The 63,413-nt window shown below is 40.0% G+C and overlaps 1 protein-coding gene across 4 annotated transcripts; it reads left to right on the forward strand.

Moving 5' to 3' along the window:
• Nucleotides 1-35,721: 35,721 nt before the first annotated feature.
• LOC122548332 (uncharacterized) lies at nt 35,722-60,020 on the forward strand. Of its 4 annotated transcripts, none has more exons than XM_043686861.2 (2): nt 35,722-36,031; nt 52,939-60,020. In XM_043686861.2, the coding sequence occupies exon 2, from the start codon at nt 53,246-53,248 to the stop codon at nt 58,676-58,678; it is 5,433 nt and encodes a 1,810-aa protein (XP_043542796.2). In that variant the 5' UTR covers nt 35,722-36,031; nt 52,939-53,245; the 3' UTR covers nt 58,679-60,020. The 4 variants fall into 4 exon arrangements, with proteins under 4 accessions (XP_043542796.2, XP_087842621.1, XP_043542797.2 ...); XM_087986495.1 differs by lacking the exon at nt 35,722-36,031 and adding an exon at nt 36,077-36,508; XM_043686862.2 differs by lacking the exon at nt 35,722-36,031 and adding an exon at nt 48,520-48,870.
• The last annotated feature ends 3,393 nt before the right edge of the window (nt 60,021-63,413 follow it).

The following is a 63,413-nucleotide window of genomic DNA, read 5'->3' on the forward strand; positions in this document are numbered from 1 at the left end:
GTCCTCTTCCCCTGTGCACATTCTGAGGCCAAAGACCTGCGAGTGCTATGGCTCTCTCCCTCCATGATACTGTTGCTTACTAGAGGTAGCAAACTTTAATTGATCGAGACCCAAAGTAAATAGTCACACTCAGTTTCCAAGATGTCTCATACTATTGTTCTATTCAAATAATTGGTTCTTTGAGGTGGCACTCAAATGGTATAGTACCATGGAGTTTTACAGCATGGAAAGAGGGCACTTTGGCCTGTCATGTCAGCACCAGTCATCAAATATCTATCGACTCAAATTCCATTTCCAAGCATTTCTCCCACTGCCTTAGGCTGTGGCATTTCAAGGGTTCATCCGAATGCTTCTCAAATTTTGTAATGGTACCTGCTTTTACCATCCCATCAGGCAGTGAGTTCCAGATAGCCACCAAATTTAAGTGAAAAGAATTCTCTTCAAATCGCTCTAAACCACCTTCCATTTATCTTTAATCCACGCCCCCTGGTAATTAATCCCCCTACTAAGGGGAAAATGTTATTCTAATTGAACCTCACCATTCCTCTCATGATTATGTAGACTTCAATCAATCTGGATTCCCTTACTCTACTGGCAGGTTTATTCATGCTCCCAAGCGCCAATGCCTGTGCCCACATTTTCCTCCTTCTCTGCCTAGCCATGCCAGCATTTTCAATGGCAGTGGATGCACTTCAAACTCTCATTGATTCACAATTTCTTTCTACCTGGCATGTCCCCAAACCCTGTTGTCAAAGTGTTTGTTCATGGAATTTGAAAGCCCTGGAAAAACAGCAATTTATGATCCATTAAATAGGTTTAATTATCATCCTGCTGCAAGTCAGCAAGAGTTACTCCCTCAATTCTTGCCACCTTTCAAAATGTACAGTTGCAACATAACGATATCAGGCTTCCCTCCCTGATGCCTTTCATTGCAACATTCCAACTCCTCCCACCTTCTGGTTACTTCAATTAGCTGCTCACTAAGGAGCTGGTAATGCCTAGATCATAGAATTTAATTCAGCACAGATAAAAACGACAAGCTATCTTAAAATAAACATTGAACTTGGACCTATTTGGTCACTATAATTCGGAGTATGATCAGAAATCTGAAGCACAAAGGAGTTTTAGTTCAGACTCTCTTAAAGTTCACATGCAGGTTCAGTTGGCAGTTAGGAAAGCTAATGCCATTTTAGCGTTCATTTTGAGAGGGCTAGAATGCAAGAGCAGAGATGTACTGCTGAGGCTATATAAGGCTATGGTTGGACTGCATTTGGAATATTGTGAGTCGTTTTGGGCCCCATATCTAAGGAAAGATGTGTTGGCATTGGAGAGGGTCAGAGGAGGTTTACAAGAATGATTCTGAGAGTGAAGAGCTTGTCATATAAGCAGCTGTCGAGGACTCTGGTTCTGTCGAGGACTCTTGGCGTTTAGAAGGATAAGAGGGGATCTCATTGAAACTTGCAGAATATTGAGGGGCCGAGATGGCATGGACATGAAGGCGATGTTTCAGCTAGTAGGAGAGTCTAGGACTCGAGGGCACAGCCTCAAAGTGAAGGAATGACCCGGCAGGACTGAGATGAGGAGGGATTTCTTTCGCCTAAGGAAGGTGAATCTATGGAACTCATTGCTGCAGAAGGTCAAGTCATTGAGTGTATTAAGACATAGTTAGGTTCTTGAATAATGAGGAGATCAGGGATTATGGGGTAAAAGGCAGGAGAATGAGATTGAGAAACACATCAGCTATGATCAAATGGTAGAGCAAACTCAATAGGCTGAATAGCCTAGTTCTGCTCCCAATTCTGATGGTTTTACATTGAGTTTTACATAGGAGAACACAAACACTGTTGTATTGTCACTTATTCTTGAGTTTTCAAACAGTGATTGAAGTTATAGTAGTTAAAACAGACTACAAACTCACAGAGTCTAAAAAGATTCATCAGAGATGTAACTGAGTTGAAGTAGCTGAGATCCATTTATATATCACTGTTGTGGCCTTGTGATCTTGATACCAACAATCTTGATACTGATTGTTGATATCAAGAATTATTGGACACATTTAAGGATTTGTGAATCCAGACCCCTGATGCGCAATTCGACCTGAAGAAGGAAAGGAATGGGTGAACGTTGAGCAGTCCAAAAGAAACAGGAAGGAGTACCCTGGGGTCTCATCTTGGAGACTGATGAGGGTGTTGATTCCTCCAAGGATTACAGACAGAACCAAGCTTCTAGCACTACATGTGGCTGATGCAGCTGCCACCCCCACGCTGATTGATGATGTCACTTCCGCCCCCATCATGGCTACTCCCACAACCACTCCCACCCCTCACAATTCCTCATGCATCACACGTGACATCACTTCCGCCCTTCACATCATCACTGATGCCATATGCTCAGTGACTTCCTCCACCCCTACTGCCGTGTTTGGCACCACTTCCGCCCCCACCAGTGCCACTCACCTGCATTCTGCTGACATGCCCCCCACAGACCCTACTGTCACTATCCCCACCCCCCAGAACACTACCCCTGCTCATGGCTCCACCCCATTCCCCCCACCATCACACCCACTCCAGTTACAGGTTCCGCCCCCACTTCCAGCTCTACACTCACACCAGATTCCAGCTCCCAGCCCTGCTGAGTTTTCACCATCCCCCTAGACCTCCCCCTCACTGAGGACGAACGATCAGTCCTCAGCAAAGGACTCACCTTCATCCCCCTCTGTCCACCCATCAATGAATTTAATACACGCGGTGACATCGAACAATTCTTCCGTCGCCTCCGCCTCCGAGCTTACTTTCACAGTCAGGATTCCTACCCATCTTCCGAGGACCCCTTCGCCCACCTCCAACACACTGCATCCACCTGGACACCCCGCACTGGCCTATTACCTGCCCTCGACCTCTACATTTCCAACTGCTGCCGGGACATTAACTGCCTCAACCTGTCTACCCCCCTCCCCCACTCCAACCTCTCACCCTCACAACGCGCAGCCCTCCAATCCCTCTGCTCCAATCTCAACCTCACCATCAAGCCAGCGGATAAAGGGGGCGCAGTGGTAGTCTGGCGCACTGACCTCTACACTGCTGAAGCCAAACGCCAACTCGAGGACACCTCTTCCTACTGCCTCCTTGACCATGACCCCACCCCCCATCACCAAACCATCATCTCCCAGACCATACAGAACCTCATCACCTCAGGAGATCTCCCACCCACAGCTTCCAACCTCATAGTCCGGGAACCCCGCAGTGCCTGGTTCTAACTCCTTCCCAAGATCCACAAGCCTGACCACCCTGGCCGAGCAATTGTCTCAGCATGCTCCTGCCCCACTGAACTCATCTCTACCTTCCTCGACACTGTCCTATCCCCCCAGTCCAGGAACTCCCCACATACGTTCGAGACACCACCCATGCCCTCCACCTCCTCCAAGACTTCTGTTTCCCCCGCTCCCAACTCCTCATCTTCACCATGGATATCCAATCCCTCTACACCTCCATCCGCCATGACCAGGGCCTCCAAGCCCTCCGTTTTTTCCTCTCCAGACATCCCCAACAGTACCCTTCCACCAACACTCTCATTCGTTTGGCCGAACTGGTCCTCACCCTTAACAATTTCTCCTTTGAATGCTCCCACTTCCTCCAGACCAAAGAGGTAGCCACGGGCACATGTATGGGCCCCAGCTATGCCTGTCTCTTTGTTGGCTACGTAGAACAGTTGATCTTCCATAATTACACTAGCACCACTCCCCACCTCTTCCTCCGCTACATTGATGACTGCATTGGCGCCACCTCGTGCTCCCGCGAGGAGGTTGAGCAATTCATCAACTTCAGCAACACATTCCACCCTGACCTTAAATTTACTTGGACCATCTCTGACACCTCCCTCCCCTTCCTGAACCTCTCCATCTCCATTAATGACAACCGACTTGACACTGACATTTTTTACAAACCCACCGACTCCCACAGCTACCTGGATTACACCTCTTCCCACCCTACCTCTTGCAAAAATGCCATCCCGTATTCCCAATTCCTCCGCCTCCGCCGTATTTGCTCCAAGGAGGACCAGTTCCACCACAGAACACACCAGATGGCCTCCTTCTTTAGAGACCGCAATTTCCCTTCCCATGTGGTTAAAGATGCCCTCCAATGCATCTCGTCTATATCCTGCACCTCCGCCCTCAGACCCCACTCCTCCAACCGTAACAAGGACAGAACGCCCCTGGTGCTCACCTTCCACCCTACCAACCTTCGCATAAACCAAATCATCCACTGACATTTCCGCCACCTCCAAACAGACCCCACCACCAGGAATATATTTCCCTCCCCACCCCTTTCTGCCTTCCGCAAAGACTGTTCCCTCCGTGACTACCTGGTCAGGTCCACGCCCCCCTACAACTCACCCTCCCATCCTGGCACTTTCCCCTGCCACCGCAGGAATGGTAAAACCTGCGCCCACACCTCCTCCCTCACCTCTATCCAAGGCCCTAAAGGAGCCTTCCACATCCATCAAAGTTTTACTTGCACATCCACTAATATCATTTATTGTATTCGTTGCTCCTGATGCGGTCTCCTCTACATTGGGGAGACTGGGCGCCTCCTAGCAGAGTGCTTTAAGGAACATCTCCAGGACACCCGCACCAATCAACCACACCGCTCCGTGGCCCAACATTTCAACTCCCCCTCCCATTCTGCCGAGGACATGGAGGTCCTGGGCCTCCTTCACCGCCGCTCCCTCACCACCAGACGCCTGGACGAAGAACGCCTCATCTTCCGCCTCGGAACACTTCAACCCCAGGGCATCAATGTGGACTTCAAAAGTTTCCTCATTTCCCCTTCCCCCACCTCACCCTAGTTCCAAACTTCCAGCTCAGCACTGTCCCCATGACTTGTCCGGACTTGTCCTACCTGCCTATCTCCTTTTCCACCTATCCACTCCATCCTCTCCTCCCTGACCTATCACCTTCATCCCCTCCCCCACTCACCCATTGTACTCTATGCTACTTTCTCCCCACCCCCATCCTCCTCTAACTTATCTCTCCATGCTTCAGGCTCACTGCCTTTATTCCTGATGAAGGACTTTTGCCCGAAACGTCGATTTCGAATCTCCTTGGATGCAGCCTGAACTGCTGTGCTCTTCCAGCACCACTAATCCAGAATCTGGTTTCCAGCATCTGCAGTGATTGTTTTTACTTTCTAGCACTACAAGCAGCCTGTCTGAATAGGAGGGGAGGAAGAGAGGAAAGGCAACAATAATAGGGGATTCTATTATCAGGGGAACAGATAAACATTACTGCAGCTGTCAACATGACTCCAGGATGGTGTGTTGCCTCCCTTGTGCTTGGGTCTGCATGTCCTTAGGGCATCTGATTGGGGAAGCTGATAAAGCAGTGGTCATGGTATGTGTTGCTTCCAATGACATATGTGGAAAGAGAGATGAGGTCTTGCAACAAGAATTTGGGGAGCTAAGCAGAAGACTAAAAACCCTCAGGGGTTGTAATATCTGGATTACTTCCAGTGCCATGTGCTAATGAATACAGAAACAGGAAAATAGGACAGATTAATGGCTCGCTCAAAAGATGATGCAGGATGGAGGGTTTTAGATTCCTGGATCACGGAGACCATTTCTGGGGAAGGTCAGACCAGTACAAACAGGACAGTCTACATCTTAACCAGAGTGGGACTAACAGTCTTGCTGTGCTGTTGGGAGAAGTTTAAATTAATTTGGCAGAGGGTGTGCAGCTGTATTCATTTTCAAGGGAGTAAGGCAAGGCTGGATGGTCTTTACTTTGATGCCAGGAATATCATCATGTGTTAAGGGTGCTGCTTGAAACATGGAAGTGTGAAATAGTAGCCATCACAGATACGTGGTTGAGGGAGGGGCAAGATTGGCAACTCAACATTCCGGGATGCAGAATCTTCAGGGAAGGCAGAGGAGGGGAGTAAAAGAGCAGGAGCCTTTGCATTATTACTTAAGGAGACAACTACTGCAGTAAGGAGAGATCATATCTTGGAAAGGGCATTGAATGAAGCTTTATGGGTAGATCTTAGGAATAAAAATGCAGAAACCACATTGCAAGTGTTTATTATAGAACCCCAGAGAGTCAGCAGGAAATTAAGGAGCAAATTTGTGCACCAGTCACAGAGATATGTAAAAATAATAATAAAAGTTTAATTATAGTCAGTGATTTCAAATTTCTCAACATTAACTGGGATAGACATAGTGTTAAGGTTTGGATGGAGTATATTTCTTGAAATATGTACAGGAAAACTGTTTAAACCAAAATGTAAAGGGTTTAACAAGGGACAGAGGTATTCTGAATCTAAGTTTTAAAAATGTATTCATTTGTGGGATGTGGGCTTCGCTGACTGGCCAGCATTTATTGTCTGTCCCAGTTTCCCTTGAGAAGGTGACAGTGAACTGCTTTCATGAAGCGTGCAGTCTATCTGCTATGTATTAATCACAATGCCATTAGGAAGGGATTTCCAGGATTTGACCCAGCGACAGTGAAGGAACACACATATACTTCCAAGTCAGGATGGGGAGTGACTTAGGAGGGGAACTTGAAGGTAGTGGTGTTCCCATGTATCTGCTGCCCTTGTCCTGCTAGATAGAGGTGGATAAGATACTGTCTGATGATCTTTCGTGGATTTCTGCAGTGCATCTTGTAGTAGTACTTACTGCTGACAGTGGTGGAGGGAGTGGATGCCTGTGAATGTAGAGCCAATTAAGGGGGCTGCTTTGTCCTGGATGGTATCAAGCTTCTTGAGTGTTGTTGGGGCTACACTCATCCAGGCAAGTGGGGAATATTCCATCACACTCCTGACTTGTGCCTTGTAGATGGTCGATAGACTTTGGGGTGTCAGGAGGTGAGTTACACGCCGCAGTATTCTTAGCTTCTGACCTGCACTTGTCATCACTGTGTTAATGCTGTGAGTCCAGTTGAGATCCTGGTCAATGATACCCCCAGGATGTTGACAGTGGGATATTAGTGATGGTAGCACTATTGAATGTTAAGTGGTGGTGGTTAGGTTGTCTCTTATTGGTGATGGTCATAGTCTGGCATTTGTGCGGAGTGAATGTCACTTGCCCAAACCTGGATATTTTCCAGATCTTGCTGCATTTGGATATGGACTGCTTCTGAGGAAGTGAAACTGGACAGATAATTGAGGTGTGGTGAGGGAGCATTTTAATGATAGCAATCACAACATGATTGCTATCATTAAAAGAAATAGACAGGTTAAAAAAATGTTTTGAATTTGGGGAAAGCGGAGTCTAGTAAAATAAAACAGGATCTGGCTAGGGTAGATCAGGAGTAGCTACTAGTGGGGAAATCTGCAGAAGAGCAGTGGAGATGTTTAAAAAGGAAATGGTGAGGGTACATATTCCCTCTGGGGTGACAGGAAGGAGTAATAACCCAAGAGAACCATGGATGACAAAATATTCAGGATACAATGAAAAGGAAAAGAGAAACTTTAGCAGGTACAATGGGAACAAATCAGCAGAAATATTAGTACAGTATGGAAAGAGCAGGATGGAGCTTAAGAAAGCAAAAATGGGTATGAGAAAACTCATGCTGGTAAAAGTAGTTAAAATCCCCAGATATTCTTTAAGTTTATCAATGGGAAGTCGATTACCAGAAAAAAACGTAGGGCCCGTAAGGGACCAACTAGGCAATCTGTGGGTGGAGCCAGAGGCTTTTGGCAGGATGCTGAACTAATATTTCACTTAAGAGAATAAGGATGAAGGTATGAAAGCCAAGGGGACTGACTGTGAGTGCTTGAACAAATTGACATTTTGCAGGGACAAGGTATTGGAGGTGTTGACAGGCTTAAAGGTGGATAAATCTCCAGGTCCAGATGAATTGTCTCCAAGGCTGCTGGGAGGAGATTGCTGAGGCACTGACCCAAATTTTGAATTCCTCTCTCACGACAAGGGAGATGTTAGAGTACTGGTGAACAGTTCATGTGGTTCCAATGTTTGAGGAGAGTTGTGGAGAGAAGTCAGAGAACTACTGACTGATGAAACTCATGTCAGTGGTAGGGAAACTGTTGGAGAAAGTTTTGAAGAAGTGCATCTATCTCCACTTGGAAAGGCAAGGCTTGATCAGGGATAGTCAACTTCATCAGAGGGGGATCATGCCTAACAAAATCTGATTGATTACAAAAGTCATAATGGAACTGTATTGGACTTCGGCTCTGTGCACGTATTGTTGCCACATTCCAGGAAGGATGTGATTGTGCTGGAGGGGGTACAAAGGAAATTCACCAGAATGTTGTCCTGAATGGAAAATTTAAGTTATGAGGAAAGGTTGGTTAGGATTGGGTTATTTTCATTGAGAAAAACTGCAGGACAATCTGATTGAGGTGTGTGAGATTATGAGGGGCATGGACAGAGTAATAAGGAGCAGCTGTTCCCCTTAGTTGAAGGGTCAATCACAAGGCCTCATGGGTTCAAGGTGAGGGGCAGGAAGGTTGGGGGGGAATGTCAGGAAAAACATTTTTACCCAGAGGGTGGTGATGGTCTGAAATATGCTCCTAGGAGGATTGTACAGGTGAGCTGTACCTGAACGAGCACATCATGCCATTAAAGGCTATTGCCTAAGAGCTAGTAAATGGAATTAGGTTGAAGGTCGGGTATTTCTCATGTGTTAGTGCAGACACGATGGGCTGAAGGGTCTCTTCTGCACTGTATAATTCTATGAATTCTCCAGCAAAATATCTTTACTAGTTGCAGCAATGCTTATTTTATTCCCTATAATGTAAGATTAAATGTAGGTAACATGATATGGAAAGATCTGACAAAATATTTATTACAGTTCACAATTTCTAAAGATGTTTAATTCAGTGGCTCTTCACTACCTGGGCTAACACATTCAAATACAAAGAATAGCATATGTTTCTGCCAGTGTGTCATGCTTCAAATGACCATGGTTAAGTTGGAGTCTGAGACATTTGCCTGAGGGTACATGTTATGATATAGTGATGGCTTCATGATTATACCTCTTAAAGGTTTACCAAAGTGTTAGCAGTGAGATATAATACAACGTGCTCCTGCAGTTTAATTTGGGAAGAAAATCTTTCAAAAGGTAAAATATGAGTAATATTTTGCTGAAGGCAGTGCAGCTTACAGACAGCACAACCTGCCAGGAGTACAATTGGTGGAACTCTTGGGATAGATAAGCACATTCCAAACTGTGAAGGTGCAAGTGAATGTGTGTGTGGAGGGTGACAGAAAGTGCCAGTCATCTCATACCTTTTGTATGCAACTAACCAAACAAGATTGAAAACTTCCCTGAATTCCCATATCTCCAAAAACCCTGTATAAATTCTACTCCAGTGTAAATTGACAAATTTCCTTGTATGAATTCTACTCTAAGATCAATTTACAAATTTTATAGTTCAATGGAAAGCCAGGCTTAAATTGAGAAAATGTGGGACATGTTTTAACGATAGAGCATTGTTGCTTTATCAGTGGCCCTTCAAACCACAACTGCTTATTGGGCATGGAAAATTATTCAAGCACAAAATGAACTGCAAATTCTTACAAATAGTATTTAATCCACAAAGGATCAATTAATGCATTAGGAATCTAATAAGCGACGTTGATTGAGTTTGCAAATACAAGTAATTTATATGTTTCCTAAGTACATTAATGCAGGCAAAAAGACTAATGGAGGCATTGGGATACCAAAAGGGGTTCAGTCATTTCAACTAAGTAATCAAATGGTCATTGGGGCAGTGACAATAACCTTTCAACTTTTAGGGAGACTGAAAGTATATTCAAAAAATTTTCCAGTCTCTCTAGGTAATGGGCAAAGAAATAAAGTATGCATTACATGCAATTGGGATGGGGAACTGCTGTAGAGACACAAAATGTAACCTGTGGGCAAGTTATAGAAGAATCCAAATTCAATTATTCATTTCAGGGCTGGGGATGTGTACACAGTACTCAGTGTGACTATGTGAATGTTTCCTTGTTTAGCATTACTCACCACAAGACACCTGGGCAGGAGGCGGTGACAGGTATTGTGTAAAATTCTTGTGTTCCATAAGAACATTCGAAATTTTTTTGATAATTAAAACACAATTTCTGATTAGTTCTGCTTCAGTGGTGGGTTCAGAAAACAGGTAAATCAACATTTTTTGTTCTATCTACAATAGTTGATGAGTGACCTGCTCTGCCGGTTTGACATCCAAGCTGTGAAGATGCAAATTATTTTCAAAGGCTATGAATTTCTTTGCTTTCTTCAGCATTTATAACATCGCAGTTTCATTTTTGAATCACAATGCATTATGATACTTTCATGCAGTTTTATGTCATTATTGTGCTGAAAGAAAATTTCCTTGATCATTTTAGCCATTGGACTTACTGGTTGCAGCTGTGAATGAAAGCATTTAACCTCTTCTTTCACATTTTTAATCATTTGTTACCATAAAGCTAATACAAAATCTTTTTATTAAGTGCTGCCATCCAATAGATGGAGCTTCAGGCCAATCCATATCGAACAAACAAGGCTGAAAACTTTGCTCACATTTTGGTCACGTGACAAATTCCAGCAGGTTCAGTCCAATCATTCTGAAGCAATCCACAACCTTCCAAAGAAAGAAATCCCCAACTTTCTATAAATATTTATGCAAGTGCAAGATCTGAATATACATGTGTACAGATCATTAGAGGTGGTAAGATAGGTGGCGAGAACAGTTAATAATGCATGCTGTATCCTTGACTTTATTAAAAGGGTCATAGAAGAGAAGAGCAGGCAGATTATGCTGAACTCATTTAAGACATTTGAAAGACCTCAGTTAGAGTATTATGTATAGTTCTGGGTTCCATATATTAGGAAAGATATGAATGCATTAGAGAGAGTGCAAAAGGGATTTACACAAAATGTTCCCTGAATGAAAAACTTCAGTTATGAGGAAATAATGGAGATGTTGGGACTGTTCTCCTTAGGGAGAAGAAGACTAAGAGAAGATCTGGTAGCAATTTTCAAAATCATGACAGGTGTGGATAAAGTACATGGGAAGAAGCTAAGCCTGCTGGTAAAAGGATAGAAACAGCACAGATTTAAAGTGATTTGCTAACATAGCAAATGTGGTGTGAGAAAAAAATCCTTCTCATACAACAAATAGTTTGGGTCTGGAATACTCTGCTAGGGTCAATGGTAAAGACAGGTTCAATTGAGACACTCAAGAGGGTACTGGATGATTATTTTAATAGAATCAATGTGTGAGGGTATAGGGAAAAGGTGGAGGATGACACTACATAATAATCATTGGATTGCTGGTGCAGCCACATTGGCCTGAATGATCTCTTTCTGTGTTGTAATACTTCTGTGTGATTCTGTTCATGGTGTTTAAAACATTCTAGGATCTAACTCCAGGTTTTTACCAAAAACTAATTAGTTCTTCTTTTAGCCACACACTATCTGTGTACCATGTTTCGTCATGTCAATCCAATAGTTTTTGAGATAGCAGACAAACAAACCGGCAGGGGTGTAAACATTACTTGCTTTGAAATTAAGTGGCAGAGGAAATTAATATTGACCGATTGCAAAAGAAAATGTGAAAAACACTCAACACTATGTATACCTGAAAGTAGTCACTCCTCAAATATTAACACGTTTACTTGAAAGTGAAGATATGCAATTTCACCTCAATATCAACATTGCTCTGTGAGGAGTGATGCAAATGCTAGCAGCCCTCAACTTATTTGGTTCCAAAGTTTTCGAGGCTGCCACAAGGTATTTGTGCAATATTACTAAGGAAATGTGCCTTGCAAATGACAAGTGCATTATTTCATTAAAAAATCAAATTTCTCTACAGAAATATTTTTTCTAGTAACAGAGCCACAGGAGGAGAGATTTCTAGGAGAGTTGGATTTCCTGATATCGAGGCATACTGAGCAGCCAATAATGTTTGTGGACAGAAAGTGGTTTCATTCTGCAGGAAATCTGACTGTGTTGTGCAAACTGTCTGTCTCCTTGCTCACTGGAGTAGAAATTTTGGTGGATGTTGTCAGGGACTGATTGATTGCAATTGGCAATGTTGTGGCTATAGTCTCCCCTCTTCGTCCTGCCATAGGAAACCACAGGAGACTTTTTCGGGCAATAGGAATTTGCCATGATTCATAGCCTGAATGACGATGCAACATCGAATGGGTTCTTTCTTCACTGGAATGCTGTCATGACCATATGTAACAAGACATAAGTCAAGAATATCATTGAACAAAAATGTATTTTATTTACAAAAAGAAATTGTGTTCAAATCATAAAGCTTCCTGTTTTGAATGCTAAACTTTCCCCTTGCAGCTAATGATGCTTCCTATTTTCTATCTTAATAGGGCATCAGGTATTCCTGACTGCATGTTGCAAGAAAAGATATTAGGCCATTCATGATCATAAAATCAAAGAATCAATGTACCAGAGAAGGAGGCCAATCCACCCATGTAATGTACTGACTCTCTACAAGGACAACTCAATTTGTCCCACACATTTCACCCCAAGTTTTCATTTTAGGTAATTATCTCCTTCTCTTTTGAAAGCATTAATTCGATTTTCTTCCACAACCCTCTCAGACATTGCACACCAGGTATTAAGTATTTCCTGTGTGGAAACTAGTTTCCTGCATGGTAATATAGCCCCTTATTCCGATATACTTAAAATCAGTGTTTAAATGATTCATGGTATAGACATAGACTTTGATGCCTGGCTGGCGTTTGAGAGTAAACTAATGCTGGCTGCACTCCTGGAAAGTAGTTCTGGAAAGCCTTTTTGTAACCTGTGCACAGGATGTTGGAATACTGGCTAAGCCAACTTTTATTGCCAAACCCTAATTATCCAAGAAAAGATGGCAGTAAACCATAGACGTAGGTATATCCACAGTGCTATTAGGAAAGGATTGCCCAGGATTTGACGCAGCAACACTGAAGAAATGTTGATTTAGTTCCAAGTCAGGACAGTGAGTATTTTGGAATGGAAGTTGTAGGAATTCCCACATATCTGCTGCTCTTCGACTTCTAAGTGACAAAGGCTGCAGATTTGAAGGTGCTATCAAAGAAGCCTTGGTGAATTACCGCAGTGCATCTTGTAGATGACACACTCTGTTGCCACTGAGTATCCTTCTGTGTCAATGCTGAAAGGAATCAATATGGAAGATAGTAGCTAGGGTACCAATCAAGCAGATTGGTACTGGACAGTGTTGAGCTAATGGAATGTTGCCTGCCTTGTGTCTTTTGGTGGTGCACAGCTCTAGGGTCAGGTGGTGAGTCACTCACTTCAGAATTTGTAGCTTCTGATCTTCAGTTATAAGCACAACCACTTTATGGGAGGTTCCAGTTCAGTTTCTGGTCAATTATAATGCCAGAATGTTGATGTGGGGGTTTAAGCAATGGAATTGAGAGTATGGTGCTGGAAAAGCACAGCAGGTCAGGCAGCATCTGAGGAGCAGGAGAATCAGCATTTCAGGCATAAGCCCTTCATTAGGAAGCATATGCCCTTCACCATTCTCGATTCTCCTGCTCTTCAGATGCTGCCTGACCTGCTATGCTTTTCCAGCACCCCATTCTGGACATTGATCTCCAGCATCTGCTGTCCTCACTTTCTCCTTCTTTAAGCAATGGAATGCCAAGTGGAGATGTTTAGATTCTCTCTTGCTGGAGATGCTCATTGCCTGGCACTTGTGCACCACAAATGTTACTTATGTTTTCAGTATCTGAAGAATAATAAATGGTGCTGAATGTTGTGCAATCATCAGCAAACATATTCACTTCTTACATTTTCGTGGATGAAGGTTATTGATAAAACAGCTAAAGATTGTTAGCTGTTAGCCTATGACACTACACTGAGGAGCTCCAGCAGAGATGTCCCCAGAGAGGGTTACTTCAGATTACAACAGCATCAGGACCAGATGGGCCAATGGGCTGAGAAGTGGCAGATGGAGTTTAATTCAGATAAATGCGAGGTGCTGCATTTTGGGAAAGCAAAACTTAGTAGGACTTATACATTTAATAGTAAGGTCCTAGGTAGTGTTGCTGAACAAAGAGACCTTGGAGGGCAGGTTCATAGCTCCTTGAAAGTGGAGTCGCAGGTAGATAGGATAGTGAAGAAGGTGTTTGGTATGCTTTCCTTTATTGGTCAGAGTATTGAGTACAGGAGTTGGGAGGTCATTGCGGCTGTACAGGAGATTGATTAGGCCACTGTTGGAATACTGCGTGCAGTTCTGGTCTCCTTCCTATCGGAAAGATGTTGTGAAACAGAAAAGAGTTACAAGGATGTTGCCAGAGTTGGAGGATTTGAGCTATAGGGAGAGGCTGAACAGGCTGGGGCTGTTTTCCCTGGAGCGTCGGAGGCTGAGGGGTGACCTCATAGTGGTTTACAAAATTATGAGGGGCATGGATAGGGTAAGTAGGTAGAGTCTTTTCCCTGGGGTCGGGGAGTCCAGAACTAGAGGGCATAGGTTTAGGGTGAGAGGGGAAAGATATAAAAGAGACCTAAAGGGCAACTTTTAGACGCAGAGTGTGGCACGCGTATGGAATGAGCTGCCAGACCAAGTGGTAGAGGCTGGTACAAGTGCAACATTTAAGAGACATTTGGATGGGTATATGAAGAGGAAGGGTTTGGAGGGATATGGGCCGGGTGCTGGCAGGTGGGACTAGATTGGGTTGGGATATCTGGTCGGCATGGACGGGTTGGACTGAAGGGTCTGTTTCCATGCTGTACAGCTCTATGACTCTATGACTCTCTGACTGAAATGAGTGAGTTCCAACGATTATCATCTGTATTGTTAGTCTGAAAGTACCTAATCGGTTCTTTAAGATTTGATTGAAAGGAATACAAGAAGGCACGCACACTTTAAAATATAGCAAATTTATCAGTTTAATCTATTACTGTATATACATTTATATACAAACTAATGAGTGAATCTATTAGCTTACACTGATTTATACATATGCAAACTCATGAGTTTCACTGCCTTTCAGTTCATCGGGAACTGGGAATAATAGCATTTGGAGCTCTATCTCAGATTCTGCAGCACTGGTCTCATGAACCCCAGCCCAATAGTGAAATTCCAACGAGTGGGGCAACGTCCCCAGTATTAATGAAATTCTGAATCTAATGTTTCATTTTATAGTACTTTCTGTTCTCCGAAAACAAATCTAAGTGTTTCTGTGTCAAGTACACAATAATCTGTTTCTCAGGCCCCATATAAAGTCAATGCAATTGCCTTCCAGCCAAAACATGCTGTTTTTGCACCGGGAGAAAGTGTGGACTGCAGATGCTGGAGAGTCAGAGTGAAAAGTGTGGCAGGTCAGGCAGCATCTGATACTTCAGGGCAGAGGAGATGACCTGGGGCGGAGGGGGTGGACTGGGAGAGAAATTCGCTCAGATCCTTGTGGAGGGAGGAAGAGAACTTCTTCAAAGTTGGCATCCTTGGGAGAGGCTCTGCAGTAAGGTTTTCAACAACTAGGAGAGAGTAAGGACTGCAGATGCTGGAGAGTTAAGAGTCTTTTGCACCAGGCCGACTTTCCATGTAACTTTCCACTTTCATCAATTGCTTATTGTCATGTCCACTTAACTCTTAATAAGTAACTCTTAATGATCTGGTTTGAAAGTACTTTTTAGGCCCAGTATGATGCCATCTTCTTTTGTGCTCGATATTACTCAAACCACTGGACAGCTTTCCCTCTGATTTCCATTGACTCCAGTTTTGCCAAGGTTATTTGATGCCATACTTGGTCAAGTATTGCCTTGATGTCAAGGACAGTCACATTCACCTCGCTTCTGGGATTTAGCTTTTTGTTCATATTTGAATCAAGTTTGTAATTAAGTCAAAAGTTGAATTGCTCTGATGGAACTGGACCTGAGCACCAATATGCATGTTATTACTAGGCATAAGCAACTTGATAGCAATGTTACAATCCTTGACATCCCTTTCTAAATGGAGAGAAATTTCAAATTGCTTCATTGCAGAGGAATTTGGTTTTCCCGTGTATGAAGCACAGAAAAGTAATATGCAGGCAATAAGGAAGGCAAATGGAATTTTGACATTTATTGCTAAAGGAATATAGTATAAAAGTAGGGCTCCCGCAAATGTGCAAGGCATTAGCGTGTCTACACCTGGTCCTTTTTTTTTGAGGAGGGATGTGGATGCATTGGAAGCAGTTCAGCAGAGGTTCACGTGATTGATTCCAAAGATGAGGAGTCTGTCTTGTGAAGACAGATGGAGCCATTTAAGCCTATAGTCTCTGGCATTTGGAAGGATGAGGGAAGATTAAATAGAGGTATATAAGATGTGCAAGTGACTGACAAAGTAGACACATGAGCATGTTCCTCATCTGAGGCAATCTAGAATGGGAGGTGATAGTTTGAGAAGGGGTAGCAGATTTAAAACAGAGATGAGGAGAAATTAATTCTCTCAAAGGGTTATGAATCTATGGATGTCATTGCCACAGAGTGTGATGTGTGCTTAGACACTGAATAAAGGTAAGGAAGAGATAGACAGATTTTTAATTAGTAAAGGGTTGAAAGGAGAGTGGGCTGAAAAGTGGAGTTAAGGCTGAGATGAGACCAGCCATGACCATATCAAATAGCAGAACAGGTTGAAGGGCTGAATTGTTTATTCCTGCTCTTACTTCTTATATTCGTTGATGATGATTGAGTGTAGACTGACAGACTAGGTTTGATTTGCCATGATTTTGTGTATAGGATACATCTGAGCAATTTTCCACTATTGGGTAAATGGTAGCATTATTACTGTACTGGAACAGCTTGGTTGGGAGTGCATCTAATTCTGCAGCATGTCTTCAGTACTATTGCTAGTCATTGGCCAACATGAACTTAATCTCTTTCTTCACTTGAATTAACTTCTCTGGGCTAAGTGTATAAGGACGTTGTTTTATGAGGAATTCATCACCTATGTTAACATTGTGTATAATCAAAGATGTTTCTCCTGACACATTTAACAAATCAATTTATGAGTCTATAATAACTTTTGTAAGTCACTTCAATAGTTTTCTGAAAAGTAGAATTATAATCTATCTACAATTTTAGCACTACTGCATTTTCAATCTGATTATTTTGAAAGTCCAACATCTGATTCATTTTCATAGAGTCATACAGATGTATAGCATGGAAACAGACCCTTCGGTCCAACCCGTCCATGCCGACCAGATATTCCAAACCAATCTAGTCCCACCTGCCAGCACCCGGCCCATATCCTTCCAAACCCTTCCTATTCATATACCCATCCAAATGCCTCTTAAATGTTGCAATTATATCAGCTCCACCACTTGGTCTGGCAGCTCATTCCATACACGTACCACCCTCCACATGAAAATGTTGCCCCTTAGGTCTCTTTTATATCTTTCCCCTCTCACCCTAAACCTATGCCCTCTAGTTTTGGACTCCCCGACCCCAGGGAAAAGTCTTTACCTATTTACCCTATCCATGCCCCTCATAATTTTGTAAACCTCAATAAGGTCACCCATCAGCCTCCAACGCTCCAGAGAAAACAGCCCCAGCCTGTTCAGCCTCTCTCTGTAGCTCAAATCCTCCAACCCTGGCAACATCCTTGTAAATCTTTTCTGAACCCTTTCAAGTTTAATCCAAGATAGAGGAAGGGAAAAATTTCTGGCTGTAACAGCTGCTCCTTTTTTTGAGGTATTTTAGGTGCTGGAGGTGATTTCCTCGATTTCCAGGAGCAGCAAATACTGTTTTATATGCTGTTGCATTGTTTTGGAACTTTGGAAAAAAAAAGTCAAAACAACAGCAGTTTTAAAAGGGAGAAGAGCAGACAAAGGAAGCACAGCACAAATCACGCTGATATGTTTTAAAATTTTCACCCACTATTTCTTGCAGTTTGTAAATATACTTTAAACTTTTCTCCTGACCATCCTTCCTTTCATAAATCTTAACAGTTTCATAATCTGCAATTTGTTTTTCTAACAAGCTGACACATACATTTATAGTTCTACCTATCAAAATACACTGTAAAATTAAGTTGCAAACATCCTTTGGCCAATTAATCTTCCTAGCTACCTTTTCATATGAGGTGAAATGTTTTTCCACTTGATCTTCAGTAAATATAAGCTCAAAACATTGATTTCTACTTAAAACACTTAACTCTACTAATCTCTAGTGGAATCAACACAGGCTGTCCAACTTATTTTCATAAGAGAATCTGCTCATTCTAAGTATGAATCTATTGAACATCCTCTGAAGTCCTCCCAATGCTTTCCATCTTTTATTAAATAAGGACATTAAAACTGTACAGTATTTGAGATATGATCTCACCAATGCCCTGTATAATTGAAGCATAGCATCCTTACTTTATGTTCAATTCCTCAAGTAATAATGGATAGCGTCCTATTAGCCTTTTTGATTATGTGTTGTCTCTGCATTCAATTAAACAAATTCAGATCATGAATTATTATCTCCATTTTGCTACACCCTTCCCCTCCTGCCACCCACCTCAGTGTCCAGCCTTGTTTTGTTTTGCTTGCAACAATGCTGAGCTATGTTCCTAATATTAACACCCACTTCAGACCCACCTCTCCTTTCTGCAACCATCACCACTCCCTTTGCATATTGTTCTGTGACTCCTATGATATTTAGTCTCCCTCACCCTCTGACCTTCCTTCCTCTGCTTGTTCCTCTAAATGTGCTTTTTACAACATAGAAACTAATGCATTTCCACCTCTTTCTTCAGTTCCAAAAAGTGTCAGATTGGACTCAAAATATTAACCATATTTCTCTATCTTTAAATTGGTATTGAACTTGTGTTTGAGACGGACATTAATAGCAAGTATGACCTTCTACTGTGGATGAAAAATGATGGATGGAGAAACAGTAGGCGAGTTCATTTGTGGGGTTACAGAAAAATTACTCATTGAGAAACCAAAAGGATTCCAATTTGTGCAAGGTGTGGGAAGTTGAGTTTTACATCATTTGATGTGATTAAAATAACTCAATTTCTGGTTCTATTTGATTCTACTCTCAACATTTTCATGTCGTCCTGCAAACAGAGACATCATTCAGAGTTGTGGCAATTTCAAGATCAAATATAACAACATTCAGATGCCTAATTTAAATGACTTAGTATATATAATATATATATTTGGGAAAACACATTTTGTGCATAACTTTCCAATGGAGTTGAATGTACACTTTGTTTTATTTATACAAGGGATTTGAAACTTAAAGGCTAAATGGTTCACAGGTTATGGGGAGAACATGTGAACAGAATTGGACGATCAGTAATTATCATATTGAAAGTTGGCGTAGGCTCAAATTATTGAATGGCCTACTCCTGCTTCTATTTTCTATGTTTTTATTTTTGTACAATTTTCCTTTAACTAAATCGTGCTGATTTTTCCTGATAACCTTGACTTTTTTCTATAATTTTTTTAATGATCAATTATAATACCTTTTTCATATCGAGCTAAATAGCCTATTTCCTGTTTACAGCTTCCCTCCCTTTTTAAATAGAGCAGTTATATTTACTAAATTCCAGTTCAACTGAATAGAGTCACAGAGAATTTTGGAAAATCATCACCAAGTACTTACTACCTGACTGGCAACCTATTTTAAGACAATCAGATGAAGTTCATCTGAGTTGGGAGACATAGCAGCCCACAGCTCTATTAGTTTCTTTACTACTTGCCTCATGGTCTTAATTTCTGTAAGTTCCTTTCTCTCATCCACATCCTATAGAGATAGGGTAGGGGGCTGGGTCTAGGTGCAATGCTCTTAAAAGGTTGGCACAGACTTGATGTGTCAAATGGCCTCTTTCTACATTGTAGGGATTCAGTGATTTAGATTCCTGCTTCAGAGCTCATTCAGGAGGTTTTGGTATTCTTTAAATTGAAGACAGAAGCAAAATACTTGTTCATTTCAACCACTATTTCATTATCATCTACTCTTAACTCTCCACTTTGTCTCATAATTTGTTGGTGGCCCATCACTCATTTTGCTTACTCTTTTCCTTTTTGAACACCTGTAGGAACTCTTGATATCCATTTTTACGTTCCGAGTAAGCTTTGTCTTATATTCTAATTTCTTCCTCCTAATTAGCTTTTCAGTAATTTTTTATATGCTGACCGATATATACTTTTTTTAATATACTGACCAATCATCTGATCTGTCTTGTAGTTATATGCTTTTGCCTTAAGTTGAAAGCTCATTTGATTTGGTCCCAGGTGCAATTTCCTCTCTGTTACCATAGTCCTTGACTACTTTGTTTATTGTTTTGGTTCCAGCTGATAGTAAGTCAGATCTCAGAATGAAATCTGGCTGATTACAGAATCAGAATCACAGAATTTTTACAGTACAGAGCGAGGGCATTCAGCCCATTATGCTTTCACCGGCTCTATTGCCTAATGCCAATCTCCTGACTTTTCCCCATATCCCTGCACACCATTACTATCCAAAAAGAACTATCCAATGCCCTCTTGAATGCCTCAACTGAACCAACATCCATCAAATGGATCAAACATCCATTAGGGCGGCACGGTGGCCCAGTGGTTAGCACTGCTGCCTCACAGCGCCAGAGACCTGGGTTCAGTTCCCGCATCAGGCGACTGACTGTGTGGAGTTTGCACGTTCTCCTCATGTCTGCGTGGGTTTCCTCTGGATGCTCCAGTTTCCTCCCACAGTCCAAAGATGTGCAGGTCAGGTGAATTGGCCATGCTAAATTGCCCATAGTGTTAGGTCAGGGGTAAATGGAGGGGTATGGGTGGGTTGCGCTTCGACGGGTCGGTGTGGACTTGTTGGGCCGAAGGGCCTATTTCCACACTGTAAAGTAATCTAATCTAATCTAAAAAAAAATGTCTAGGCAGTGCATTCCATATCCTACCAACTTGCTGTGTAAACAATGTTTTTGGGTTGATGTGACACCTGGCAGCTTTGGTGGCATTTGTATTGGTGAGGTCCATTGAGGACTCATAGTGGCAAGATTGTCAGTGGAGGCAGGTTGGCACCAAAGAGTGGTGACTTTCCTTCCAGCGGCGTTGTGTGAAGGGGGCTTGTGCCTGGAGCACTTAAGAAGGATTGTAAAGTTGAACATTTTGTCTTTATTTCTTCATTTTTCTGACTTTATATTCGATGTTTGGGTTCATTTTTCTGTGTTTTAAGATGGCGTTGGACAATGACAACACCGTACAACATTTTGTAACAAAATGCATGTGACAATAAATAAATTAAATCAAATCATGGAGCAAACATTAATTTTAGAAAATAGAAGACTACCACCCCTCAGCTCACCTGCTCCTGCAATTTTCATCCGTACCTTTGTTATTTTCCAATTATTCCAATGCTCTCTTGGTTAGCTTCCCATGTTCTAACTGATATAAATGGCCATTCATGTCTCAGCTTACTTTTAGTCTCAAACACCTATCACCCTGATGCCTTCATATCTACACTAACTTCCAAACTCACTAACCTCTATTTTAGATCCTCATCCTTGTTTTCAAGTTCGTTGCTAACCTCGCCACTTTCCCAATCTTAGTAATGTTATTTTGCCTTGCGAGTCTTTGAGATCTCTGTACTAATTGCATTTTGTATGTTTCATGTCTCCACTGATGGTAATGTCCTCATCTTCATTGCACTTTAGTTCTGGAATCCCCTCATCCTCTTCCACCTCCATCAATCTCTCCAATTCTTTAATTCTCTTCAATTCTTTAATTCTCTTCCTTTGAGATACCCCTGAAAACCTTCTTCTTTGTATACGCTTTTGGTTATTTGCCCTTGCATCTCCTTCAGAAGCTCTGTGGCAAAAATGTTTTCCATTGTGTTACTCTATTTAAGTGCCTTCAGATGCCTTGCTTTGTGAAAGGCACAACATACATGCAAGTTGTTGCTATTGTTGAAAATGAACTAGCCTCTGGTTTGCTGGTAATTTGTCTCTTCTGGGTCAGAATATATCTTTGTGGCCTTGCCCTTCTCTACCTCTGTAATCTCCTTGAGTCCCACTTTGGTTTGACGAATCTGCTCTCCTCCATTTGCTGCCCCTGGAATATTCAATTTACACCATTGATGACCACGATTGCAGCTGCCTTAACCTAAAGCTGTGAAATACTTTTCCTACACCTCTCAACCTGACTTTGCTCCTTTAATATACTTCTTTCAACCCAGCTCTTTCACCTCTCTTGGTCATCTGACTTAATATCTGCTTGTGTAATTCAATGTCAAGATTTGTTTTTGAATGTTCTTGTGAAATATATCTGGATGTTTTATTACTTCAAGAACATAAATAATTATGTTTTTATTGTTACTTTTGTTTGGGGTTTGAATACTGTATCATTGCAGCCCAACAAGTTGAGAATGAAACTCTAGTTCTGAATTCTGGATGAATATTTGTATTTGGTGAGTTTGGCTGCCCTTCATCTTATAGTATGGTTTGTTGGAATATTAAAGCTCTCCAACTGTACAGAATTAACCATACTAGAATAAGTCAGACTAGAATGAAAATAGTTTTGAACATAGAAGAAGCATTTAGCCAACAACTACCACATCCCATGAATGGATTAGATAAATACTATTCTTCCTTCTTTTATAGTTTCTTGGTCTTGCTTTGCTGTATTCTATAAAACCTCTCAATCTTCAGATTTACTATTCTGTCTGGCAACTTTATAGTTTTTTTTCTTTTAATCTTGCACAATCCTTTGAGAGCAATAGATCTTCATAGACCTTCTCTGGACATTTTCACCTTTAAGGATTGAATAGTTGCTGTAAGCCATGCTCTTCCTTAAAGCCTATCCATTGCCCATATACAGTAATGTCTTTTAATGTATTCTCTGAATTAATTTCAATCAATTTGAGCGTCATGCCTTCATAACTTCCCGTGTTCACATTTGACACCTTTGCTTCATATTTATGCACCTCATTTTCAAACATGGCACAAGGTCATGCCTGATGGTATTATTGCTAGACAATTAATGCAGAAACCAAGTTATGAGTATCCAGGTTTGAAACCCACCATGGCAGATGGAGTTTGAAATCATTAAAAATCTGGAATTAACATTCTGTTGATGATCATGATATTGTTGTCAATTATCAGAAATCTCCACCTTGTCCACTAATATCATTTATAGAAGGAAATCATGAATGGTCAATAAATGCAGGCCTAGCCAGTGCCATCCACCTCCTGTGAATGAATATTTTAAAAAATGGCCACTCATCCCTAAAGTAAGATTATTAAATAGCCTATTTTATTCCACGATATTAGATCCAAAATAGCCTATCCTCAACATACTGCTCTAGAAATCTACCCCTAAAATACAAGAGAAATGTGTCCTCGACAGCTTAGTGCTCAATTGGTTTACCTAGTCTATGTGCTGCCTGTATTGATCTGAATAATACTCCCCACGTTAAAATGTGTTTGGCATGTGCAGCAATGTCTTGGTATGGATAATTCGGTGGGAGTGAACAGGCTTTTTTTTAATGGCTGTCATGAGAAAAGGCAGAAAAGGAAGTGGAGACATATGATTCAGGGAATGCCCTGTGTTCAACAACGACAGAGCTCTGGCACTGCCAGGAATGATGGAGCTGTCACCAATCAAATTGACTAGCAATTTCATAGGCAGCACTTCCTTCCACTGAGGACAGATGTCCCACTGTTGGGGAAATTAAGAATTAAGGATGTTAGTAGTCAGAGAAATTAATGGGTCTAAAAACAGACAAATCCCTGTACCTGATGACTCACACCTTAGAGTTTTAAACTAAGTGTCTATCTTCTGGAATTTCCTAGAAGCTAGAAAAGTCCCAGTTGATTAGCAAACATAACTGCAATATTTAAAAAGTAGGGAGTGAAAAATAAGCTTCTTGACTTAAGGATAATATATCTAAGATTGTTGATGCCACAAAATTAGGTAGGAAAAGACACAGTGAGGAGGATACAAAGAGTATATTAAAATGAAATTGACAGATACAATGAGTAGTCAAAAATGTGGAAGGTGATTTAAGGCAGAATATTATTCGCCAAGGTGAGGGTGCATCAGCATGTGTGTTGGAGGGGAGGGTTCAAAACTAGGGACATTTTCCATTGGATTTTAGCTAGATGGAACTTGCAGGAAAATCCATGGACTTGTCAAGTAAGTAATTAAAATATTTAAACCCCAAACTAAGTGAGGGGTTCACTCATACTTATATCTTTAATAGGTTTCCTAAGTTATGTAGAATTCACCAGGCAATTGTTTAACAATAGTGGGAAATCTCCAAAATGTCACAGTCTATAGCTGCAATCTTGCCAAGGTGTGAGGCTGGTACTCATTTCACTTTTTAAAGAGTACTCTTTCATTGCTCAACAGATGTGTGCAATCTTTGTGGAAACCATTTCAGTTGTCTTGGACTTGGTACACCTTCGTCTGTATTTCCCTGCTATCAGCCTTCATTGCAATGTCTGTACCCTGGACATTTAGTGAGAAACAAGAGAAGCAGCAGCATCAAACCAGCAAGGGAAGTACGAATAAAACCAACATCAGCACCAGGAACAACATGAGTGACAGTTCAAGCTGCCTTCTCCTCAATCAAATGAGGAGACCGGCTCTTGGCCCAAGGCCTAAAGGGAGAGGATTAGCTTCCTCTATATGGGCATGTACCACTGTCTCAGAAGATTCAGGCTCTTATGCTGATATATAAGTCCTTATGGAACATAACCTCTTTTCCTATATACTCACTGGCCACACATTGCCAAATGCTGTCTAGGTGCCTGTCACTGGAGGGTCACACCCAACTACCAGTTCTCCGCAATTGCATGGAATTCTGCACACTTGAAAGGAGTGAAGTCAGAAAGTTCTGAGTGTAGGGATAAATTGTACAGAGAGGAGGGAGGGACTACATTTTTCCAGTGTCACTTTAAAGCATGGCAATGAGATGGCACAAACGTGAGGATGAGGGTGATTTATATTGTTCAGTTAGGGATGTGAGGAACTGCTTTGAGAAAGAGGGATGTAAAGAACTGTGAAGTGTTTTGGTCTAAAGGACACTCTCCAGGTGAATGCTGGTTAAGTGTTAAATCACTCACCTTCCCTGCATACTTGAGATCTTTGAACCTTTTTGAAACTCTTTACAACATTAGTAGCTATAATGTTAGGATCAATTAATAAGGATATGATAGCAGGGCACTAAAGAACTGCCATCAGGCAGAGTCAACAAGGATTTATGGGAGTGAAATCATAGAGTCATAGAGATGTACAGCACAGAAACAGACCCTTCGGACCAACCCGTCCACGCTGACCAGACAACCCAACCCAATCTAGTCCCACCTGCCAGCACCTGGCCCATATCCTTCCAAACCCTTCCTATTCATATATCCATCTAAATGCCTCTTAAATGTTGCAATTGTACCAGCCTCCACCACTTCCTCTGGCAGCTCATTCCATACACGTACCACCCTCTGCGTGAAAAAGTTGCCCCTTAGGTCTCTTTTATATCTTTCCCCTCTCACCCTAAACCTATGCCCTCGAGTTCTGGACTCCCCGACCCCAGGGAAAAGACTTTGTCTATTTATCCTATCCATACCCCTCATAATTTTGTATACCTCTATGAGGTCACCCCTCAGCCTCCGTTGCTCCAGGGAAAACAGCCCTATCCTGTTCAGCCCCTCCCTGTAGCTCAGATCCTCCAACCCTGGCAACATCCTTGTAAATCTTTTCTGAACCCTTTCAAGTTTCACAACATCTTTCTGATAGGAAGGAGACCAGAATTGCACGCAATATTCAAACAGTGGCCTAACCAATGTCCTGTACAGCTGTAACATGACCTCCCAACTCCTGTACTCAATACTCTGACCAATAAAGGAAAGCATACCAAACACCTTCTTCACTATCCTATCTACCTGCGATTCCACTTTCAAGGAGCTATGAACTTGCACTCCAAGGTCTCTTTGTTCAGTAACACTACCTAGGACCTTACCATTAAGTGTATAAGTCCTGCTAAGATTTGCTTTCCCAAAATGCAGCACCTCGCATTTATCTGAATTAAACTTCATCTGCCACTTCTCAGCCCATTGGCCCATCTGGTCCAGATCCTGTTGTAATCTAAGGTAACCCTCTTTGCTGTCACTTCACCTCCAATTTTGGTGTCATCTGCAAACTTACTAACTGTACCTCTTATGCTCACATCCAAATCATTTATGTAAATGACAAAAAGTAGAGGGCCCAGTACTGATCCTTGTGGCACTCCACTGGTCACAGGCCTCCAGTCTGAAAAACAACCCTCCACCACCACCACCATCTGTCTCCTACCTTTGAGCCAGTTCTGCATCCAAATGGCTAGTTCTCCCTGTATTCCATTAGATCTAACCTTGCTAATCAGTCTCCCATGGGGAACCTTTTCGAACCCTTATTGAAGTCCATATAGGTCACATCTACTGCTCTGCCCTCATCAATCTTCTTTGTTACTTCTTCAAAAATCTCAATCAAGTTTGTGAGACATGATTTCTCAAGCACAAAGCCATGTTGACTATCCCGAATCAGTCCTTGCCTTTCCAAATACATGTACATCCTATCCCACAGGATTCCCTCCAACAACTTGCCCACCACCGAGGTCAGGCTCACCAGTCTATAGTCCCCTGGCTTGTCTTTACCGCCCTTCTTAAACAGTGGCACCACGTTAGCCAAACTCCAGTCTTCCGGCACCTCACCTGTGACTACCGATGATACAAATATCTCAGCAAGAGGCCCAGCAATCACTTCTCTAGCTTCCCACAGAGTTCTCAGGTACACCTGATCAGGTCCTGGGGATTTATCCACTTTTAACCGTGTCAAGACATCCAGCACTTCCTCCTCTGTAATATGGACATTTTGCAAGATGTCACCATCTATTTCCCTACAGTCTACATCTTCCATATCCTTTTCCACAGTAAATACTGATGCAAAATATTCATTTAATATCTCCCCCATTTTCTGTGGCTCCCTATTCACTTTTCAGTTTAGCCTACCAAAGTTGATAACTTCATACTTCTTTGTATTATGAGCAAAATCTTGACATAATAGACCCATGTTGCACAGAGACAAGTAGCAGTTCAGAAATCTATCATTGAAGCGTGCTTTGCTTGACGTTTTAACTTAGTTATAGCAAAGCCCTCTCCCAGGCTTCCCAACCAGTCAAAGATGGGTGCATATTGACTTGTGCATCAGTAAACATATGATAGCTAGTTAATTAGACTCTGACAGGAGTCAGGATGCCTGGATATATACTGATGTCTGAGGTTTTAGCAGATACAGAATTGAAACGAAGACCTGGGAAGGTTGCCAAATGCACCATGATTGAGGGGCCCTATTCTCTCCCTAGTTACCCTTTTGTCCTTAATATATTTGTAAAAACCCTTTGGATTCTCCTTAATTCTACTTGCCAAAGCTATCTCATGTCCCCCTTTTGCCCTCCTGATTTCCCTCTTAAGAATACTCCTACTTTCTTTATACTCTTCTAAGGATTCACTCAGTCTATCCTGTCTATACCTGACATATGCTTCCTTCTTTTTCTTCATCAAACCCTCAATTTCTTTAGTCATCCAGCATTCCCTATACCCACCAGCCTTCCCTTTCACCCTGACAGGAATATACTTTCTCTGGATTCTTGTTATCTCATTTCTGAAGACTTCCCATTTTCCAGCCGTCCCTTTACCTCCGAACGTCTGCCTCCAATCAGCTTTCGAAAGTTCTTGCCTAATACCATCAAAATTGGCCTTTCTCCAATTTAGGACTTCAACTTTTAGATCTGGTCTATCCTTTTCCATCACTATTTTAAAACAAATAGAATTATGGTCGCTGGCCCCAAAGTGCTCCCCCACTGATACCTCAGTCACCTGCCCTGCCTTATTTCCCAAGATTAGGTCACGTTTTGCACCTTCTATAGTAGGTACATCCACATACTGAATCAGAAAATTGTCTTGTACACACTTAAAAAATTCTTCTCCAACTAAACCTTTAACACTTTGGCAGTCCCAGTCGATGTTTGGAAAGTTAAAATCCCCTACCATAACTACCCTATTATTCTTACAGATAGCTGAGATCTCCTTACAAGTTTGATTCTCAATTTCCCTCTGACTATTGGGGAGTCTATAATACAATCCCAATAAGGTGATCATCCCTTTCTTATTTCTCAGTTCCACCCAAATAACTTCCCTGGATGTATTTCCGGGAATATCCTCCCTCAGCACAGCTGTAATGCTATCCCTTATCGAAAATGCCACTCCCCCTCATCTCTTGCCTCCCTTTCTATCCTTCCTGTAGCATTTGTATCCTGGAATATTAATCACGTGTGTTATATTTCACTTTTTTAAAGTTGTAACTAGCAGAGTGATAATGGGAAAACCTGTGGTTGTGCGTGAATTGTGAAAAAAATTTGATATGGTGTGTAATTGGTTATTAAAGAAAATTATGGCTTATGAGATTAAAAAGAATAACATTAGCATGGATAGAGGATTGCTTAATTGTTTATGACTGCTCATTAATTTCTATGAATCATATTTGGTAGTACAAGTTGGGTATTAAATGACAGTACTTACATTTCAGCTATTTACAAATCATATCATTCAATTAGATGAAGGGGCTTATTCAAATTTAAGGGAACACATACCTGCTCTACATTTTCTCAGTACATCCATTGTCTGCTTGATTTGACAAATTTACCTCTTCATTCATTTCTTTGGAAACATCACCTAATTCCCCCCTTCAGAATCTTTAGTAGGATCTCCAGGTAACACCTAATGGTGCACATGGCAACCTTCCCAGGTCTTCGTTTCAATTCTGTATCTGCTAAAATCTCAAGCATCAGTATATATCCAGGCATCCTGACTCCTGTCAGAGTCTAATTAACTAGCTATCATATGTTTACTGATGCACAAGTCAATATATACTCATCTTTGACTGGTTGGGAAGCCTGAGAGAGGGCTATGCTATAACTAAGTTAAAAAGTCAAGCAAAGCACGCTCCAATGACAGATTTCTGAACTGCTACTTGTCTCTGTGCAACGTGGGTCTATTATGTCAAGATTTTGCTCTTAATACAAAGAAGTATGAAGTTATCAACTTTGGTAGGCTAAACTGAAAAGTGAATATTCTTTAAATGGTGCATAAAGAGAAATATTGATACTTAGTGATACCTGCTGTACTTTTACACAAGTTGTGTAAAATTATCATGTGGATGCAGAATACAATTGGACAAGCATACTTTTTATTAGCCTTTATTACGCAAGCTATTATAGTTTGGGATAATGATCTTGCATAGCAATTGTAAAGGAATCTTTGCAAAACCACACCTGGAATACTGTGTATACTTATGGCTATCAAAAGACTGTAAAAGAGCTTTTTACCACTCAGGGACAGGTGATCCTGTATCATGGATCTGCCAATCAACCGAATGATGGCAATTCTCCACGATACTGAAGACAATGTACAGAAGAGGTCTTGATCACAAATTGGGAAGTGTTTGCGTTGGTGGGGATGGGGTTGCTTACCAGAGGAGTGAAAATGCAAAGTTTGACAGGCCATGAGGTTGAGGAGGGAAACCTTGGGAAGAATATCACACAGTGAGTGGGGAAATTAAAGAGGGCACCCCATGCCCACCATCATTCCACCCAGGAAATCTTGTAGGACCGGGCACATGACATAAACCTTCAGAACTAGTTAAATCCCGGCTACAGAGTGTGAATTTTAGCTCAGCGGAAGAATAAGAATGATAGTAAAAGTAAATAAAATAATATGAAAACAATGTAAACAAAAATGCAATATAAGTGTTGAAGATCTCACAATCTATGGGACATATGCTGTTGATGACCTTCATTTCCTTGAAAGTGGAATTGCAGGTAGACAGAATAGTGAAGAAGCCATTTGATACACTTGCCTTTATTAGTCAGTACATTGACTAAAGGAGTTGGAAGGTCATGTTGCAGCTGTACAGGGCATTGGTCAGACCACTTCTCTAATACTGAGTTCAATTTTGGTCTCCCTGTTGTAGGAAAGTTGTTGTTAAACTTGAAAAGCTTCAGAAAGATTACAAGGATGGTGGCAGGATTGGAGGGTTTGAGCTACAGGGAAAGGCTGAAAAGGCTGGGGCTATTCTCCCTGCGTGTCAGATGCTGAGGGGTCACCTTCTAGAGGTTTATAAAATCATGAGGGGCATGGATTGTGTGAATAGTCAAGGTCTTTTTCCCAGGATAAGGGAGTCCAAAACTAGAGGGCATAGGTTTACGGTGAGAGGGAAAGATTTAAAAGTGACCTAAGGGACATTTTCATGCGGAGGATGGTGTGCGCATGGAATGGACTGCCAGACAAAGTGTGGAGGCTGGTACAATTACAACATTTAAGAGGCATCTGGATGGGTATATGAATAGGAAGGGTTTAGAGGGAAATGGGCCAACTACTGGCAAATGGGACAAGGTTAATTTAGGACACCTGGTTGGCATGAATGGTTAGACTAAAGAGTTTGTTTCTGTGCTGTACATCTGTACGACTCTATGACTCTATGTCATTGGCAGACTTGGATCTGTGGATCTACTGTATTATCTAAGTTCTTTAGGAAACACGAATGGCTAAGACCCCAGCACAGATCCTTGAAGTGTTGCACGTCATTTAATGTGAATGAATACCAATTATCTTTACTCTCTATAGTTGTTTTTGCAACTTAACCAATTTCCTAATTTGCCTTCTGTTCCATAAAATTTTATTTTAGCTTGGAACTTCATTAAAACATTCTGGAAGTCAGTACAACTGCATCAATAGGGGTATCCCTATCCACTATTTCGGTGACTTTGCAAAAAAAAGCTTTGGTTCAGGTTATATAATATCCCCATTCGGACTCATTCTAAATCAGTTCAAATTTCTCTCAGTGTTCAAAGACTGCTCAATTAAATATGTCAATATCGTCTCTACAATGAATGTTAAACTAATAAGTTCATAATTCATGGTCTCACACTTTTCTACAATAATAAGTTACATTTGCAATTTTCCGATCTAAGGAGAATATCATAAATTTATAATTTTGGAATAAAGTTGACGATAGGAGTTGCATTTTGAAATTACATTTTAGAGTATTACATTTTATACTCCTATAAAAAGCATCAATGTTTAATATAACATTCGGCACATTTGTCTAGAAAACAAAATAAATTCTGAACACTCATACAACATATCATGCATCAAACATTTTCAGTAAATAATAAAGCAGAGAGAAAAAAAGTTCGGAAACGTCCAGGAGTTACATGATTGCACTTTTCTACCCTAAATGTATGTCACCTCTAGGTATTTACCAGAAAATGACATGCTCAATACGGCAGGGAACATGACTGGAGAAAGAAACAGAATTAACACTTCAGATTGACGACCTTTCCTCCTGGATGTTTCTCCTGCCGCCCCAGTAAAATATTTCGCATACATTTTTCCTTCATTTCGATCATTTGAAATTGTTTAAAGATGCGTTCAAAGCTGCATAAATAACAGATAGCCGATAAATTTGTCGCTGCTTGAAAATACTTTAATAAAGCTTAACTCGTCTTAAATCAGCATTTAACGGCAGGAAAAGTAAAACAACACGAAATCAACATGCTTCTATTTGAGGCCAGAATACTTCCGTGACAGGCTTTGTGTGAAGATTTTGACGAATATGTGAGTTTTTTTGTGTAGTGGTTCATAAATTTGATAATTTAAAGTCGTCTAACAATTTAACCATTTGATATGAATGCATTACAATAATAAATTCCATTGTCAGTGATCATTGTTGCAAAATTCAACATATATAAACTGCGTAGTATGACTGAAAAATTAAAACTTAAGTTTGCATTTCCTATTTCAAAGAACAAAATGACATTAATCCCGAGATTTAAGGATATTAACATAATAATAGGGTGAAAGTTTATCAGTCTGGTCAATGTTTTACGCCGTTATATAGGGGATAGTTTTATAATAACAGCTTTCAATTAAGGGTTCGTCCTCACATAAAAATCTCCTGATACTGCTTAAATAGTTAGATTGACATTTAAAAGATTTTGGTGAATCCGACAAAACTTGCATAATCAGTAGTGGTGCACTGGATGAGACAACATACTGGAGTCAATTCTCATATACCTGTCTATCAACCTCGGAACAGAATTGCTTTCTACCTGCAATCCATGAAAAGTTGGTTTTGGAAAATGTTATAAAGGTTCCATTGGACTCTCGTGAAATAATATAAATCTGGGAGAAAGTGATTTATGCAGATACTGAAGATCAGAGTTGAGAACGTGTTGCTGGAAAAGCACAGTAGGTCAGGCAGCATCCGAGGAGCAGGAGTATCGACGTTTCGGGCTGAAGCTCTTCATCAGGAATATAAATTATTTTCCTTACAGGTATTATTCGGTTAATTACCCTTCGTGTTCAGGAACCTGCCGTTGAAATGGGTATGACCCCTTCGGTAGCTTTAACTCCGTTTCAATACACGAAGTCCAGTTTTAATGCAGAAAAACACAAAACAAAATGATTCCAAAGTTCATTTACCGTAGGAGTCATAGATTATCCGCATTCTTCTTGATTCTCCCGTTGCTTACCTTAATCTTCGGACATATATCTGTAAAACTGGACAGTACATTCATGTCAATGAAACAGATCCAGATCCCCATTCCCAACTCAACCATTTATTTTGATGAATGAAACATAACTATTTTTGAAATCTTCTGAAATTTGCAACCGTTGTTGTCCCTCGAAGGGTTTCACAGTTCGCATGCGGGCGCAAACTCTGATGGGACATCCGAAAATCCTCCTTCTGTTTACACCATTTCATAACCCTGGTGATATTTTGTTTTCTGCAATAGCGACAATTGTTCCCTTTATAATCATATACTTCTTTTTTTAAAATTAATTTTCCGCAATCGAGCTTCTATATGTAGGAAAAGCGAAATGAAATAATCGTTGCGTCGTAGAATAAAACGGCTGGGAAAAAGGTCGAATTTTGACTTGAGTCTGAAAAGTTAATTTCCGATGCTTTACATATAAACCAGTCAATCCAGTTTTCCCTGTACATTCAAACAGTTACACTGAAATGAGAGGATATCCACCACTCGTATTTGTGTTACTTTAACTGTATTTTTGGATTCATTTGTTGGAGAGAAAAAAGGACCGAAGGGGCAACTTTTTCACGCAGAGGGTGGTGGCTGTATAGAATGAGCTACCAGAGGAAGTGGTGGAGGCTGATACAATTGCTACATTTAAAAGGCACCTGGATAGGGTGTATGAATAGGAAGGGTTTAGAGGAATATGGGCTAAATGGGACTAGATGAGGTTGGGATATCTGGTCGGTATGGACGAGTTGCACCTAAGGGTCTGTTTCAGTGCTATACATCTCTATGACGATGAGTCTAACTAGCAATATACTCTTAACTGTGCCTGATAAATCGTGTTTATTTTCTTATCCTTCTTTTAAAAATTCCAATTCACGGTTTGAATATATTTTGGAACATAAATTCTGATGTATATTGTATAACATCATATCAGAAGCTAAATCTTATTGTATTCAAACTATTGTAAGTATTGATGAGACTGCATCTGGGGTCCAATGTACAGTTTTGGTGCCCTTATTTGAGGAAGGATGAGATAGCATTGGAAGCAATTCTGAGAAAATTCAGTAGATTAATTCCAGAAATGAAAGGCTTGTTTTATGAGGAGATATTGAATAGTTTAGGCCTAAAAATTGGTGAAGTTTAGAAGAATGAGAGGCAATCAAATTGAGGCATATAAGATGCTAAACGGGATTGACAAAGTAGATGTGGAGTGGAAGTATCCCCTTGTGTGGCAATCTGGAATGAGAGGTCATGGTTGCAGGCTAGGGGAAGTTAAAACAGAGATGGAGAGGAATTACCTCTTTCAAAGGGTCATGATTATGTGGAATTCACTTCCCCAGAGTGTGCTGAATGCTGGGACAATTGAATACATTCAAGGAGAAGATAGGCTTTAATTAGTACTGGGTAAAAGGGTTATGGGAAATGGGCAGGAAAGTGGTGTTGAGGCTGAGATGTCATCAGGCATAGTTGTATTAAATGGTGGAGCAGGCTTGAGGGGCTGAATTGCCAACTCTTGCTCCAGGTCCTTGTGTCAATCTGTTCTATGATTCAGTGTGCACTGCTAAATACCAATTTCTTTGATTTCATATACACTACTGGCAATTATTTGTAAATAAGAGAGACCATATTAATTTGTTGGATAGTTCATGTTGAAAATGGGGATAATTATATATGGCAAAAACATTAAGGCTAATACTATTTGGAGGGTGCATGTACTGGTAGAGGCTAACAATCTCTGTGTTGTAATTTCTGAGTAAAAAAGCCCTATGTAACAAAGACTTTAATTCTTATGACCTCAATGAGTTCTAAGGACCAAACATGATACAAGAGCAGGAGGAAATAAATGCTCTGCAGAGGAATGAAGACAAAGTGAGTGAACAAAATGTGGCAAATGCAAATAGAGTGGGTAAATGTGAAATTGTCAATTTTGGCAGAAATAATAGAAAAGCAGAATATTTAAATGGAAAGTGCAGAATGCTATGGTAAAGAAGGATCTAGGTGTCCATGCACATGAATCACAAGCAGTCAATTTGCAGATATTGCAAGAATGTTGCACTTTAATGTAGAGTATATAAAAATAGGTAAATCTTGCCACAGTTGTATATAGCATTGATAAAATCTGCGGTTGGTCCATTTAACCTATTGGTCAATGGAGACCCCCAGTATTGTGATGGTTTGGGGGTGGGGATTACCAGTCCTAACACCATTGAATATCAGTGTAGATGGTTAGATTTTCTCTTTTCAGTGATGGTCATTGCCTGCCAGTAATGAAGTGCTCAAGTTATTTGGTATATATCTCACCAAACCCAAATGTTGCCCAGGTCTTGTTGCATAGGGATATGGTCTGCTTCTTTATCTGACGAGTTATCAGTGATATTGAACATAGTGCAGCCACTAGTGAACATTTGACCTATAACAGAAAGTCATTGGTGAGCAGCTGAAGATGGTTGATCTTAGGAATACACCCCTTATCAAGGACCAATGGAAATGTTGTACCTTACATTAATTAATGTCTGAAATTATGAAAGTTGAAGCAGAATATACAAAACTAAACCTCAAAAACCATGATGTCTATTCTTCTGCCTGGTTGTACTTCTCTAAATTTTAAATTCTACATGTAGTGGAATAATGGTTGCCAATCTGGAATCTATTGAACATGGAACATAGAAACTTTATTTCTCCATTGGCGTAAAAAAAAACTTGCAAACAAGAGAAAATGTATGGTAAAACACGATACAGAAGTAGATACTTGTTTATATTTGACAATCCATTGAGAACAAGCTACTATTCAATATATTTTTTTTTTAAAAATCGCTTTCCAAAACTCTAGTGAAACGTAAATTTACTAAATTCCTATTGAATTTCATAATTCATCATCTAAAATACGGCAAAATGTATTGGAAATTGAACTGCTCAGTAATCAGCTCACATCAAATAAAAGTGACAGACTTAGTCCAGAAACGCTTTGCTTCTGGCAGCCTTTATCTGAAGTAGAGGAATGAGTTTCAATCGACCAGAACATGGAGTTGACTTCTATAGTACACATACAAACGCATTTTGTACATGTTAATTATTTTTACTATATATGCGACGAATATATAAAATTATCGGACACAACTCCCAACAGCAACATGACAACTCTCGAGTCACGCAAAGTATGCAGTATGGTATCCTTGCGCGAATCAAATAGTGCAACTGGTGTTACATTCCTCACAGTGATGAATTCCTGTGAACGGTTGTTTTTTGCATTGTTGCATCTCCAAGTTCCCAAGTTAAATAGATTCTGTTGCGTTGTGGACGCGCTCTTTGCCGGTGAACTGATGACCCGCTGTCAACTGTACATTGAGGCCGCCACCAGAGAGGCGACAGGAGGGGACAGAATCAGCCCTTCTCTCTACTGATCCAGGGTAGACGGGAGTTAAAATGGCGCGAGAGGTGAACTAGGCTGTCTCCTCAACGAACCGAAGGGAGAGCGAGGCGATGTGTTTTGCTGCCTGTCTGCTGAAAGAAGTGAGTAGTTTGTGTGGGTCTGGCCAGCTTGAGAGTAGCCGCTTTGTATGTGCAGCCCGGATACTTCGGCTGGTTTCAGTTCAAATTACAGCAAAGCTAGCGTTTGGAGCAGGATTGTTGATTTCTCCGTGAAGTTGTGTTGGCGCCTTCTTTCTTTCTCTCTCTCTCTCTCACCCACCCACACACTAAGCCCCAGCAGTAGAAATCTACTTGTTTTTCCACACAGTCGCGTGCCAGCCAATCGGATGCTCAGGCTCCAGCGCAAAGTTGAGGGCAATCCACAGTGAGCAGCGATTGGAATCTCCTGTTTAGATTTCACTGATGGTCTCTAATTCTCGACTGACCCAAACAGTGATCAATAATTTATCTTCGTTCGCGCGTCATCGCTTTCGCATGGTGATAAAGAAAAGTCTGAATCTGTTGTAGTGAAATTCCGTGTCCCGCGCCAACACAAATACTCCCCTATACCACTTCAAGGTCAGTGATCTAGGATTAAACTAGTGGAAACAAACACCGGTTGTTCTGCAACGAGGTGGCATTTCAATCGTAGTCATACACTAAATGTCATAAGTTTTTCACGTTATTATCCGAGAAAAATAAATTATTTCACTCTAGATGTATATTCGAACAATTCGGAAACCTTGAGAATTTAAATGTTTGGAACGGAAGGACATGAGACTGCAGTTCGAACGCTAGTGTTACGTTTTCAGAAGAGATTTACATAGATTTGAGTTTAAAGATTATTTTGGGACACTCGGAACTGTTATAAACATCGAACAGTGAATATTCGACGATAGTAATGTTATCAATCTCTTCAGTGTTATCTAAATACTAAGATAAAAAAATTGAATCTATTCTATATATATTGGATTTGGTTACTTGTGTTCTATTTTAGAACAACTTTGAGACTAATCACATGAATAACAATTCTAGAGTACCATGTCACCACTATACATTGAAGAATTAATTTTATTTTGATTGACACATGATTTTTAATGCCAATGCTGCAATGTTTCAGATGCTGCACCTGATGGTGTTCAGGCTTTGGATTTGATTTTTATCAGTATAATTAATGTAGCAAATTACAGGAAGACTTGGACAGAGGAATTCTTCTCATTAATATTCAATGAGTAGTGCAATGAGCCACATTGGACAACTTGTTAAGAGTAATTTTCACCAAACACTGTTATGAATTGAAGGTACTTTAATAATCCATAATGCAAATTCAATATAAATGCACTTTTTCTGTTTATAACAGTGTAATGATGGTTTAGTTATATGTGTATATACTCATTATTGGCTGTATACTAATTTCTTTTGGGTGTTCCACAGGGATGTAGAGAGACATGTTCAATATAGAGACAGATCAAAAATTAAACATGAAACATCGCCAAGTATTACTATAGCTTCACTATAGATTGTAAAAGAAGTAATAAATTAGAAAATAGAAGAGAAGGAGGATCTCAAGAAAATTACAATCACCAGAATAGTACTGAGTAAATTGTTGGAGTTGTAGGCTGACAAGTATACGGCTCCTGATGGACTCCATTCTAGAGTCTTAAAAGAAATAGCTCCTGAGATAGTTGATGCATTGGTTTCAATTCTCCAAAACTCATTTGATTCAGGAATGGTTCCATTAGATTGACCATTTGAAGAGAGCAATATAAGTCCTTTATTCAAAAAGAGAGAGATGGAAAGTAGAAAGCTACATGCCAGTTACTTTAACATTTGCCATAGGAGAATATTAAAAGCTGTTATTAAATAAGTTATAACAGGACAGTTGGATTAGTTCAAGGTAATCAGGGAAAGAATCAACATTGTGTTGTGAAAGATAAATCATATTTGACTCTAAAGGACTGGAGATCTTCTTTGAGATCTTTTAGCTACATCACTGTGGATGAAAGGAAAACTGTACTTAGATTTCCAGAAGGCATTTCATAGAGTGCCATATCACAGGTTCTTGGAGAAAAATTAAAGCTCATGTAGAGGATTGCATAATGGCATGGATATAAAATGGCTGGCTAACAATAAGTAGAGAGAATGCAGAAATGAGTCATTTTAGCTTGGTAAGATGTAACAAGTGGTATTCTACAGGTATTGGTGTTGGCACCTCAACTGTTTACAATTTATATAAATGACTTTGATGAAGGGACAGAAGATCTGGCTGCCAAATATGCTGATGGCACATAGATAGTTAGGAAAATAAGTTGTGAAAAGGACACAGGGAAGCTACAAAAAATGTAGATAGTTTAAATGAGTGGGCAAATACATGGCAAATGGAATATAATGTGAGAAAATTTGAAATTGTCTTTTTGGCAGGAAGAATAAAAATGAAGTATATTGTCTGAATGGTGAGAAATTGCACAATTCTAAGATGCAGAGGGATCTAGGTGTCCTCATGCATGAAATGCAAGGCTTAGTGTATAGATACAGTGAGTAATTGAAAAAAAACTTAATAGAATATTATCATTTATCATGAGGGCAATTGAAAACAAATGTCAGGAGGTTATACTTCTTTTATACAGGGCACAGAGTATCTGGAGTACTGTGTGCGGTATTGGTCACCTTATTTAAGGAAGAATGTAAATACGTTGAAGGTAATTCAGAGAAGGTTTACTACATCAGTAGCTGAAATTTGGAGTTGGATGGGGTTTATCTTTTGAGAAGTGATTGGACAGACTACTGGGCTTTTGCCACAAACGTCGATTTCGCTGCTCCTTGGATGCTGCCTGAACTGCTGTGCTCTTCCAGCACCACTAATCCAGAATCTGGTTTCCAGCATCTGCAGTCATTGTTTTTACCACACTCATACTTGAGTTTAGAAGAGTAAGAAGTCATTTGTTTGGAACATATTGACAGAGTAGATGTGGAGAGGATATTTCCTCTTATCTGAGAATACGGAACTAAAGTTCACTGTTTAAAAATCAGGGGTCACCCATTTAAAACAAGTGAAGCAATTTTTTTTCTTCCCTCAAAGTTTTAAGTCCGTGGAACTTTCTTCCTGAAAAGATGTGGATGCAGATTTTTTGAATGTTTCTAAGATAGAGATAGATACTTCCTTGTCAAGCAAGGAGGTGAAAGTTATCTGGGACAGGCAGGAATGCAGATTTGAGGTTACAGTCAGATCAGCCGTGATCTAACGAATGGCAGAGCAGGCTTCAAAGGCTGAATGGCCTACTTGTGTTCCTAATTATTCGTTCATGAGTTTCAGAAATTTCTTAAAGGATCAAGAGTTCTAAGCAGAACTCCAAAATACTGATTTTTTTTTCAACAGCATTCCTGGAAGAACTGAAGATTAAAATATTATTTAAAATATTTTAAAATATATATATTTTTAAAATGTTTGCAAAGAATTGGTTTCAAGGGGAGGAATTTTACTTTCAATCATGAGATGTGGGCAACATTGGGGTCAGCATTTTTTGCCTATAGCTAATTACCCTTTAGAATGTGGCAGTAAGCTGCTTTCTTCAACTGCTGCAGTGCATGCGGTGTAGGGACACCCATAGTACTGTTAGGGAGACAGTGCCAGGATTCTTATGCAGTAATCATGAAAAAACAGCTATTCTGTTCCAATTCAGAATTGTTTGTGACTTGGAGGAGAACTTACAGGTGGTGTTGTATGCATTTATCTGCTGCCCTTGGTGCTAGATGGCAGGGGTCACAGATTTGAAGATGTTGTTAACAGTGCTTTGTGGTGCAGAAAAGAAAGTAGAGAATGAGAAATAAGCTGCTGATGGAACTAAAAGAAACAGGAAAGAAAATATATGATTAAAGGAGGCTGTTTTGTTCGCATAGAAAAAGTTTAGAAAGCAGGTCATTTGACCTTAAAATATTTATTGGGATATAAAAATGTCAGTGAAATGTATGAAAAATAGAAATGAGAATATGTAGATGAGGAAGTCGGCTGTGGCATATGTTATTACTTTCTTGGAGAGCTAGGGCCTCAATTTGGTAAGTGCTTGGACTAGGGTTTTGGTAGAGTTGGGAGAGTTGGAAGAGAACAAGGAGGATTTCATCGGTGAAGGAATTTGGTTTTGGAAATGGATGAAATGGTTGGACAGGAATTCAGCAAACAGAATGCCAGGGCCCTGCACTATACCAGACTATTATCCATCTTATATGTGCAGGTTTCAAAAAGAACAATTCATGCAAAAACCTAATGTTTAAAATTATGACTGGGGAGGAAAATTAGGCTTTTTGAGGGAAAAAGATAGGTACATAACTTGTATGCTTTAACAGTCTAATTTCCAGTGTCTAAACATGATTTTTGTACAGAGTTCAACTGTAATCTCTTGTTTCTTATTCTCATTCTCACTTTGCATTTGTCATATTATTGGTCTAGGATTCAGGAAGCCTGAATAATATTTTTGATGATTAAGGTGTGCCTTGTCTACTGGATGTGCATATTCAAAATTATTATGTAACAGGAGCATAGCCATTAAATTGATGGTTAAGATTTTAGTTATGTTGTTCGAGGGGGAAGCACTCACTATAACTTATGTAAAGTTAGAAAACTGTTTTTCTGCTAACTTCAAGAACAATATGAAAAAACGCCACTTTACTATTTCCTCCAAGAAAAAAATGGTTTTGGGTTAATACGTGATTGAGAGAAACAACTCTAAATATCTTGGTGTAAATTCTAATTTTTAGCTGAGCCAGAGACTACTCATCCGCTGCACCCGATGTGGCCTCCTACTTGCGGAACGTTTCAGAGAACACCTCTGGGACATCTGGACCAACCAACCCAACTACCCAAGTGGCTCAACACTTCAACTCCCCCTCCCACTCCACCAAGGACATGCAGGTCCTTGGACCCCTCCATCGCCAGACCATAGCAACACGACGGTTGGAGGAAGAGCGCCTCATCTTCCGCCTAGGAACCCTCCAACCACAAGATTTCTCCAGTTTCCTCATTTCCCCTCCCCCCACCTTGTCTCAGCCCCATCCCTCGAACTCAGCACCACCTTCCTAACCTGCAATCTTCTTCCTGACCTCTCTGCCCCCACCCCCACTCCGGCCTATCACCCTCAACTTAACCTCCTTCCACCTATCGCATTTCCAACGCCCCTCCCCCAAGTCCCTCCTCCCTACCTTTTATCTTAGCCTGCTTGGCACACTTTCCTCATTCCTGAAGAAGGGCTCATGCTCGAAATATCGATTCTCCTGCTCCTTGGATGCTGCCTGACCTGCTGCACTTTTCCAGCAACACATTTTCAACTACAATTGAAACTGACTTGTTACTGTGAAAGAAACAGTGATTGAATTTCAGAGTTAACAATCTGAAATATTAAATTTCAGTACACTTATTTTATATCCTTTGAAACAAACATTATGGCCAGAACATTTATAGAAATAAATTAAAATATAATGGACATAAAAGCAGATCAAATGTCTTACAAATACTTTGAAAATGAGTAAGTTACAGTTATCTGCAGGCTTGTGTCTACATTTGACATTACCAAGCACAATGATGTATTTTACTACTTCTACAGCAATTTTTAATTGCCTCTTTAATGAAAGGTGAACTTTATCAAAGTACCACTACTGATTATGCAAAGGGACATCAAAGTTTGAAACTCAGTGACTCTCACAGACACTCATCCAGGCAGGGTTATAACTCCCTCAATATAATTCCATTCAGAGTCCCTTCATAGGTTAATGTAATTATCATCACTTTACATTTCAAAATTAGCAACTGATCTGTCCTGATCTGCTATGTTGTGTTGAAGATAACCTGGCCAAATAAGAATCTTCTATAGCATTTAGCAACAGAAGCTAGTTTAAATCCAAACTGCTCTTGAACCTGTCCAGATAACTGTAAGTGCAATTTCACTCTGCACACAGAACAGTTCTGATATGGGTATGTAGCTATACTGTTGCCAGCTGAATGGGAGAGTAGATTTTACATTTGTTCACGGTTTGGGTCAGTGAGGTATGACCAATTACATCAATCTAACTCTCAAATTCTTATGTCCTATCTGTGCTTATTTGGGACTTTGATGATTTGAAAAGGACTGTGTTTGTGTTTTTGTTGCATTGTATGATAAATCCTAAATTGGAATCCTGTGATCTATTAGGAGAAGCAACTTAAATATGCATTTTAAATTTTGCCTGGCCCCATGGTAAGCAATGCAGACACTTGAACTGCTTGCTATACTTGTAACAATACATAGGAAAATTAAGGTTGATATCAGCAGTCAGCAGTCATCCTATCCAAAAGATAATTATTTGAATTGCTATTGAATTAATAACAGGCAGAGGCTTGCAAATAGCTCCCTGCTGCTGACTTAATTTTGCCAAGAAGAGGGTGCAGCAGATATGAGTAAACCATAAACTTTCACCAGTAGTACAGCAAATTTCTGTGCTATAAAAAGGAATACAAATTACTGTAAAATGCTACTTTAGCGTGCATTGCAATACATCATTTGGTCAGTAATTAAAACATATATAGCCTAGTTATGCTTTTCTGGCATGATTATATTTATTTTTAATGATTATCAAGACTACCAAAGTATTTTCAATTTTCAATGAGTGATAAATATTTTCCTCTGTTTCAAAACAAAATTCTTAATGTGGGCACCACCAGCAAAGTTGACATTTAATGCTCTTTTGTGGTGACTGTAGAGCCCAAAGACACACTAAGATTTTATTCTTTATTTTGTTTTGGAATATCTATTAACATTTTATATTTAATTTAGAGGTCTCTTTTCAGGCATAAATTAAAGCTTCACAATATAGAAAATAATAAGTTATTACATATCAGAACACTATTCTTATTTGAGCAAAGGGGCTAATATCTAAAATAAAATTTTATGTATTCTTGGGTTAGCTTAGGCTTTGAGGTCTGTTTAGGCCTTGTAGCTGACTTAATACTCATGGGTGAGACATTTTTATTACGTATACCCTGAAAAGATAGTGGACCTTTTGCCTGAATGACTGATTAAAGGAAGGTCTAAACTTATTATTTTAGGAGGAAATTGCAACACTTTAATGGATTTAAAATGGAAATCATCCCAAACCACACTATTATTTTCTCAACTCCTTTCCAGTATAAGACATTCAAATATCTATGTACACATGATAGGTAATCAATGCTTAAAAAAAGATAGTCAATCTACATCTTTAGAATCCATTTCTTATACAGCTTTGTAAAAATTAGAACCTTAATATAAAATAATCTCTGATAAATTTTATAATGCGTCCAATTTATTATGCCAATAACATTAATTTCATCCCAGATTTCACATCTGTAATCAGAACTAAAGGTGAAAGGAGCATTGCACTGATTTAATCCAGAAACTCGGTCAAACACATTAATCCTTGATGAAAACACAATACCAGATATATAGAATAAATGCAGATGAGTGACCATTCATATCTCATTCAGGTTTTTCATGGTCACTAGTATATTGACGATGTATATTTTAGTTAACACCTAAAACGAAGCTTCTGTCGTGATTAATTTCCAGAAGACTTAATTTAGTGCTTGTCCTGCCATCTTCAAATTGTGTAAGGAATGATAATGCTCATGTATGTCAGGATGTTGAGATGAAAGTCTACACATTCCCTTAATTATTGGGTGTTGTAAACCCAACGTTTTCCAACTCCTAAGTCCCTTTGTACTTCAGATTTCTGAAGCATTTCCCGGTTTTAAAAAAAAATCAATACCTCTTCATCCTACCAATGTGCATAACCTCACACTTTCCCACATTGTATTCCTTCTGCCACTTTGTCCAGTCTACTAGCCTGTCCAAGAGCCTCCCTGCTTCCCCAACACTACCTGTCCTTCCAGTTATCTTTGTGTCATCTGCAAACTTAGCAAAAATGCCATCAATTCTTTCATCTGGATTATTAATGATTATTATGAACAAAGTTTGTGAGACGATTTGTAGCTCGGGTGCTCGTTGTAGTGGTTCTGTTCGCCGAACTGGAAATTTGTGTTGCAGACGTTTCGTCCCCTGTCTAGGTGACACCCTCAGTGCTTGGGAGCCTCCTGTGAAGCGCTTCTGCGATGTTTCCTCCGGCATTTATAGTGGTTTGTCTCTGCCGCTTCCGGTTGTCAGTTGCAGCTGTCCGCTGCAGTGGCCGGTATATTGGGTCCAGCTCAGACAACAACTCACCAGGACAAAGGACCCGATACCCAGCATGAGCAAAACCAACGTAGTGTACAAAATCCCATGCAAGGACTGCACAAAACATTACATAGGACAAACAGGAAGACAGCTAACGATCCGTATCCATGAACACCAACTAGCCACGAAACGACACGACCAGCTATCCTTAGTAGCTACACACGCAGATGACAACCAACATGAGTTTGACTGGGACAACACTACTATTATAGGACAAGCCAAACAGAGAACAGCCAGGGAATTCCTAGAGGCATGGCATTGATCCACAGATTCTATCAACAAACACATCGACCTGGACCCCATATACCGGCCACTGCAGTGGACAGCTTGTGGATCTCCACCAGTCACTGGCTGCCATCCTGAAAAAGACTTCATTTTCCCCACTCTTTGCCTGTCAGCTAATTCTCTATCCATGCCAGTACCTTGCCCCAATACATCTTATTTGGCAGCCTCCTGTGTGGCTCCTTGTCAAAAGCCTTCTGGAAATCCAAATTAATTGTGTCAACTGGTTCTCCTTTGTTTAACTTGCTCAAAGAATTCTAACAGATTTGTCAGATATGACCTCCCCTTAACAAAGCCATGCTGACTCAGTCAAATTTTGCCATGCACTTCCAAGTGCTCTGCAAGCTCATCCTTAATAATGGACCCTAAAATCTTACCACTAACCAATGTCAGGCTAACTTGCCTATAGTTTCCTGTTTTCCACCTCCACCTCTTCAACAGGATGTTACATGATCCATTTTCCAGTCCTCTTGGACCGTCCTTGAGTTCAATGATTCCTGAACATCACCATCAATGCCTCTATAATCTCCTCAGCTATCTCCTTCAGTCATCTGGTGAGTCGTCCATCTGGTCCGTGTGAATTATCCACCTCCAGACCTTTCAGCTTCCTCAGCACCTTCTCCCTAATGATGACAACTACACTCACTTCTACCCTCTGACTCTCTTGAAGTTCTAGTATGCTGCTGGAATCTTCCCCTGTGAGGACTGATGCAAAGTGACCATTTTCTGTGCCTCTTTTTTGGTGCCCTGTTACTACTTCTCCAGCCCCATTTTCCAGCAGTCCAATTTCCACTCTGTGCCTTCTCTTCATTGATCTTTGTGAGCAGCTGAAACAGATTTTTCTCAGGATGTTGTTATTGGGGGATTCTGTGTTGGTAATGCCATTGAATGTCAAGGGGCAATGGTTACATTCACTCTTGTTGGAGATAATTGGGTCACACTTATATGGTGTGAATATTTCTTGTCCCTTCTCAGTGCAAGCCAGATTATGATCCAGTTTGAGGCAGAACAAGTATTTTATAAAAGTTCAACATAACCTCCTTGTTCTTGTCTCTATATTCCTATTAATAAATTCTGTTTATTATTAACTGTTCCCTTAACCCATCCTGCCATCTTTAATATACATCCTGTAAGTCCATTCCACTACCATTCAATATTATTCTGAAGCTTTACGCTTTCGTCCTCACCGTTTACAATGCTTACTGGATTATTTTTGCATTGTAATTGCTATTGAGATCAATATGAATTTGAGTTCAAGGAAATCCAATTCACAGTAATCAAAATAACAATATTTATTGTTATCAAAAACAATTAAATGTTACAATACTAAATTTTAAATATTTCCTTGATTTTAATCCTTGTGAATTTGCTTTCTAATATTGATGCAATTTACAAAATTTGTTTTTTTTTAAATTGTTTTATGGATTGTGGCTTTGCTGGCTAGGCAGCATTTATTGTCCATTTTTAGTTATTCTAGAAAAGGTGTCGTCTTAAGCTGTTGCAGTCCTTGTGGGATAAGGACACCAACAGTGCTGTTAGGAAAGAAATTCCAGGATTCTGACTCAGCAACAATGAAGGAACAGCAGAATGGTTCCAAGTCAAATGGTATCAGACTTTGAGAGGAATTTACAGTTGGTGGTTTTCCCAGGCATTGGACTGCATGTGTCTTCCCAGTTGGTAGACATCATGAGTCTGGAAGCTGTTGTCCAAAGATACTTGAAGAATTTCTGCAATGTGTCTTGTAGATGGTACATTCTGCTGCCATTGTGCATTGGTGATGGTGGAAGTGATTGTTGCAATGTTGAAGCTGATGCCAATCAAACAGATTGGATGATGCCAAACATATTGAGTGTTGTTAGGAGCTGCACCCATCCAGGCAAGTGGTGAGTAATCCATGACACTCATGACGTGTGTCTGTAAATGATTGAGACAGATGGTGTTACTCATCATTGTATTCATAGTCACTGATGTGCTGTTGTAGCCAAAGTATAAAATTGGCCCAGTTCAGTTTCGTGTTAATTGTAACACTCAGGATATTGAAAGTGTTGGTAATACTATTGAATGTCAAAGGGAGTTGGTTAGATTCTGTCTTGATGGAAAGAGGAATTTCCTGGCATAATGTGAAATGAATATTACTTGCTGCTTAGTAGTTCAACCCTGGAAGTTGACCATGTGTTGCTGTATATGGACACATACTGCTTCAGTAACTGAGAAATGATGGATAGTGCTGAATATACTGCTATTACCAGCAAATATCTGAAGCAGCTGAAGATGGTTGACCTGAAAATGCTATTATATCTTTCAAAGAAACATTTTAATTAATTCTAATTATCTTGAGTATTGCAAAATGCAAATCTGGTGCTTTAGTTTTAAATTATTAGAATTATACTATGTAACTAAGCTGTTTAGGCTAAACAATCAATATTGTTTATTATCCTCTGAACAGCAATCCTGACCATATGAATCTTAATTCATCTTTCCTTCAAGATGAAATGTTGACACGATTATTGCGTCAAATAGTGCATTTCATAATCGTCTGAAAAAGATTCCCGCCCACCACAGCTAATCAAAATTCATTAGTTTTATTCATGTTAAACCCATCGTAATTAAATGGAAATATTTTTGATTTCACCTCCAAATAGCACCAAGACATCCAACAGTGATGCAACATTCGAGTTAATCCAAAACAAAAAATCGTAGCCTTCTGCTAACGTTGAATATGTTTAGCTTGTTGCCTAACTCAGAAAACAAAAACAAATCCGGCGGAATTGGAAATCAGAAACAAAAACATAAATTGCTGGAAAAACTCAGCAAGTCTGACGACATCCGTGGAGAGAAAGCACAGTTAACGTTTCGGGTCAAGTCACCCTTCAGTTCCGTATCGAACTGGGATACTATCAACCGCTGCTGGAAGCCTGAAGTGAGAGATGAACTTGACTACTTACGTCACTAGACTCTCAATGAACTTTCTCTTACAATGATACCCAACGGATTTCAATAAGAGCTTTCATAAATGAAACAATCAGTTGACTAAACAATCATCGAAAATATTGTAAAATCCTACCTTGACATTGCGTTACTTGGCTTCTGAAAATCGCGAAGCTCGTGTTTCGGTTCAAGTCTTGAAAAAGACATTAATGAGCTTCAAGGTCTTCTACATTACCATCATCCTTGAGTTGGAACACATAGCCTTTTCATTCTTATTATTAAGCCTGGGTTATCGTTTTTTTTAAATGCAGGTCTTGGGTGTATTAAATTAATGAGAAAAATCGTAATGACCCATTTGGCCAGTTACTAAAGGTCTGCTTTTCCTCTGTATCCGGCTTAATACTCAGCATGGTTTACACGGCAAGAATTCTGGAAATATCAGTTTATGAGGACGAGGTTTCCAGCCCATCCTACATTTCCGCAAGAAGGCTCTGAAAATCACGAATCACACGACACCAGGTAATAGTCCATGTTGGACTATAACCAAGTGTCGCATGATTTTTAAGCTTGTCCAAACCAGTCCAACACCGGCACATCCACATCACCGAAATCACGAATGAAAATTTTCTTTGGCAATTTCAGCAACCAATTTTGGTCAGAAGATCAGGCGACCTGTACTTTGATTTTTTTTCACCTCCAGCTCTCATCCAGTCAGAATACGATTTGAAAAAGTCGAATCTGAGAATGGTGAAGACATTTAACTATGAACGAAGATAGGTTGCACTTATTTTTAATTGGAAAACATTTCAAGTTACTCAACCGTCAGCATAAACAGGCGATGACATTTTTTGAGATGTACATTTTCTTTTAAAGACACAGAATTTTCTCGTGAAAACATTGGTAGTTGGAAACGGATCGTGTGGAAGAGCAAAACTCGTTCACCGCGGCGTTTCTCATTTTATGAGTTCAAAACGATGTGCGCAGGGGTGAAAAAGCAGATTGCATCTTTTTGCGTAGTTTCGGGGCATTTGCCGAAAGGATAAACTTCAGCGATTGCAAATTTTTAGAACTGGGATTGTCGAAAACGAAGAGGAATACTTTAACTTTTGTAATAGGACTCAAACCGGAGTTTGGTGATCGGGGTTGCATTCAGATTAGGTTTGTGAACAGTTTTTTTTATAAAATAGCATTGCTTTGTATAAATTGCAAAGCTCCAGTCGCCAGCCTCTTTCTCTTATGCTCCCACGTGAACACGATACACTTGCAGCACTCAGCGCACCGCCGCTCACAGTAGATTTCTATACTCGGGCGGGCAGCCAATCGCAGTGGCCCGCGGCGGGATACAAGACATAATTGCCAGTGAGCCGCCGTCGGCGTAGCTAGTGCTACGGCTAAATATTACGGTGGGGGGGGGGCACTCTTCGTTCACAATCATCATTGAGGGAATTTGACAATGAAAGGAAGGGAGTTTCCCTTTTCCTCGATGTTGAGCGAGTTGTAAGTTGTTTTTCCTCTTTTCTTTCAGGTCATTAGTGGTTTCGGAATCTGAGGGTGCAGGACTCGTTATATTTGAAGAAGAGTCTCTTGTGTTTTTATCATAAAGGGAATGATATACGGGCCCACCAGCCGATGTTGTTGTCGGCGATGCCGCCGTGATATTTTGTTTCAGGAAAATGACGAACGCGCGATCTTTTCCTGAGCCCGCGCGGCTCTCAGCTCCGTCTTCGAAAAGGCGGTTGGCGCGAGAGCGGACGGTTGGTGTCGGGAGGGGTCACGGGGTCAGCTTCACAACTCACCCCCGCCTTCACCCCTACAACTGCCCTCCCCTCAACTGCTCCCCAGCACCCTCCTCCTGGCTGTCCCCCAACCGCCTTCACATCCTCCCCAACCGCCCAACCCTCTTCCCGCTATTAGGCTTCAAACCCCTCACACCACCAACCCTTTCCCCAAAACTCCTTGCCTCAGCCCCACCCATTCTCTCCTCCCTACCCCCTAATCTTAGCCTCCTCATTTCCCCCCTCCACCCTACCCCCTAATCTTAGCCTCCTCATTTCCCCCCTCCACCCTACCCCCTAATCTTAGCCTCCTCATTCCCCACCCCACCCCTCATTTAGTAATGTCTCACTGAGAGAACTTGAAGGTCAAGTAGGGTGTGATCATCTGGTTGCCCAACAGGTTGAGTGTAACTTGTAAATCCTTCCAAACGTCTGCAATGCTATGGGGTGAGCAGGAAGGATGTTGGTTAGCTTGTAACCATCACTGGGCATAGTCATGGCTACAGCAACTAAGATTCTTGGGGACTTGTTGATTCAGTTGGCTGGAAAAGCAGTGTAGATCAGATGGATGCCACTGCACTAGATTTATAAGCCACTTTCGATTTATTTAATTCTGCAAACAAGAGACTCAACATCTTTTTGAATATTGACAACACAAGATATGTGTATCATCCAAACCTGATCAAACAAACAAGTATACTGGCTTCCCCGCATGTTGAAGGGGAGGCTATGGAATATGTCGAGCACTTAGCATAGCTGTTTGGCCATCAGTCTCAAAGGCCTGCCATTGCAAAAGGAGTCCACTAGTGGTTGAGCTGTACCAGTTTAATCTTAACAGGTATGCAGAGCAGTAGTTTTCACCATACTCCTGCACTGTAGTGATACCTGGATTGTGTGTTAGTGACACACAAGGGCACAAGAAATTCCACTAACAATGCCTTAAGCACATTTTCTGGATTCAATGGGAGGACCGTTGACCAAATGTTAATGACAAGAACGGAAATTTGCAATCACATTCCCATTCCCAATAATTTTCCTCTTTCAATAAAAATATCAGGAATAACAAATCTGCTGATGATATGAAACTGTTATTAATTGTTGGAAAAACCTATCTGACTCATGAATATTCTTCAGGGAAGGAAATCTGTCATCCTCACCTGGTTTTTCTACAGTAATGTGGTTGACTCGGAAATGCCCTTTGAAATAGCATAGCAAACCACTCAGTTGCATTGATCACTATGTCTGGCATCAATTCCTCGAAAGTATTGAGGGTGCAAGGGTGGATTGTGTGGGGGATTTCAATGTTCACCAAAAAGAAAGTCATGCTGCTGCTGAGCCAGACTGAGCTTGTTGGGTATGAAAGGATGTAGCTACTATACTGGGTTTGTTTCAGGTGGTGAGGGGAAAATGTTGCAGATGCATCTGTCCATGACAGTATTGGTAAGAGTGACCACCGTACACTCCTTGTGGAGATGATGTGCTGCCTTCACATTGAAAATACCCTCCATTGTTTTGTGTAGTACTATCACCTAAATTAGAAAGTGTTAAACAGTACAGATTTCGAACAGATTGAGTGACTCAAGACAGCATCCATGGAGTGCTGTGGGCCACTGACATCATCAGAATTATACTAGCACAATCAGCAATGTCATGGCCTGGCATATCTCTCACTCAACCATTCCCATCAAATCAGCAGATCAACCACAGTTCAATGGAACATCCAGGAGGGCATGCCAGGCGCAGCAGCTGGCATACCTAAAATTGAGGTGTAATTCTGGTGAAGCTATCATGCAGGACTGGTATATATGAAACAGTGTAAGCAACAGGTAATAGAGCTAAGTGCTCCCACAACCAGCAGATGAGATCTAATTCTGTAGTCCTGCGATATCCTATTCTAAATGGTGGTGGATAATTAAACAAAGAGGAAGAGACTCCATAAATGTCCCATCTCAATGATGGAAGATCCCATCACATCAGTGCAAAAGATAAGGCTGATGTGTTCACAGCAGTCTCTAGCCAGGAGTGCAAAGTGGCATTCAGCTTGGCCTTCTCCAGTGGTCTCCAGCATCACATGTCAGTCTTCATCCAATTTGATTCACTCCACGTTGTATCAGGAAAGGGTTGGAGGCCTTAAAGGTCGAAAGACATCATTTGGCAATTGTGCTGAAGACTTGTGCTTCAAATCTTGTAGCTCCCAGAGCCAACTATTCCAGTACAGTTACAACACTGGAGGCTAGTTATTAATGTAGAAAATTGCCCAGGTGCATCCTTTACACAAAAAGCAGGACACATCCACCCCAATCACTTACTCATTTGATCATCAGATAAGACATGGAAAGTGTAATAGTGCTATCCAAGCAGCATCTGCTCAGCAATAACCTGCTCACTGATACCCAGTTCGAGTTCTGCCAGGATCTGTCAGCTCTTGAACTCAAAACAGCCTCAGTCTAAACATGGACAAAGTGATGAGTACATGTGGTGAAGTGAGAGTGATTGCACTTTACATCAAGGCCACATTTGACCAAGTATGGCATCATCAAGGAGCTTTCACAGTACTTGAATCAAGGAGTATTGGGGGCAAACTCTCCTCCAGTATTAGTCTTTCTTGGCAAAATGGTTGTGGTTGTTGGAATTAACCATTACAGCTCCAGAGCATCTCTGCAGGAATTCCTTAGGTACTGCCCCCGGCACAGTCGTCGTCTTCAGCTACTTCATACATAATCTTTAGTTCAACATATGATCAGAAGTGGGAATGTTCCCCAATGATTGCTCAATGTTCAGCACCATTTGTGACTCCTCATACTGGTGAGCCTATGTTCAAATACAACAAAACTTGGGCAATATCCAGGCTTGGGTTTACAACTGGCAGGTGATGACCTCCAATAAGGGGCAATTGTTGGATTGTGCCTTAACATTCAATGGTGTAACCATCACTGAATTGGCCACTGTCAATATCCTGGGAGAGGGTTTTACCATTGACTGGAAAGTCAGCTGGAGTTGTCATAAATACGGTGGCTACAAAAATCACGTCAGAGGCTGGGAATATTATTTGAGTAATTCCTGTCATGTCTCCTTAAAGCCTGTCCACAACAAGTTAGGAGTGTGATGGAATACTGTTCACTTGCCTGCATGGATGCAGCTCCATCAATATTCAAGAAGCTTGACAGCTTCCAAGACACAGCAAGCTGCTTGATCGGCAAGTATTCAAACCACTCACCATCCTTATGTGGAAATACATGGCCGTTCCTTCAATGTTGTCAAAATCCTAAATATTCCTCCCTCAGGGTATGAACTGCAATAATTCAATAAATCAGTTCTCAACGCCATTACTAAGGGCAACTAGGGACATGCAATCAAGGTTGGCCAACAAGTAACACCCAATTCTCATGAATGAATTTAAAAAAATATTTTAAGTCTTTTTGCAGATCAAAGTCAACCTTTCCATGTTCATGTATTGAAGGTTTTTTTGTTCAAAGAACCATGTGGAAATTTCTGTTTGAATTTAACAATTAAATTACCTGAATTTTGTTACTGATTTGCACTAGGATTAAAACACTTGAGAAACTAGCTTTAAAATTCAGTGGCAACATTTGGACTCAAAGATAGATTTTTAAAAATGCTGTTCTTGAGGCATCACTTATTGGATTTTAAGTGTTGTATTTTCCCAAACAGCTTTTAATTTATCAATATTATTTTATGGTAAATGCCAATTTCACTACCTTATTTTTTCTAACTTTGAGATTCTGCATGATATTTTATAATCTACTAAATTTCTTTTTTTTTGTTATAGATGGAAAAGTTCTTTTACTGTCTAAGCCGGACTACCCTTGCTGTATTGAAATAGGGACTTGGTGCAAAGAAGTTGATCAAATACGATTTAATTTTATGAAGATACTTCTCTGCCGTGATCTTGAATCGCAGTAGTTGACTTTTTTTAGTTGGAGATGATATAATTTCTTATAAAACAACTTTTTCTTTTTAACTGGAGCATTCCAATTGATGGCTGAGGATCAGTTTTCTAACTGTCTTGAGCATTGTGAAAGGATAAGAAGAAATGAAGAACTAATGCATGATGCTGAAATTTAAGAAATTTAAAAATGCAGCTTAAATGGTTAGAAGTGCTGTTGCCAAAAATAGATAATCTTATTGGAAAGAAAAGTTTTGTTTACAGTGCCACAGAAGTTTCAATAAAATGTCGTACTGGAAAGAAGCAGACTGCAAGGAAGACCACGGCTATCAAGAGTTATTTCAGCTCCAAGAAGCAGCAATTGAAAGAAAATTTGAGAACGAATAAGGAGAGAATAGAAATCTATGATCATATCGGAGAACGTGAAAAAGAGATAAATGAAATGTTGATATTTTGTGTTAAATGTAAAGATATCCAGCAGTTTAGCTTTGCAGAACTTCAGGAACACTGCCAACAAAATCATCCAGAAGACAGACCTGTATTTGTCTGTAGCAGATGTGGTTTCACAGTGGATGATGTGGAACAAATGAATGTGCATGCATTTTCACACACAATGGACAAAGCATTAAACACCGAACTTGCTGCCAATAAAGAAGGTATCGCCTTGATTAGAGAAATGGAACTGCATAAAACCAGGCATTTAAAGCCAGATACCTTGTATTGCAATAAGTGCAGATTTTCAACAAAAGATCCACTTCTCTTTCAGAAACACATTCTGAGACATGAAGAAATTCAATACAAATGTGGGCGTTGTGATCGTGTCTGTTACACTAGGGGAGAATTCCAGCGCCACTCTGTACAGCATACTGGAACATTTCCCTTTAAATGTAGGTATTGTGATTATGGTGCAGTCCGAAAGGATTATGTTGTGAAACATACAAAAGGAGTACACAGAGACATCATAAAAAATGGTGGATCTGCACTGGTTCTCCCAATGAGGAAAGGCTGTAAAAAGACTTCCTCCAAAGCTAAGAATATATCCAAAGTGAAGCCAGCAATAACTGAACAAAATGAGAATTCTACTAATGTTAGGCTACATGATAAGGTGGTAAATTCATTAGCTTTACTTACTAATTCTGGTACCACATCATGTCAAATGCAAGGTGAGTCTGTGGAAGAACAGCAATATCGAAGTATAAACAACGCCAGTGATAGTAAAAGTGTGGATAACTTATTTGTACAAAATATTAAACACTTGAATTGTCCTCCCATGGATGCAAGAAAGAATCAGCTAAAGGTACTTGCTCCATCTAAGCATACTCTTCAGCCTGGTGCACCATTAACACTGGTTGCTCCAGCACAGATGGTTATTCCCTCTAACTGCTTGGCTCAACTAACAGAAATAAAAACTGTTAATGGGAAACAACAGTTAGTATTCAAACTAATACCACAAAATACAGTAGCTAGCGCATCAGGAATAACTACACTTCCAGCACAAGAAATGCAACATGTGAATTCAGAAATGGCACCGCTGCAACAGAACAGCTTGTCACATAATCCTACAACAGTACTGACAGAAATCGTGGATGGCAATGAGTTACCCGTTATAGAATCTTTCAGTGAAGTTGAAGCTGATAATATTGATATAAATACTAAACTGCTCTTTTCAAATCCTCACTGTTCATTTGGTGTAAAGCCTACAACTAGTACTTCTTCCATAGTGGAGACTAAAAGCAAAGCTCATCCAAACCAAGGTAAGGATGTAGCTATAGAACAATTACAAGGTAGTGAACGAACAGAAACTGACTTGATCTGTAGCTTTCAACAAGATCCTCTTGCAACTCCAGATGTTTTAGATGAAATGATGCATTATCTTCAGCAAGAGGCTTTAAACAACAAAACCACTTTGAAAGGTTTTAATGCAGATACTGAAGAGTTACTGAATCAAATTGATAAGAAATTGTTAATGTTTCCTGAATCTAAGGAAATGCAAAGGTGTACAAACTCCTTTTCACCTTGTAAAGTTGCTGTCAGTAATGGTCAGGAATGTGTTTTACAAGATCGCTTTTACGTTCCAAGATTCAAGAATGAAAATATGGATGGCACTGAATCTGCTGAAGCAAATTTTGAGAAATCAATTTTGCAGCTGCCTGTGGCAGGCCAGGGGTTGGTTAAAAAAAATATACATTTGTGTGATTCTCAAGTTTTGAGAGACTCCAGCTGTAAAACTGCAATCAAATCAATTGAATCTTTGCCAAATGATAGCACTAAAGCCAATGCAGAGCGATATATGATGGAGAACTGCAAGTCAGTTGACATTAGTAAGGTCTTACCATGTCAGCTATCCCCCACTTTGTCTGGCAATCATACAACAGTAGCGTCCAAATCCGTTGATCATCGGATTAAACATAAATGTTCTTCATCTGTTAAACAAACCAAAATTATGCCTGAACGTATGTTTCACACAGACTGTTTGAAGTGTCAGTGTATTGATACTGTTGATAAGGACCTCAATAAACCTGCAGCTTGTAAAGGTACATTTGAAAGTCATCTTAAGTACTGTACTGCGGTACAGAACCAAAGAATATCATCTGGTCAAGATCACGGTGAAATACGTTATAGTAACAATTCATACTGCATGTTGGAAAAGTGTGAAAATAGTAGAACAAAACCAGACTTGCTTCTTCGATCAAAAGCATTGAAGTCTAGAAAAATAAATACAAATGATAATAAGATTATGTCAGTATGCGAGAGTGCAACTTTGTGTGCAAATCCGCATGATCAGATTTTACAAAGAACGTCTATTGGCTTAAGTGTAGCAGCAGCTATTACTAATTCACTTAACAATGTGTCTACGAACGGTGTGACATTTGTAACTGAAATGCTATCACCATTGCATGATAAGAATGAGTTAAGTAGGGAGGATACATCACAAGGCATTACAATTAATGCAGACTTCAATGATTTGAGTAACTGGCATGATCTAGGTACTGCTGGGTCTACTGATGATCCTTCTGTTGATGGACAATGGCCTGTAATTTCTTCAGTGTTTTCTCTTAGTTGTGGTACTAATAATGTTCCGGACAGTATTCGATGGGATAATGATCAAGACAGCAGTTGCACTTCATTCACTTCTGCACAAGAAATTCTGAAAACGAACCCATGTTCTCAGATTCAAGCAAATAATAAAAGCCTAACTCTCCAGCTTGAAAAAGAACATACAAATAAACCAGTCAGCTACAGGAATCCAGTGTGTCTGCAAGTATCCAATGACAGGAACTTCTGTACAGTGTCAAGTCCATCAGTGATGAATGGGAAATCATTTCAATTATCCAGTTGTGTTAACATGGCTGAGCATCGTTATTTATTGCCAACATTGACTCCTTCTATTCCACCAATGTCACCTGTTGAGAATGTGGATTGTTCTTCTGTAAGTGAGCAGTTTGTTGATGATGTCGATGCTTTCCAGAATTCACACAAACTATATTCTAATGAATTTTATTTAAATCAAGCTAGACTGTCTTCCAGAAGCACTAAAACAGCAGTGGAGTATTGCACGCAAATGGACAGTTTTGTACAGAGAAATTCAAGTGATGTGCTTAGCATTATGGGAAATGCATTAACTGGTACAACACAAAGCTACCAAAGCAAACCCTTCTCATTTCCAAAGCTTAAAGATTCTCCAACTTTATCCCTGGAAGATACATCCAATCAAAGTAAAACACTTGAAAATGTTTTATGCTCAATCACCAATGGCATTGATGAGCCTTCAGTTTGTCATAACTTTAGTGACACTACATCTGCTCCCATTGGAATAACATCAAATGCCTGGAAACAAGTTTTAACTGTTAATCAATCACCAGTGGCACTTGCAGAGATTTGCAAACCAAACATTAATTCAAAGGGATCTTCTTTTAATAGAAATGCTTCTCATTCTTTTGCAAAGGTACAAGAAGACATGCCTACAACTAGTGCATCCACGTTGAAAGTTTGTCACCAGCATAATTTGCAAAGTAAAATCTCTTTGTTTCCTTTAAGCTGTATTCCAAGTGCAGACCCTGAAGATGTTAACTATACTGATGCTGTTGAGAAACTGAAAGAAATACCTTCCAAACTTGGTAAAACTATGGTGCTCCCGAAAAAGGTAGTACTTCCAACTACAGCAAAACTACAGAGTATTTCACTGTCACCCTCTGTTTTAGATAACCAAAGCAATCATTCCAAAGTTCAATTAAAACCTCCTAACAAAACTCGTTCTGTTTTACCTCCATGTGGCCAACAAAGTACATGCTGTCATAAAGTAGTAGAAGATGTATCCAGCCAGACTGAACAAGCTCTTCAAAATATTGCTGAGATCGCGAAAGTTGTACCAAATCTTTCTTGTGCAAACGATTCTGAAAATGACAGTCTGGGACAAGATGAAAAAAATGACCTTTTTCCAGAACTGCAGTCCAAATCAGAAATGGCTTCATCCCATCTTCCTGCAGTTCTGCTCAGTTCCTCAAGGAGCCAAGTTAATCTTGAAATCACACCACCTTCACAAACCCTAGTAAAAGGCACTGACTGTTATAGACATGAAACAACTTACAAGATTGTTTCAGGTGACAATGTGCTTCGAGTGTTGAATCATGCTGATAATTCCAAACAGAAACCTTCTACCATAAGTTGCCATTCTGTCAATTTATCACAAAACCTTAGAGTATTGTGTCCCACAACTGTTTCATGGAACACAGCAGAAAAATCAGAACTACAAGCATCAGTACTGACAAAGAGGTGCCCAGTTTATGCTGAACTTGATTCAAGAATTAATTGCTCTTCCAAGATAAAATGTCAAGAGAACAGAAACTGTGATCAATCTTCTGTTTCAGTTAGTAGACCAAACACATTTAACACTATATCAGTTAAGATAGCTGCTCGCCAGAATTCTCAGTCCTTAAAGTCCAGTGGAGGCGAACTGTTACCTTTGAAGCGCAGGAATGCCAGAAAAATAGTACCTGATCATAATCGGGATGAAACCCTCTTAAAAAAGGTGAAAAAACAAGATAGCTTTGTTCCTGTTACCACCAATCACTGTGAGATATTAAAGACTGCCCGCAAACTAAGACTCAAACCATTTCATAAAAGTCAGTTGGTAAAATGTCCTCGTCGCAATCAACCTGTAGTTGTACTAAATCATCCAGATGTGGATGTTGAAGAGGTAGCTAATGTAATGCAAACAATAGGCAAGTATAGAGGAAATGTACTCAAGGTGGTTTTATCTGAAAGAACTGTTATTTCCCTCAATTTAAAGGTTGGACAAAGACAGAAATTTGAAAACAGAGGTATTTTACTTGACAAATGGCGTAACTGTAAAACAGTCAGTCCAGTGAAGGAAAGACATATGTTGAAAATAAGATTAAAGAAGATCCATAAAAATAATTATCAGATAGTTCAGAATGTTCATGATGAGCATTTGCAGTTTAAGTTTCACTGTTGGTTTTGTGGACGGATGTTTTGTGATCAAGAAGAATGGATTGCTCATGGACAACGCCACTTGATGGAAGCCACCCGGGACTGGAATGATGTTGCCAATGTTCAAGAAATTACAGAAGTGTTGAGAGTGCAAAATAATTCAGATGAGTAATAGCAGTTAAGTTGAATTTATTGTGCTTCATGACAATTCAGTTGATTTTAGAATATAAACTAGTACACATGATCAAAATGAACAAGTGTTACTTAATGTATGTGACTTGTTTTTTGGTTTTAATTGCAAGAATAATGTGAAATAATATTGACCTTTTTGAAAAATAGGTTGACTACAAACTGCTGTTCCTTGGGTAAAGTAGAATGTATGACAAAGATCTGTCAAGAAGGAAGTATTATTGATTGTTATTAAAGATGTACGTTTCCTAGGGCCATCTGAATGTTTTGGTACATGTGATTGTACCAGTTGTAAAATATGATACAGTCACTCTACACTAAGTCACCCTGATTAAAGTTGTTTAATTTTAAAGTAGTTTCTGTCTTGGACCTGCTCCTCCTAATTTAGGTTGCAATTTCTGCTTTTATGTTCTTGTGCTCCGTCACTGTTGGCATCCTCATCTGGTGTACTTTGTCACGTCTCTTAATGTTGACCTGTTGTTTGATCCTGTGATGTGATTATTTGGGGAGCCTCTTCACTCCCTGAAATCCTTTCAGTTTCTCTGCCTTATCATCTCATTGCTTCCTCTTTTGAATCCTCCCACTGTGTTTCACTCTGAGAACCTACCTCATAGTTTCCTTGCTTGCTTCTTCCTTTTCACCACTACTATTCAGTTGGCATTCAGATAAGGAGCCAGCAAGTAGAAGTGTTTGGGTTGGGAACTGATGAGCTGGAGTGCCTGGCTGGGGAAGGAAACCACAGAGACAGAGAGAAAATGAGTCAGCCTGTTCAACTAAAGGCAAGCAGTTGTTAAGTGGACGGAGTTAATGTATAGTAATTTCAAAACGTGAAGATTTGTATTTTACAAGTTGTTTGAAGTATTTCACCGCTCCCACACAGTTGTAATGCTTTAATGCTTTTCCTGAGCAAAACCTAGCAATAGCTTCTCTATAATTGACTATAATTTTGCCTAAAATTACAATTTTCTGGAGTGCAACCACAACTTTGGGTCAGGATTTAGAGAGAAGTAAGTTATCGGAATTTACAGATTTTATTCAATTTTCACACTGTTAACTTCTTTGTAAATTTTGTTATTGTTTAATACTTTTGCATTTTGTATACATGAATAAAGTTAACAGCATTGTGTTAATTTGTTCATTAAAATTGCACAATATAATTGTATTTACTCATTTATATGTTTTTAATCAATCCATGAAATGTATAATGATAGATGGTGTACAGTATTAATTGTGTACCAGTAGTTTAAACACTATAGTAAATTTTACTAGAAAATTAATACATTTTGCATATTCTTTGATATTTGTAATAAAAAAACTAAAAATTTTCTCAATTAGTTTGTAGTATTGTCTTTGAGTGCACACAATTTATAATGCAATCATACTTGAATTTGAGAGTAGTCTAAAATTTTCTTAGAAATTCAAGTTAAGGAGCTCTAAGAAATTTGTAAGAAATACTGTTTTAAAAATGGTTGGGCTATATCCATGAAATAGATTTGTATCAATGCCTAAATCCTGAAAGAAATCTTTTATTTTTTTCTTGAATTGTTTTATGCCATGACTATAATTGTAGTTAGCATACTTTTTTTTGCAGTTGACATGGAATCTGAATAATTTAGATATTAAATGTTATAAGTCAGTTTTTTGATGGTTATGGAACAAGTACAGTGAAGCATATTGATAACTACTTCTTTGAGAATTTTAAATCATATACTTCCCTAGTTTTGTCTTTTCTTGTTGCAATTTGCTGTTTCATACCTGTTGAATCATAGGGAAGAAGGGCTTATGCCCAAAATGTCGATTCTCCTGCTCCTTGGATGCTGCCTGACCTGCTGTGCTTTTCCAGCAACACATCTTTCAGCTGTTGAATCATAGTTCAATAACTGATGGACTGTGGATCCAGGTGTAGTCAGTAATTCTTGAACGCTCTTCAAGTGGATATACTAGGAATGGAATTTAATGAAAATGGCAGGTCAATCCTGAACCACCCCTCAACCTGATTCTAATGCCTTTTGGATGCTCAACTTGATAACAAAGTACTCAACGTCTTTAGGGTAATTTCTCACCTCAGAGTACTGCTGGTCAATTTAAAATTGGCAAGCTGCAGGCATAAAGGGCTTATCTGTGTTTTGGACCAGGCCAGATCCCTCGAAACCTTTCAAGAAGGTGGCCCTGATCCAACTTTGCTAGTTGTTTTAAGGAGCTGTAAGATGGATAAACCATTTAGTTTTTTGTTATAAAGCAGTTTATATACAGGATTACTGAATGAAATAAACAACAGAATACCAAATAACTTAATCTCTCTGAAAACCCAGCAGATCACCCAACTGAATGGTGCTCTTCCAAATACTTGCAACAATCCCCATAAACATCCCTTGGCACAAAAGGTAAAATCAGACACCGATTCTTACAGGATATCAGTCAGAGAGAGAGTACCAGCAGCTTTTTTCACTTTACTGTTCAAAACCAAACCAATCTAGAGAAAATGCTGAGCTGGGAGAACAGGCCACTCCTCTTTCATCCTGTAAGTGTTCCTTTTTAAAGCTTGAAAGCTCTCTGCCTGAGGCAGTATCTCTTAGCTACCATTAAACCGAGTCTGTGTTGTTTACGACTTCTGAAAAAAAATCAAGGACTGCACAACCTTGTTAAAGGGAGAGCTTCATCACACCTCATCCCCTTAAAAAAAGAGCCATGAATATCCAAAGATAGCTTCATGTTAAAGCCCCTTAAAAATTATTAGTACTCTAAAACATACAAGTACATTGTATTGACTATAAGCGTGAAAATATGCACAACCACATTCCGTTTCAGATTGTTGTACTCTTGCTACCGTACGCTTCCATTTCTCATTCCAGTCTTGGCAATGCATCGGCAATCACGTTTCTCATCCTGCCACATGCATAATTTTCAAATTGAATAGCTGTAACAAACTCCATCTAAACAGTTTAGCATATTTGTCCTTATATTTCTCCACTTTATGCTTTATGATCAGTGTATATGATTGTCTCAGACACATCACTGAAAACGCAAAACACTGAAATATTGTAAGTTCAAAGTCTCCTCAACTGTTGAATATTTCTGCTGATGAATAACTTTCCGGAAAAGTATCTGATAGGTCTTTCTATTTCCTCGTCATCATCTTGCAAGAGCACAGCACCGACATCCACATCACTTGAATTGATAGCCACCTTGAATGGCTTTGAGTAATTAGTTATGACTAATACCTGGGCAGTGGTTAACACAGCTTTCAGGCTGTAAAATGCCTTCTTAAATTCCACTGTCCACTGAAACTTCTTGCCTTTAGCAATTCAATGAATGGAACAGCCACACTGTTAAAATTTGGTACGAATCTTTGACAAAATGCACTCAACTCCAGGAACCATAGTACAGTTCATTTTGTTGATGGTGTGGAAAACTCCCCAATTACCTTCATTTTATGCATCCTATGGGACCATCTGTCCGTGTCCAAAAACATGGCTCAAGAAGGTAACTTGGGCTTTGGCAAATTCACTTTTAGCCAGGTTTATCACCAAGCCTGCATTCCGAAGTTGATTGAACAAGCCTGATAACTGTTGTAAATGTTCCTTCCATGTATGACTAAAAATCACCAGGTCATTGATATATACAACACAGTTGGATAATCTGGCAATGACCTTTATTGGTTCGTCTCTGAAATGTGGCTGGCACACTTTTCATACCAAATAGCATGACTTTAAGCTGATACAGCCATTCAGCGTTACAAAAACTGAAATTGACTTTGCTGTTTCTGATAAAGGTACCTGCCAGTCCAACTTAGAAATAAGATAATAAGACCATAAGACATAGAAGTGGAAGTAAGGCCATTTGGCCCATCGAGTCTGCTCTGCCATTCAGTCGTGGCTGAAGGGCATTTCAATGCCAATTACCCACACTCTCCCCGTACCCCTTAATTCCTTGTGAGATTAAGAATGTATCAACCTTTGCCTTGAAGACATTTGATGTCCCGGCCTCCACTGCGTTCCGTGGTAATGAATTCCAAAGGCCCACCATTCTCTGGCTGAACAAATGATTCCTCATTTCCATTTTAAATTGACCCCCTCTAATTCTAAGGCTGTGCCCACGGGTCCTGGTATCACCGCCTGACAGAAACAAATTCCTAGTGTCCACCCTTTCTAAGCCATGCATTGCGTTGTAAGTTTCTATTAGATCTCCCCTCAACCTTCTAAACTCCTAACGAATACAATCTGAGGCTCATTAGCCGTTCATTGTATGTTAGGCCTGCCATTCCAGGGATCATCCGTGTGACTCTCTGCAGGACACGCTCCAGTGCCAGTATGTCCTTCCTGAGGTGTGGGGCCCAAAACTGGGCACAGTAATCTAAATGGGGCCTAACCAGAGCTTATAAAGTCTCAGTAGCACATTGCTGCTTTTACATTTCAACCCATTTGCTTTCTTAACCACGGACTCAACCTGCAAGTCAATCATCTGGGACTTTCCCTGACTCCAGTGATTTTTTGAAAGATTACAACCAATGCCTCCACTATTTCTTCAGCTACCTCCCTCAGAACCCTAGATGTAGCACATCAGGGCCAGAAGATTTATCAAATTTTAGACCTTTTAGCTTTTCTAGCACTTTTTCTTTTGTAATATCTACCATTCTCAACTCTGCCCCTTGACTTTCCTTAATTGTTGGGATATTACTCATGTCTTCCACTGTGAGCACTGACACAATGTATCTATTA

This window comes from Chiloscyllium plagiosum, unplaced genomic scaffold, assembly GCF_037043375.1.
Source record: "Chiloscyllium plagiosum isolate Xiang-an unplaced genomic scaffold, Cpla_swu_hap1 HiC_scaffold_1, whole genome shotgun sequence".
Lineage (NCBI taxonomy): Eukaryota > Metazoa > Chordata > Chondrichthyes > Orectolobiformes > Hemiscylliidae > Chiloscyllium > Chiloscyllium plagiosum.

What these genes read in the sequence shown, in the direction of transcription:
- LOC122548332 (XM_043686861.2), top strand. Translation starts at nt 53,246, where the DNA reads ATGCAGCTTAAATGGTTAGAAGTGCTGTTGCCAAAAATAGATAATCTT.